We start from the raw sequence: 72,089 nt of genomic DNA, 5'->3' as shown, positions 1-72,089 counted from the left end.
GAGGCCAATCTCGGAAGGCAGATCCATAACACACTGTAACATGTACAGTAAAAAGCAGCATTTTAATGGACTTTCTGCATCACAATGGCCACATGCAATGTGATTACAGCCCTTCCCTCCTCATCTAGCCTCCCAATTGAAACACATAATCGCAGATGGGCATTCTAATGGACATCCCGAGATTTCTATTGGGATCTTTCCATGCATCTTATTGACTTGGATTCCAAAGTTATTCCTGAACTCCCTCGGGCATCTCAGGATACCTTACCAGTTGAGACATTTTGAGTTCTGCCAATCATTTAATTTTATTTTATCAAAGCCAATTACTCCTCATATTGTTCACTGTCTTAATTATATATGTACAAAGAAATAGAAAAGGCAGTTGATTTTAGCTTACTTGCTATAAGATTAGTAATATGACTTGTGTTATAAAGTTTGTTATATTGTGTAAAATAATACAGCTACTCTTTCTGTCTGGACTTTAAAATTAATGAGCAATCAACATCATACCGTGAAGTTAATTCCTAACACTAGCTAACTTCAAATCCTAGTCTAAATGCTTTTCTATAATGTTTTTAGTAGGCATTGGTTACATATATCAAACCTATGTTGCAAATTTCCCCTATTATACTCAAGAATCTGTAATTAGAACCTATGTTTAATATTCTGAGTAACTGTAAAATAATAACTATATCTGACAAATGAACTTTTCTGTTGTCATGATAGCTGCTTAGTGAGTTAACTGGGCTGCACCATGCAGCTGCTGTTTATTCATTTCCTGGGACAATTATCCTTTCATTTATGAAGATCAGGATCGGTCATTTGTCTGTATGTCAGCATGCTCTTATCAAGAAATGTCAGGAATGCTGTAGAATGGCGTTGGAGTAGGTCCATTGGTTATGTGCTTTCTTTTAATTTAAGGCTGGAACAGAATGTTAGTCTAGTTTATCATCCCCCCCCCCAACCCCCGACACCTTGTATTTTAGTTCTAAGGTAGGCTGCCTATTTTTGATTGTCAGGCATTTTGTATAAGCCAATATGGACCATTCTATTCCAGGTGGGGGCAGGCCATGCCCAGAACAGCAAATCAACTAAGATTCAAGTATTGAAATAAAAATCATCATTTGCTACCATTGGTTTCTGTACAATGCAATATGTTTACGTTACTGAGCCTTAATTTCACACTTAAAGCCTGATGTACTGGATTTGATCAATTCTTAAATATTAGATATAAGCAACAATTAATCTTAAAAACATTTCATAGCAAACTTAAAAATGATTAGAAATTTCATATAGCTGCCCGTCATGTGTAAAAATGAGCAGCATTTATTGGAGTGTAAAATAATCAGACGTCTCTTAATATGTAAGGCCGAATATTAATCCAATGATTTCTGTGAACATTCAGATGAGAAGGGAACAGATATTATCTGTGAGTGTTAGATAAGGAATCATGAATTAGTTTGTGTTTGTGTTATCCTGGAATAAGAGAACTATTATTCTTCTTTTAATATTGACACTAAGAAATAATGGATTAAATTAAAATGTGAATTTGACGATGTTTGTTACAAAACCTAAACTGAATTACTATGTGATTTTTGGAATGGCAATGAATTGATAATTAATTTTAGAACTTTGGCAAAATAAATGATTCAATATTTCCAAATGGATTTGCTCTGATGTTGACTAGATATTTCTTCATCTGTCAGCTGAGAATGCAAATTCTGGCATGAAAACATGGAAAGACATTAGACATTCAGTGAACGTTGATCAGAAATGGTTTGTCATTCAAAATTCTCAGATCTTCAAGATTTCTATACTTGGTTTCTCGACTTTTCTTCTGGAGAAATATAATATATAATAAGAACAAATTCTGCATTGTATTTAATCCACGGAATTTTTCATATCATCAATACTTAGACATTTGAGTCAGAATTATAATGAAAATAAGTCAATAAGGAATATTTATTTTCACAGAAGCATACAGTCAACAGCATTTATCAATGTATTTGTTTCAATATTGTCTCTGAATAAATGGTTAAATATGTTTAATGCGGAGCTGTTGACAATGTAATGAACCACAATATCATTTTTATCATAATTTTTGGATTGGAAATCTATCAGAAAAAAAATTATCCTATATTCAGGACTTGCTTCATCTCGATACATGTTACATGTAATATCCTCAGGCATAAGTAATAATGTGTTATCAATAATCTGGGAACGATGTGGTGTGTAAATTATAATAAGGCATCTCTTACATATGTTTGGATCTGGTGAGATTGTGATGTTTGCTATGATTATTCATCCTGAGAACAATAAGGCACGTACATAGTGTTTTTCACCGAACAGTAATTAGGTGGTCTTGAAGACGATTACAAGTACTTTGATTTCAATAATGTTGAGCTGATTTCCATGATCTGGGAAATGTTTCACAACATTTTACCAAAATTCTGGATTCTAAGCATTCAATGGGTTTCGTGCAAACACCCTTCATTTGTCGTCATTCTCAAGTGAGGTGTCTAATGCTCAGGCACTGGCTGGAAGTCAAGGTGCCAGGAAGTCTGCTTCAACCACTCCAAAACACAGCTCTTGGGCTGGTTGTAACAGGGTCGCCCGAACATTTGTGAGCTCTTTGACCGGGCTTTCCACTGTTTTCTGGAGCTGGTTACTTTGTCTACTGTTTCCTTTAGTTTGACCTTTTTAGCTCTGCTTTCCCCAACTGTAGGAATATTTAGAATGTTCAATTATGGGCCACAGGTCACTTGACCTTAGCGGACAGATAAAATATGGTTCACTTATTGTTGTAATAACAAATTGAGAATGAATCTTTGCGTTTTAACAAATAAAATGTTTCAATTTTATCAGTGGTTTACAATGACATTGATTAGATGGTCATTGAGAGAGATCAACTGACAATTATAAGCTCATTGCAGAATTATTGAATTGAAAAAGGATACAGACGTACAGAGATTTTTTGGAAGGCATTGCTTTTTCATTCTAATATCTTTGTTGTTCAAGAAGTCTATGTAGCTGTTCATTGGTTCTCTTGTCCAGAAGCTAATTTATAATTCATATCGCTTTTATTGTGCCCGGAGTATTAAGATTTGTATCAGATTAAGAAGAAAACGAGGAGCTATTAAAACGAGAACTTGAGTGAATAGAAAGCACAGTAAATTTAAATTACAGAGGAAACAGAGAGTATTTGCTCCAAATAAGCAAATATTTTTAATGTCGGAAGTGTGGTGGTGGAAAAGCACAGCAGACCAGGCGGCATCCATGGAGCCGGAGATTCCCAATGAACGCTTATTCCTGAAACATGGTTTCTCCTGCTCCTCAGATGCTGCCTGACATTCTGTGCTTTTCCAGCACCACATTCTTGATTCTGATCATCAGCATCTGCGTTCCTCACTTTCTCCAAATATTTGTAATGGACATGAGCTGAAAATGTTAGCCTCGGCAGTTGAACAAAACCAAATTTACACTTTCTTGTGCAATATTTGGACTGAAAATTGTTTGCGATCATGCAACACGTTAGGACATATGAACACCTCTTCCATTAGAATCCTTTGCCATTCATAATAAAGAATAACCACTGCTTTGAACAACTAGTATCATGTGTAATTACTGAACTGAAATACCAGAGGACAACTACTGCATTTATTGGAGGGAATGATAACCAGATCCTTATTGTGGCAGTGGGGATTGATCTCAGGAACAATCAGTTAGTTATTCTGATTATTCCAATGAATAGTAATTAGATGGTCATGAAGACCTTTGTGTGGCCTCATGTTTTGTGTGAGCAATGATTTAAAAAATATTGAGATATTTTACAAGATTTAGGAACACTGATAATCAAATGTTAAAGGTATTAACTAAAGTCAACTTTTAAAAAGTTAGCATTGCTTAGAGAAACGCAATGAAACTATTGTAGAATCCCTGTTAGCACAGTGTGGTCACAGGTCATTTCATTGAAAAAAATGACCCTCCAAAGAGTAACCCATCCAAACACTTTCCCAACCATATTCCTCGACATTTACTGCTGACTAACATACACATCCCTGAACACAATGTGCAATTTAGCATGGCCAGCTCATCTAACCTGCACTTCTTTGGATTGTGGGAGGAAACCACAGCAAAGTCACATAGACTTGGGGAGAATGGGCAAAGTACACAAAGTACACGAGGATGGGATCAAACCGAGATCCCTGGCACTGTGAGGCAGCATTGTTAATGACTGAGCCACTGTGCAACTATATGCAATAAGTAATCAGTGAGAGGTATGCAAAGACAAATTTCAAATAAACACCCTCCGCTATTGTCAAAGCACGTAAAATTTACGTTCAATACGAATAGATGAATGGAAATAAAAAAACTCCAACAATTCACAAATGAAAAATAATTAGAAATTTAATTTGATCAAAGGTCATTCCAATATTTAGATGAATTGCAATTTTTACTAACAAATGTAGGTAATTAGCTGACTAATGAATAATTGGAAGTGGCATATGTTTACTTTACAGATGAAGAAAGCGACTTGTTTTCCACAATTGTAACACAGCAGAATAAAAATGTGAATGTCCGAAATGTTTGAATCAAGCTCTTTCCAACAAAAAACTAATCACTTACGATCACTTAGCTTTTTACCTTTAAGACCGCAACATTCTCAAATATTTTTCAGGAATTTAGAACCAGCAGAACTAGTTAATTTCTTTTCTTGGGAACCCGAAGAAGAGAATAAACAGCAGACACTGTGAAGAAGTCATTCAATGCGAACATTCAACTGAAGACAACATTCCTTCTTTCTAAAAATGTTCAACTTTCAACAATTCGAAATTTATTGTCATTGTTTAATGAAACAATAAAGAGATGCTGATGCTTTTTCATTGGATTTTGTTGCATGAAAAATGCTTAAGTCTTAAGTGTTAGCATTGAAGTGAAATATATTTACATTAATACAACTATGTTTCAACAGGTAAAATAAATATTGATTGTTACAATGAATGAGAGATTGTACACTGCAATACATATGAAGAATTAACATGATTCAATATTTCAAAAGCACTTTACTGTGATGTCAATTCAATATTTATTAAGATCAGTGAACTGAGGAATAAAACATAGTAGCTAGCTTTACGTATTGAAGAAAAAATGAGACATTCAGTGATTATTGAACAAAATTCTTTTCTGAACTCAAAAATATATGCAATATACAAATTGCGAATTTCTTTCCGCTGGATTCTTTGTTGCGATGGTACGTTGATTAATATTATAATCAAAGTGTCAGAATTAGGAAGAGAATTAATAGATCATGAAAATGAGCATGAAAATAAACGAACAATGAAGTTACTGCTGGGTGGTATATGAAGCGATTGTAATAATTGTATCTTTATTGTACAATGATGAATAATGTTGGAATTGAAACAACAAAAATTCAACACTTCTTTTCTTACAATGCAATGAAAGCAATAATCATTTTGTAGCATGCGTGATTGGAAAAAGCAGTCTTTTAATATGACATACTGTGAAGACTAACCTTTTTGCAAAACTGTAAGAAGTTCATAAATTCAAAATGTAGAGTTTGTTGAATTTGCAACAAAAATGGTTATAATTTGAATTATCTTTTGCACACACACAACAGAAGAGGAGCTTAAAGGTTGTTAGAATATTTTTTAAAATGTTTCCAGTGTTATTGTATTACAGTCAATATCCATGATAAATTAGAATTATTGGTTTAAACAACATAAATTGTCATTAACGACTGAACTGAAATATAAGATATCAAATACACTTACTGCATGGACTAGTAAACAGATGCTTACTGTTGTCAATAGTCTCAGGAACAATAAGATACTCAGGTTATTCCACTGAACAGTAATCAGCTGATGATGAATATCTTTGTGTCGCTTTATGTGCACTGTTTTGTGTGAACATTGACTTCCAGAAAGTTGAGATATTTACATGAATTAGGAATAGATTGGTAATTGGGTGTTAAGGATCTTATTTAAGATTAGACTTTTTAAATAGTTAAGATAATTGCTGAGCAAAACACACTTCAGACATCATGCAATAAATGAGATAAGTGATTGTGAGAAACGAAGTTCAATCACTTCAATAACTTCAGTCCATAACAAGACCTGAATCAGTAGTATCGTTTATTACGCTATTGCAAGAGGGATGTGGTGTCCACTGTCCACAAGGCACACACACACACTGAATTTAACGAGGACACAATATTTATGTAATTCGTTTCTCTTCCCTCCTCCCATTGCTCCTTCACTGTTTACAACTATTTCTAATCTAAACTGGCTGTTTATCTCTGAACTCATCCAGCCTCGTCCCTGACAAAATGTTTATCTCTGGCCTCACAAGGCCGTTTGACCACCTCCCTCTGTGGTCTTATTGTTATTTATCCTTCTTCACTGCCATCTGTTTCCGTGCTAACCAAAGTATAATTTCTTTTTATTCTTTATTTACACCGAGCCTTATGACCTTTTGATGGTGTTTTTTTTGTTCCTGCTGAAGCGGGAAACAGAAGCTTGTAACTGTTTGTACAGACACATCTAGCTTAACCTACACCCCTCCCCTCACAGCACCTTAACTATTTGGCTATAACATCTACCATTTTTTGCAGACACATTTCATTCTTGTATGCACATTTTAGCTAATACAAAAGCAATTATATATTTCCTTCAAATAGTTTTCATTCTTGTCAACTCAGCTCTTGGCTGAAACAATTATACACTGGTGCGAGTTCATTTACCTTGAATAAACAATTATGATTGCAGAAGTAACACCCACAGGGATAAATATGCAAAGTCAAATTTCAAATGAATGCACGTGGATATTTTCACAGCATTTCAATCTCACATTCAATATAAATAGGTGAGTGGAAAACGGAAAACAAATTTCACACAATTCATAAACAGATCAATAATTAAAAATTTGTAAATAAAAGGATTTGGCATATGTGTATTTGACTGAACAAGAAATTTATTTTTTCTCCTCATTTTTATAGCACTGGAGCATCAAGTTATATGTACTGTTTGAACTCCGCTCTTCAGAACAAAAGAAAATAAATTAATATCATTACTTTATATGTTTCATCTGTATGACTGCAACATTCTCAAATATTTTCCAACGAATATTGATTGAGTGGAATTAGATACATTCTGTTATTAGTGACCTGAAAAAAATAAATAGCAAATACTGTGATTATTGAAATGAACAACAGATGGAAGCATATCTAATATTAAATTGAAAGGCAATTTAATTGATTCTTAGATATTTTCTAATCAACATTCAGAGCTGCTCTGGCACAACTCTATGCAAAGTGGGAATTGAAACTGTACCTCCTGGTCTGGTAACAGAGACACTATCAGAGCTGCACAACATTCCTTCATAATGTTCCCAACCAGGCTGGGCAGGTCTATAATCACATGCTCACTGTGGTTACTCAAGTGAAAAATAATCAGATGTTTATTGTGATAATTGGATTGGAATTAAATGGATGGATCCTGTGTGTAATGTATTTAAAATTAAATAGTAATTTGCAATAATGATGGGAGTTAACAGATGTCTTAATTAAATATGAATTTATGATAATTTGTGGAATGACAACTTGACAGATTTGTGTGATTACTGTAAATTGATAAATAAAAATGAATACAATCATTCTACATGTTCATAATAGTTTCTCATTTTATAAAATGCAACGTAATTTTTTTTGTTCTGAACGTAAATTGGAACAAAATGATGACTTGGTCAGTCCATTGGAATATTCAGCTGAAGACAACTTTCATTGTTTCTGAAAATGTCTGATTTCTAAGAAGCCACCATTTCCTGTGAGTGTTTAATGAAACAAGAAAGATGTCAATCCTTTTTTTGTGTACTTCAAAAAAATTCATCGGAATTTAAATAATTGTGCACAAGAAAAATATTCAACTATTATTGTGATTAGAAGCACAATAAATGTTAACATTGAAGTGAATTACAATCAAATCATTTCAGAAGTGTTTCCAAGTTTAAAATGAAAAGCAATATTCACAATGATTGAGAGATTCTACATTGCTAAGTCCTTGCAATAGTTATTATATGGAACCATAATTCCACATTTACATCCTTTACCAAATTGAACAATAATTCGATATTAGCAACAAATTGATTTTAAAACTACTATTAATGAATTTAAGAATAATGAGGTATCTCATCTTACTATTCCACTGAGTAATGTGCAGAAATGAAGAGAAATATTGCAGTGTAAAGTAACTGGTGTTGTCTGAATATCAATGACTGTGATCTTTCAAATGAGCAAAAGTCAGATATTTACAAAGGATGTCACAAGGGCAGTTATTGGTCTTTTCTGGGTGTATTGGCCCGACCAAACAGGTTTTTATATTGTAGCATTTACAATTAGAAATATGGAAAATATTAATAACACATTAACTTAGACTTCATAACAAGCACAAAGTGCTGTGTAATTATTGTAATTGTTAATTGTTTCTAGAATATTGATCGATAAATTAACTTAATATTTTGAAAGCACTTTGCTCTGACATCGATTGCGTCATAATTAAGATTGATAAACAGAAAATTAATATATAAAAAGTCGCTTTAATAATTATAAAAAATACTCAGCAACAATTGACACAGTTCAACATTCGGTTTTTTTGTTGAGTCATGTTTATTTTTTAAAATTTTTATCGTGATAAATGTTTAGACATCTATGTCAGAATAAGGAAGAAAATAATTAGACCGGGAAAGTGAGTAGTATTGTGAACAAAAGGTCAAATAAATGACATTTGGTACAGAAAATTATTTTGCACAAAATGACTGATAATTACGCGATTCTTGTTCATTGACAACTAATGCTGGAAGTAAAAGAAACAGATTCTAACATTTCCAAAGCAGGTTTTTTTTCTTATAATGAAATTAGAATACAAATCATTTTGTATTGATTTGAAAAAAGTGTCATTTAATGTGATATTTGAGATGAAGAATCGTTCTTTTTCCCCCAGTGTAGTATTTTCAATAATTTAAAATTTAGTGTTATTTGAGCTAAAGAACAAATGGGTGTACCTACATTGTTTTCTTGCGTACAAAAGAAGTAAAGTCAACAACATTTTCAAGTTTCGTCGAGTTAATTAGCAAAATGCATTGAAGCTATCATGCATGAAGTGAGATAAGTGAGAGAGAGAGACAAATTAAATGTTCAAATGAACACGTCGATATTTTGAAAGCATATCAATCTTATGAATTATGAATTGGTGGATGGAAAATAAAAACAAATTCCTGACAATTCAAGAATGAATAGTAATAAGAAATTTAATTTGTTCAAAGCACATAACAATATTTAGATGAATTGCATTATTTCGTTACAATTGTAGGTGATCAACTGACCAATGAATAATATGAAGTTGCATTTGGTTATTTTGCTGAAGAGGAATTTTGACTGTTTATTTTTTCATCTTTATAAAAGCGGAGAATAAGGATTTATGTGCTTGAAAAGTCTGAACGAGGTTCTTTCAAACAGAGAAAAAAATATCAGTGAGTATCATTTCTTAGACTCTTCCAACTTTAAGATTGCAACATTCTCAATTACTTTTTCAAGGCATGTTGAACTAGCAGATATGATACGTTTTATGAATGACCTGAAGAAAATAAGTAGTAGATATGGTGATGATTGAAATGCACAGCAGATCGAAGTATATTTAAAGTTGTTTTGAAAAGCAGTTCAATCTATGCCAGGTATTTTCTCATGAATATTTGGAGCTGCTCTGACACATCTCTGCTGAAGGTGGGAATTGAAATCATTCCTCCTGATCTTGTTGTAGAGACACTGTCAGAGCTCCACACGGACCCTTCATAATGTCCCCACCCCAGAAGGGTAGGACCATAGTCACATGCTTACTGTGGCAACACAAATGAAAACGAATCAGATGTTTATTGTAATAATTTGTATGGGAATTAATTACATATTTCCTGTGTGTAATGAACGACAAAATGAATTAGTAATTTACAGTAAAGTTGGAACAAAGCAATAATGACTTTAATTAAATATGAATCTCATGAAGATCCATGACAGGAAAAAAAAGCCTAATCATTTGATCATTGTACACTGATGAACAAAAATCAATAAAATAGTTCCATATGTTCAAAGCAAGTTTTCACAGAATAAATTAAAATGCGTTTGCAACATAAATGAATAGGAAAATAAATGAATTAGTCACACAATACGACTATTCATCTGAAGACAACTTCCCTTCTTTCCCAAAATGTTAAAATTCCCTAAGTTCAAAATGTACTGTGACTATTTCATGGAACAATAGAGATGTTAGTTCCTTTTGTTGTACTTCAAAACGTCACAAGAATTTGAAATGATTTTGTTCCATGAAAAATGATTAACTTGTAACATGTTTATAAATACAGTAAATGTTAACATGTAAGCGAAACATAATTAAATCAATTCAACTTTTGCTAGGGTTAAAATAAAAATTGATATTTACAACACACACTGCAAATCTTTACATTATTTGATGCATGAGCCATAATTTCACAGATATACCCTGAACTATATTGAACAATGATTAGATAAGATCTGCAATTGGATTGTCAAAATTCTATCAGTTAATTTAAGAATACTGAGAAATCTTAGTTGATTATTTCACTGAACAATGTGGAGAAACGACCAGGAATTATTCTAATGAAAAGTAATTACAGTTTTCTGAACGCTTCAGGCTGAGATTACCGTGATCATTCAAATGAGCAATCATCAAATATTTACAATGAGGTATTGAATGGAAAATCATTGGTTCCATTACGGGATCGTTCAGCTGAACAGTAAATTGATTTTTATATTGTAGGGTTCGTACTCAGAAACAATTGATGCAATTAAAATGCGATTCTCACTATATTTGTTAGAAAGATTAACTCCAATAATTTTGCAATTATCGTCAAGGCAGTGACTAGAAAAATAACATTATAATCTGAAAAAAATAAATTGATTTAATATTCTAAAAGCACTTTGCTATGATGATGATTGGATATTCATTAAGATTGGTAAACTGAGGAATACAATATAACAGCTAGCTTTGTGGATTCACAAAAATGAGCATGTCAGCTATTATTCAGCAGAATTGTTTTTGTGTCAAACATGCAGGATTACAAGAATGACATATTACCATCCACTGTTTTGCTTCTTGAGACGTACTTTTAATTTATATACTTTTGATCATGACCAATGTTTCGACATTCCTGTCAGAAGTAGGAAGTTAATAAGTAGATAGTGAAAGTGCGTATGACAGTGAATGTAAGATACAGGGAACTTCCATAATTTTGTGATGATTGTACATTGATAAATAACTTTGGAGTAAAAAAAGTAAATCAACATGTTCAAAGCAGTTTTTTTGATCATAACAAATTGAAAATTTTAAAAAAAATCCTTCTACAGTGCAAATGATTTGAAAACGCATCAGTCACCCGTCACAAAAAACATCGGCACAAGACAATAAGACCCTTATGAAGGGTATTCTACTCAACAGGAATTCGAGGACCTTGAACATCTTCATGTCGTTCTTGCAAAGAACACTCTTATTATTCCTAAAGTTTTATTATCGTAAATATTTCGACATTTGTATCAGGACTAGGAAGATAATGAGAAGCGATTCACATGAGTATTTTCATGAGTGAAAGTCAAAATAAATTTACAGTGCCATCTTTCATTATTTTCTCTGAATAAGCAGATAAAGATTTTTAAGGTGCAAGCTCAAAATGTTTTCACCTACTGGTTGTAGTAAGCCAAAATACATCATTTTATTTTGCGATACTTCAACTGGATTGGAAATCTGCTATGTATGCTGACGTTAGCGTCCTCGCTCATTTGTAATAATGCATTGTTATTGGTTTTAGCGAAATATTTCGTGTGCAATTACTGAAGTGATATGTAAGAAATCAAATGCATTTATTGGATGGAACTGCTCATCAAATGTTTATTGTGGTTCTTTTTCTCAGAAACAATAAGATACTTACTCAGGTTTTTCTCTGGAGCAGTAATTAGATGACCAGGAAGACATTTGTGTAGCTGTGTGTGCCGTGTTCAGTGAGCATATGTTTTCAATTACAACTATATTTTAAGAATATTGGAAGTGCTTAATAGTCGTGTGTTAAAGATCTTAATTAAAGTCATATTTTCTTTTAAAAATTATGAGAATTCCTTTGTGCAACAATAATTTGGAGATCTCGGTATTAGACTATGGTGGACAAAGTTAAAAATCACATGACACCAGGTTATAGACCAACAGGTTTATTTATAAGCACTAGCTTTCAAGGCTATGGCTCTGTATCAGGTGATCTGGTCTCTTAGGAGAGACACGACTAGAGATACACAAGTGCCTTTCATTATCTTCCCAACAAGGAAGGTTGGGATTATAATCAATTGGGATTACTCAAATGAAAACTAACCAGTGTTCATTCCGATAATTGGGCTGGGAATTAATTAGACTGTTTCTGTGTAATGGACTGAGAATGAAATAGTAATTCACTATAATAATGGTACTAAGCACATATGCTCTTACTTACAAATTATTATCAGAATAATGGGAAGAAAGATAAATCGACATATCATGAGCTTATTGTAAATTCATAAAAAATACAACTGCTGAATTCGTTTAAAGCAGTTTTTCTTAAAAAGAAAAAAGACAATGAGAATGTTTAGCAGTCGGATGGAATCGGAAGAAAAGGTCATTCACTGTGACTATTCAGCTGCAGACATCTTCTCTTCCTTCCAAAAATGTATAACTTGCAACAATTCCAATTGTATTCTGAATGATAAAGGAAAGAGCAAACGCCTGTAAATTCTATTTTTTTTTTGTTTACAAAAAAGTCACAAATTTAAATAATCTTACTGTGATCAGAATTACAATAAATCTTTGTGTTGAAGAAAAATATAATCAAATCAAATCAAAATATACATCGATATTCACAATAATTGGCAGAGTGAACACTGCAATATCTTTCCATCAGTTGATGTACTGAGCCATATTTCCACTTTTCTATCCCTGACTGGATTGATCAATGGTTAGATGTTAGCAATAACTCAATTATTAATATGCTGTCAGTGAACTGAAAATAAATGAGAAACTTCACATTGCCGCTTGAACGAGCAATGTGTCGAAATAAACAGTAATTATTGGTGAAATGTCATTAGATATCACTTAATCGATGAGGCTGTGATTACTTTGATTGTTGAAATGAGTAGTATTCCAATATTTCCAATGAGCATTGGATGGAAAATTGATGCTTTTTGGTGTAGAGCTGAATTTTTTTTAATTGTAGTATTGGCAGTAATAATCAATGGATTAAATTATGATGTGCATAACACCTTACTGAATATTTTCAAGTTTTCTAACACGTTTCTAGTCCAATCTTCAATTTAAAAACGGTAATTTTGGCTCAGCACATCAGTAACTGCAAACATTTTCAACACATCTCCAAAGATATTAATCTTATCATTCAAAAAAATATCAAAAAATTTCCTCTGTAAATGTCATTGACTCTATCTTTAGATTATAGTCAAGTTTGTTCTCTACTTATTTTCTTCCTATTTCTGACACCAGTGGCTAAATATTGATTAGATTAAATGTCATATGAGTGAGGTATTAGTTTTCTCAGAAAGATCTGTGCAGCACAGGAATGGGTCATTTGGCCCATAATGTTGTGCTGAATATAATGCAAAAGAAACTCATCCCTTCTGCCTATCCTTGGTCCATATCCGTCTAAATTATCTCAATGAACATTAAATAGCCTTAATGTATCTGCCTCCACCACCAACCCTTGAAGTTCATTCCAGACACCTACCACTCCCTGTGTAAAAAGTAAATGCCCCTCACATGCTCCTCGAACTACCCCCCACAACCTTAAATGCATGCCTCACAGTTTTGACGTTTCAACTCTGGGAAGAAACTTCCTGACTGACAACCCTACCTATGTATCTCATGATTGCATAGACTTGCATGGGAAAAGGGTGGGACAGTAATAGGACATAGGATGATCCAGCAGTGCCACTGTATAAGACAAACATTATGAAAAACATATCATGGGCTGGCCCTTATTGAGCAGGATAAAATGCAATATCGGATGATCAACCACAGGTGTGTTCTGGAGCAAGAAGGTTTTGTCGAAGGGGTGTAGTCTGTACACAGTGTGAGCCAGGGAAAACAATCAGGATAAAATGGAGACAGCTGCAGGGACCCAGGGGCCCACGGGAACAATTACAGATGGATTTTACATACACCCCCATCCCAATCCCAGGGAAGGAAATCCTGCTGGGTCTGAATAAACAGGTTTACTCAGTAGGTGGAAGCATTCCCCTGCAGATTCTGACGAAGGTACACATGTTCCAGGAAACAAAGTTAAGCAGCTCTGTGGCCTGTTTGGTACTGAGCAGAAATCCCATCTCACATACCACCCCCAGAGCTCTGGGACAGAAGAAGGAATGAAGCAGACACTGAAAACTAGTCTGACTAAGGCCTTGACAGAGACAGGCCAGGATGGGTTAGTGTACTCCCCACAATCCTAATAAAACTGACGTCAACCCCAGCAAAGGGAACCGAGCAATCTCCCTTTGAATTTGGACTATGCAGCTATAAGAGGGTATGGTAGTGGGAGGGCAGGAGATGTACAATGGCAAGGATAGGGGTAAACAATCTAAAAACGAACTGACAAAGCAACTGCATGAGCTGAGAGGGGAGTTGCAGAGGGACAGAGAATCAGAGACTGGGAAAGGGAGCTCATAACCATCCGAGCTGACATCCCGAACCCAGGAGATCGGGTCAGGGGGAAATATTAGTGGAACGTATGAAAGAAACACATCCAAATGCTGGACTTGGCTGGGGGAGTCACAGAGTTCCTGAGAGGGAACTCTTCCATCATCCATTAGTAAGGAGCTCTGAATAAACATTGGTCGTGCTGCTCAGCACAGAACTCAAGGCTCCTCTTTGATATTTCTCCCAGTAACAGTTGTGCAGGGGTATGTTGCTGGCTGGTGGTCTGTGACCAGTGCCTCTGTTCCACAAGGGTCAGAGCTGGGACATCTGTTGTTTGTAATACATATAAATGATTAGCCTGAAAATGAAAACGATTTAATTAGCAAGTTTGTAGACAGCACAAAGTGTAGAAGTTGTGAATCGTGAAGAATGTTGTCAAAGGAAACATCAAGGACGAGATCAGTTGGAAGGTTATGCGGAGAAATTGCAAATAGATTTTAATTCAGTCAAGTGTGACATGATGCGTTTTGGGCGGCTCATTGTAAAAGGAATGTATACACTAAAAGGAAGTGCCCTGAGCAGCATTGATATCCAGGATCTTCAGGTGCAAGTTCACAGCTCCCTGAAAGTGGTGAAGGAGGTGGATGGCAGGCTTGCCTTCTTCTGTCAGGGGAGTGAATATGAAACTGTCATTAGGCCACATTTGCAGTATTGTGTGCTGTGTTGAGCACCGCATTACAAGGAGGATGTGGAGGCTTTGGAGAGGGTGGAAATGGGTTTACCAGGATGTTGCCTGGATTGGGAGAGGTTGGAAAATCTTGGATTGTTGTCTTTGGAAAGTCAGTGGCTGTGGAGTGATCCGAGAGGCACAGACAGAGTGAATAATCTGAATCTTTTTCCAAGTGGATATTACCAATTCCACAGGCCATAAATTTAAGGGGAGAGGGGGCAAGTTTAAAGGAAATGAAAACCGAAAGAACAGCAGATGTTGTAAACCAGAAAGAAAAACAGAAGTTTCTGAAAAAGCTCAGCAGTTCTCGCAGCATCTGTGAAGACAAATTAGTTCACATTTCTGAGGAAGGGGGACCGAACCTGAAACATTAACTGATTTATCTTCACAGATGCTGCATGACCTGCTGAGCATTTTCAACAATATCTGTGCAAGTTAAAAGAGAGTTGTGTCAGACAAGTTTCTTATGCAGAAGGTGGTCAGTGACTAGAATGTACTTGCCTGAGAGATGGTAAAAGCAGAAACAATCGCAATGTTTAAGAGGCATTTGGACAGACAGATAAACAGGCATGGGTTGGCAGGGATATGGATCATATACAGGCAGATGGAATCATGATCCACACAGACGTGGTGGGCCAATTATTCCATTGCTGTCCTGTTCTGTTTTCCGGGGGTGGGGAGAGGGAATGTGTGGAGCGGGAGATAATATTTTGAGTATAATATGTCTCTTCTTTAGAACACACAGTAAGTTGATGCATTTTGAGAGAAGCAATATAGAAAGGGAATATATATTTGAATGGCACAGACAGAGAGAGCAGGACAGCAGGAATGCGGGACAACGTGTACAAATCCTTAAAGGAGAGAGAACATAAAGTGTTTTGAGTAAACGTATGGGATGTTGGGCTTCATTAATAGAGGGAATGATAACATACTCATGGAAAAGATGCTGACCATTGAACAAAGTTCTAGTTCGGTCACAGTCAATCATTGCATCCAATTGTGGTCAACAGATTCCAGGTCAGGATGAGGAAGTTAAAATACCACAGAGGGGCCTGTGCCATACTTTGCTTCTCTTTCAGGATGCATTGGCGACTCAAGATTAGATTACTTACAGTGTGGAAACAGGCCCTTCGGCCCAACAAGTCCACACCGCCCCGCCGAAGCGTAAGCCACCCATACCCCTACATCTACCCCTTACCTAACACTACGGGCAATTTAGCATGGCCAATTCACCTGACCTGCACATCTTTGGACTGTGGGAGGAAACCGGAGCACCCGGAGGAAACCCACGCAGACACGGGGAGAACGTGCAAACTCCACACAGTCAGTCGCCTGAGGCGGGAAATGAACCCGGGTCTCTGGCGCTGTGATGCAGCAGTGCTAACCACTGTGCCACCGTGCCGGCCACGGGTTAAACATTCTCCTGCCAAAGGTCTTCCTGCCGTTTTGTAAGAGTACTAGGCCTGTACTCTTCCAATACAGACTGAACACCTCAGTAGGGGTGAGGCAGACTGTATCTTCGAAATAGAACCTCTTGGAGCCACACATGTGGATTCCACCATAACCCCAGATAGAGCAGTTTGCCCTTTCCAGACAAGACTGAGAACCCTGGGCACAACCCTGTTAAACTGCCTCCTGCTCCCATTGTCTTACTTCCCCTCCATATTAGCATAGGTAAGTGAATCCCCCATTTACGGAAAGAAGAACCCTTCTGCCTTAATCTCTTCCTGTCAACACATAATCATGAACAATCCGAAAATCAGTTTCTGTAATCCAACACACATTATCACAGGACATTGGCATTCATCAAGCTTTGTAAATTCATAATTACCAGCTTTAAACTATGTAATGACAATCGCCCATGTGACTGATATGCCTTTGTCTATTTCTTATTAAATATACTTTCTCTATGGGTAAGGCAGAGATTCGTGAAGATGAGTCTGTACAAGTAGACATTTGGCTTCTTTAGAGATGCTTTGAAATTTTTGCTAGCTGTCCGATAATAAAACTACTGCTGTTGTACAGAACACTTGTGTCGTCTAGAGTTTTGGAACAAAACAGCCATGAACAAGGAAGGATATGAGTAATCTTCAGAGTGTGGAGTACAGACTTACTGGAGTGGTTCACTGATGAAGAAAATGCAGTCACTGGATTGATTTGAAGAGATTGCTATTTTCTTTGAAATAAACAAGTTAAATATATTTTTGATAAAGCTGTATAAGATTGTAACAGACCTAGATATAGCAGACAAAAATATCTGTATTTGATAGGTGATGGCACAAGAATTAAGACCAGATGTAAGGTTTTGAGACAGTGGGAGATGAGCAAGTGATTCTGCTGACTGTATTGGCTGGAAATATGCAGAATATACTGCCTATTATGGTGGTGCAAGCAGAGAAGATGAATGATTGATAAAAAAAATATTTATATCAGATCTGAGGGAAATAAAATCGCAGAGTTTAGGGGACAGATGGGGAATGAGAATGTTGGATTCTGCTACAGAGAGCCAGCCTGGATTTGATGGGCTTCTTTCTGTGCTATAATGCATTTTATTTGGACTTGCTTAACTTGCTGTGGTCACCAATTAAATTGTCATTGAGGTAAATCTGCTCAGTGTTCCTACTCAGACCAATACAGGCTGTTCTTCGACAGCAGGAGATAATGCTTACTGCTTTATACTGGGTTCTGGGGGTGGTGGGGGGTGGGGGTGGGGGCGGGGTTGCTAACGGTGTGTGTAACAGTCTGTCAGCATTTATCTGAAATGGCAAAACACCAGTGCAGCCAGACTAGGGACAGACTCTGGAAATGTGGGGGATGCCAGAAGGGAATTCTTTACCCATCCCACCTGGACACTGGCCAAACCAGTCAGACTGGGGAGAAGCTGTTCACCTGCTGTGTGTGTGTGTGTGGGGTTGAAGGGATTCACTCAGCCATCCATTCTGCTGAGACACCAGGGAATTTACTCATAACCACAAGTTGAAGGATTTTTTTTTTCTCTTGTTCACACCAAGTCACCAAGTCATGAACAATGGTTTTGGCAGTTCATAAAGTTTTGCATATAGAGAACTTAGCTCTGGAAATGTTCACAACATCGTTGAACGTGTACAGATTCACACTGGGTAGAGACTTTTATTTTCCTTTATTCATTCACATGATGAGGGTGTCGCTGGCCCGGCCGCATTTACTGCCCATCCCTAATTGCCCAGGGGGCAGATAAGAGTCAACCACATTGCTGTGGGTCTGAGGTCACAATGTAGGCCAGACCAGGTAAGGATGGTAGGTTCCTTCCTGAAAGGGCATTACTGAACCAGATGGGTTTTTCTGACAATCGATTAATGGTCATCATTAGATTCTTAATTCCAGAGCTTTTTTTATTGAATTGAAATTCCCCCAAGTGCTGCAGCAGGCTTTGAACCCTGGTCTTCAGAACGTTATCTGGGGCTTTGGATTAAATGTCTAGTGACAATACCACTAGAACAATCCTTCCCCACATCGCTGTCCATCTGCACAGAGTGAACAGCGGTTTTCTGGTTCATCAGAACAGGGTAATCACACATACGTTTGCTGAATAATTGCAGGAGTTGGATGTTGATGGGCTATTGACACCCATCTCTGAACCATGTATTCTGCGGTTTGTTTCTATTGTCTTGCTAGCCTTTGGGGATAAAAACAGTTTCAATTAGCTTTCTATTAAATGCACAGCAATCAAGTCGATCCCATAAATCTCAGGCAGATTAGTTTCTGTAGGAGGACTCTCCATCTCCCCGACCTCCTCCATCTTCACCTCCAACAGTACAATAATCTCAGAGTCTCTTTGTGACTATGAATGAGACAATCTGATCAGCTGCTTCTTTCCCTACTCCTATGTCAAGTTGGCTCTTAATCTCCCCTTGCTACAGTTGTGATCCTGCATCATTGTACAGTGATGCCAGCATTTCATTTCTTGGCCTATCAGTGTTCATGATACTGCATGTAGCTTCTTGCATTAACGGCTTACAGTGCAAGAGTTTAGCCCTTTCCTTCCACCTACAGCAGTAGAATTGTACTCCAACAAAACTTACAGAATCACGGCCCAGCATATTCCCCAACTTGCCTCTTACCATCAAACCAGAGGATCAATCCTCATTCAACTGAGAGAATTCAGGAGGGCATGCCAGTAACAGCAGCATGAATACCTAAAAATGAGGTGTTAACATGATGAAGTTCCCAAAGAGGACTACTTGTGTGCCTAACAGCATAAGCAGCAAGTGATAGACAGGCGAAGCAATCCTGGAAACAACAGAACAGATCTAAGATCTGCAGTCCTGCCACATCCAGTTGTGATTGAAGTCAGAGCACAGCTGGAGTTCCGAGGACAGTTCACTTCAAGATATTAACCAACAAGAATGTCAGACTGGATTGATTATCATAAAACTCAAGTCCGTTTGATATTCGTATATTTACAATCAGTGTTCAATTCACCAAATGTAGCTGAAGGTAAAGATAACCTTCAAGTGATTATAACAGTGGAGACATCTTAACTCCACTTAAAGCCTGTTGTGTTTAGATAGTAATAATTTTAAAGAGATTTTAAAAAGTAAGATGACTTGAGTATAATGGAAGAAATTGATTGGTAGGTAGTTGATAATTTTGTTTTAATCTGAAGTTAATTTAGGATTAGTTAACAAATAAACACATGGTAGGGAATCCCAGTCCCATAGAGTGCACATCCAGTTCCATGTGGGAAAACCAGGACACTTCTTGTGTGAGCGACAACCACAAGAAAACGGAGGTGACAGGGGAAATGTTAGGAACACTCATTTGAGCACAGATAATTTACTGGCACACACTTCTAATCCCCACATTCCAGGGTTGATGTGATCACACCTGAGAGGGTACACAGGAGATTGATCAGAATGTTTCTACAATTGGAAAATTTCTGCTCTGAGGAAAGGTTGGATAGGCTGGGGGATGATTTCCGAGGAGGATGAGCTGAAATTTAATTGAAGTGATAAAATGCTGAGGAATCCAGATCGAGTGGATAGGAAGGAGCTATTCATTAACTGAGAGGTCAGAAACTGGAGGATTTAGATTGAAACTAATTCCCAGAAAGAAGGGGAGGGAAGAATGCATTTCACTCAGACATGGTGGGGAGCAGGAACGCATTGATGGGGTGGCAGAGGCAGTAACCAGCATCACATTAGAATAAAAGGACATGGATGTAACTGAGGCGCTGGAACATGCAGGGCTGTGGACTAAAGTCTGCAGAATGGGATCATTGTGTTTTATTTAACATTTCTCCAGCATATTAAAGTCAAGTCCAATTTGAGAATTTATGAACATCATCCGACCTGAATTCCAAATGGCAGAATAGCTTTATCAGAAAGTTACAACACAGAATGAGGCCACGTGGGTCATTCTGCATGTGTTGGCTGTGATAGAACGACCCAGGCTTTACAGTGTTTTGTACTCACCAACGAGAGCAACAATTTCAGACTGTGAACTCTGCCCTCTATGTTGTTATAATCTGTTTTTATAATCTATATCTTTCACAGCTGCATACCTTGTTTCCTGGTTTCATTCCCAGCCCGAACTCCATTCCCTGTGGCCTTGAGGGACAACCATTTCTGCTGTTTAATCTCTCCTGCCTTCCCCCATGTGACAGACTGTCTTTTTGTCCTTGTCTCACCCCCAACTTGCTCACAACCTGTTACATTTCTGATGGTTCCCAGACCTCTGTGACTTCACTGCACCCCCTGGGTCAGTGGCACGAGTTTTGAATTCTCTTCCTCATGAAATAATCGGAAATCTTTCTGGCTGCAGTTTCCCACAGATTTTATTTTGAAAAAAAAAATTTTGCGCCTTCATCCACAATTCTGAGCACTTAGACATAATTTGAGACCCTCCCACAGATGTGCAGGTGTGATGGATTGGCCGTGCTAACATGGCCTGTAGTGTGTAGGTTAGGTGGGTTGGGTTAGCCTTGCTAAATGTGGGGTTATAGGGGTAGGGTGGGACAGCAAGTCATTGCAGACTCGATAGACTGAATAGCCTGTTTGTGTTCCTAAGGGATGCTGTGATTCTAACTAATTGTGATTGTTGTCACATTTTCCTCATGCCAGGTTCATTCAGCTCAGGTACACATGCTGCATTTTGTGTTTCTGTGGGTGCTCACTCAATCCTTTCCTTCAGTTTTACATCAATTTCACACTGTATGTGAGGTTGGGAATGAATGTGTAAATATAAATACTCCAACCGAAACCCCTCACAGGTCAGGAAATGTTTCTGCTACTAGCATCACTCACAACAGGAAAATAAAGGTTCAGTCACAAATGTGACAGAAACGCAGAGGTTATAATCACCAGGAAAGGCTAAATAGCTTAAAACTCTTTTCCTAAGAAAAGAGGAGGCTGAGAGACAACCTGGTATAAGTAGGAAGCTTAGTGTCTGTGTTTTCAGAGATTTGAGGTTGAAATCATTGGGTTTGAAGCATGTTTCATTTCCCCAGGTCATCAAAGATGCTATCTAAATGTGCATCTTTCTTTCTGCCTATCTGTCTGAGTCAACAATCAGATGGATAGGTCATTGTCTGAGTGTTTTCCCGAATCCCTGATTGAATCTGCCTCCCCCCACAATCTCAGGTGCCTCACCACTCATTGGGACACGGAGAACCTCTGCTGTTACCATGAGAGCTTTCTTTGCTGTCACCTCTCTTAGTGTTTCTGCCTAATCCTCATTCCCTTTATTAAATCCCAGCTGCCTATAGTCCACCCACATGGATATGTTGAAGAGCATGACAGGAGAATGGATTGAAACTGACAGTTCAAAAGCCAGAATGAAAGAGGAAGGAGGAAATAAACGGGGTTTGTGGATCCCAGGGATACAGACTCCAGATTAATCCTTGTGGGCATTCCCGCAGTAACACGAGACAGCATTCCATGATGAGAGTTAAATGCAGGTGGCCGGAGAGGGAGCCACTGAACATGAACAGGTTTAGTTCAAATACAGGAGGTTGGTTCAGTCAGTAACAGTGTGTTAGACATGGATGTGAAGTGAACAGTGAGGGGAAATGCTGCCACAAGCTGCAGATGGACAACTTTCATTGGAACAGGGGGAGGCCATTCAGCCCCTCAATCCTGCTCTGCCATTCAGGATGATCATGGCTGATTTGTGGTTTAACTTGCAATTTTCAAAACCCTACGAACTCATCAATAAACTGCTCTGCAACAGGTAAGATGAATATTGAAAAACTGATCATCTGCAAATGCTGGGATATCAGGAACAAAAGCAGATATAGCTGGAAAAATTCAGCAGATCTGGCAGCATCTGTGGAGAGTGCACCTTTGGGACCAGTGACCAGTCAGGTGACCAACTGCAGCTGACCATTCTGCCTTTTCTGTAACACTGTCTGGAACAGGTTCCGGTGCAAGAGGAATGAGACTGTCAATAACAACTGAGAAAACAGGAGGATGTGCTCAATCAGAATAAAACACATTTTGGTCTTTCACTTTTAATTCAAATGCAAACATTATTCATTAATATTTCTGAAATAGGATAATAGACCAGAAATCTTCATGTCACTGGGTCCAGGAAATTGTGCTAATTCTGACCTGGTTTAGCCTACATGTGAATCCAGACCCTGAATAATGTGGTTGACTCTGAACCATCTCTTGGGCAGTTAGAATGGATGACAAGTGCTGCCCCAGCAAGTGATGGCATGATCCCATGAACAAACAAAACAAATCCAATCGCTGTGGTTACTTGTGAGCTCGCCGATGTTTCATTAAGCTGGATATCTGAGTCCGTGGCTTCCCACACTCAGAGCAGGTGAATGGCCTCTCCCCAGTGAGAATTCGCTGGAGTACAGCGAGGCTGGATGGTGTACTGAACCCAGTACCACAGTGAGAGCACCTGAATGGTCTCTCACTGGTCTCCTCGGACTGGGAGAGATGATATTCACCATCCCAGGGGATACTGGGTAAAAATACCTCCAAGAGGGATCTAGTGAGAGTAGAATGGGAGAAAATGTTCACATGCATGGAAGAATCAATAATGAGGAGGCACCGATGTAAAGGGATTGACAAAAGAAACACATGTGACATGAGACAAAACGGGTTCATGCAGAGAAAGTTTATGGAATGCACTGCCAAAGACCGAGGTGGAGCCAGGTACAATGACGAGAATAGAATTGAACAGTTATTGGAAGGGGATGAATGGGAATGTTTATGGGGTAAAGGTAAAGAATGGCATTTGGTGAGGTGATCCTTTGGAGATCTGATGAGTCAATCAGCCTCCTTTTGTCCTTCTGTGAACATTTCATTCTGAGCCCTAGAAGGAATTATCAGAGAAGGGATTGTGAAGAGGTCAGATTGAATGAGAGTCTCGGTGAACAAAAGTGAGACATCTATGCAGAGAGGTTTTGGGATGGAATAAATCAAATGTTATAAATTTGCACGACCACAAACATTACAGCAGTTACAAGTGGGAGTGATCAAGAGAGTGGAATTAGAGCAGCAAAAAAATCTGAAACATTTATGCAGCTAAAGGGGATGCTGGGTAAAGATACCACAGTTAGTGCTGATTTCATTCCAGACACACCAGCCAGGACACACATCCTTGCTGTGTCTACCATATTGATCTCTTTAAGATTTCTGTTCTTTTGAAGTGTTTCATGTTTAGATAGTCCAGAGAAGACAGCTTCATTCTCCTCAATCTCTTCTGCCAGGCAATGCTGCTGTTAGAATTCAAGTCACTATGGTGTGTTACTGGCTGCTTCAAGGACTGGAACTGGCAATTGAGACTGAAAGGTTACTGTATATAATATCTTCGATTGTATTGCCAGATTGCCAGACACATGAGGGGCTTTAAGAAATGGAACTTAAATGATGGGCATTGAGTGTCAGAGCTCCGACTGTTGTGGGGGCATCCCGTTCAGATACAATCTATTAGTAATTGTTATAATTGACTTGTACTGGCTCCAGAGAAGTGGTCAGAGCATTATAACGGTCATCGGAGATGGTAACAAATTTCCCATGGGTTACAAATCGGAAATGACAAAGTAAGTACGAGTTCTGCTGGTAAAGTGTATAAAATTATTCAAAATGGCCCCAACTTACTTTCAGAAACAAGTGAGAGAAAGGCACCAGAAGTAGGTCATTGCATTAGTCCAAATTTAGAAATTCAGGGAAATTGAAGGGAGAGCTGGTGTTGGGAGTTGTAGTAATGATAGGGGAAACCTTGTTTTACAGACAGAGAGTGTTCCCAGATGGGAAACTGAACTTTAACATCCCATCAACTGCAGGGTCGTCCAATTCCGCAGGTCCTGATCCTTATCGGTAATATGGAAGGTGAAAGCAGCATTCCCAGCACAGAAAAATCATTCCTATGTTATGCATGTGGTCGAATTTTTAACTGGTCATGTGATCTGAGAAGACACCAATATGTTTGGACCAGGTTGAGGCTGTGTAAATGTAAGGACTGTGGGAAGGGATTCACTTACACCTCCCAGCGCGACACTGACTGACAGTCACACAGGGGAGAGGCCGTTCACCTGCCCCATGTATGGGAAGGGAACTACTCGATCTTACAACCTGCTGAGGCACCAGAGATGGCACAGTGGATTTAGACCCTTCACCTGCTCCATGTGTGAGAAAGGATTCATTCAAATCTCTCACCTGCGGAGACATCAGTGCATTCCCATCGGGGAGAGGCCATTCACCTGCTCACTTTGTGGGAAAGGATTCACTCAGCGACCTGCTGAAACACCAGTGAGCTCACTCTGGGGAAAGGCCATTCACTTGCTGCCAGTGTCGGGGGGGGGAGTGGGGGGGAAGATTCACACGAATGCACCACCTGCGAAGTCCCAGTGAGCCCACACAGGGGGAGAGGCCATTCAGATACTCAGTATGGGAGAAGGGATTCAGTTATTCATCCAACCCCCGAGACCCCAGCGCGTTCACACTGGGTCGGAGCTGTTCACCCCTCTGTGAGACAAGGGTTTTGCTGCATCTTCAACACGATGGAGAGCCCAGTGAGTGCTCACAGGGAAGTGGTCATCCCCCTGCTCCGTGTGGACTGCAGGACTCTGATTCTGATGTTACTGTCCATCAGAGTCAGGAGTGGACCTTGTACATGATCACACTGTTGGAGTATTGATGTTGTTGTTGTTAATCACATTAACTGAGCTGGATTTGACTGAACTTACATTGCCACTTTCTGAACCTCAGGATGTCTCTCTGGGCAGTAAGTCTCCACAAATAGCAATGTGACAATGAGCAGTGATCATCTGCTTCGATTTAAATTGTGACTGTGGCACGGCTGCTTCACAGCATCAGGCACAATGTTGGAGTCCAGCCTTGGTCCACGGCCTGTGTGGAGTTCCCACATTCTCCCCATGATAGTGTGGGTCCCCTCCAGGTGCTCTGGTTTCCTCCCACAGCCCAAAGATGCGACGGTTAGGTGGATCAGTCTGCTAACTTGTCCACAGTGTCCAGGAATACGCAGACTAGGTGGATCAGCCATGGGAAATGCAGTGTAACAGTGATGGAGTGCTCTGGGAGTGATGTGCTTCGGATGGTCGGTGGGGTCTGATGGGCCAATGCTCTCCTCCCATACTGTCGGGATTCTATTCTATGATTGAGGATAAAGGTTACACAGAAGGATGTCCTTGGAGAAGGAGCAGGTGGTGTGAATCAATGCTTTCTCTGCCTTCAGATATAGGTGGGCACCGCAGGAGATATAGTGCTTTATCTCCACCGCTGCCCCCTCCTCCCCCCAACTCTACTTTGATTTAGTCCCTTCCCACTCTGTCACTTGTAATGGTTTGCTTGGCCCGTAATGGGCTTTGTTTATAAATATTTAACTGGTAACACAAATGGTTTACTGCTGGTGATGATATGTCTAGATTAGAGTGGTGCTGGAATGGCACAGCAGTTCAGGCAGGATCTGAGGAGCTGGAAAATCAACGTTTTGGCAAAAGCCCTTTTCCAGCACCACTCTAATCTAGGCTCTGGTTTCCAGCATCTGCAGTCCTCACTTTTGCACTGCTGGTGATTATATGTTAACCAAAAGCAAAATGGCGTCATGATGATTTTGATGGTGGGAAGGTTGCTGTGATCACATTTCTGGGTTGGAAAAAATGAGAAAAAGAACGCTTCACAGCTCATAGAACGAGAACTGAAAAGCTGTTAAATCAAACCAAAGGTTCAGACAGGGAGGGAATATTTCCCTGGAGTTGGAGTAGCTGGAAAGTGATGATGTCTGGGAATAGACAGGATTTTGTTTTACAGGAGGTTGAAAGCTTTAAAACTGTTACATTCAGACAGTTCAATTTATTTTCTTAAATTTTATTTGCTGTGCAAAAAACTTTTACAACATTTTAAAGCCAAAATTTACAAACCTTGTGTTAAAGATAAATGTTAAATAAAATCCATCAAACCATCCCTCACTGAAAACCGTTGTGGAGGTGCAATCTCCTGGAGAATCCCTGCCCCCTTCTTCCTACCCGGGCTCCATGACTATATACAGACCTGGGAGATAGCAGCAGGAGACCATTCAGCCTTTCAATCCTGCTCCACCATTCAATGGGAAACAGCTGACCATCCAGCTCAGTCTCCTATTCCTGCTGCGTCCCAATCCCCTTTCATGGCTTTACCTCGAAGAACTATATCTAAGTCCTCCTTTGGTTTCACTGCCTTTTGTTCCAGTGGCGTTGCTGTGTAGGTGCAGGCAGAGGTAATGTGATGGTGCTGCCTCCTGGAGGATGTACTCAGCGTCCCTCATTATCCTGCAGTAACATCAACTGGGTTTCAGCAACTAGAGATAGAACCTATTTCCAGGATATGGGCATCACTGGCTCAGCCAGCATTTATTCCCCATCTCTCGTTACCCTTCAGAAGATGGTAGTGAGCTCCTGTCTTGTACCATTCACAGTCCATTTGGCGCAGATAGACCGACAATGATGGGAGGGAGTGTGTTGCAGGATTTTGGCCCAGTGATTCTCCATCTTTGCTTCTTCAAATGCTGGTTAACTTAATCACGACCTGCACGTGATTTTGAGATTTCAGTCTGCAAATCTTCACCATCTAGCACCCTGTCTAAAAGAATATGTACAGATTAGAAATTCAGAACAGACAATTCTAGTTTCTCTGGAATATCTTTTTCCCCTTCCTTCCCCCAAAGCTGTAACCCTCCAGCCCACTTACTCTCTCCCACCATTTTGACTCTACTACCCCCTAATGTACACCCTCTACATTCTCATGGTGTTACTGATAAACAGATCCATGCCACCACGTCCCGTCCCTGGTTAGACTCTGCACCCTTTCTGGGTTCACTTCCTTTCCCTTCAGTTGCTGCAAGTCAATAATCTAACAGCAGAATGAAACAAAAGGAAACAGAAAGGGAGGTGGCAGATACTGGACAGAAGAGGAACCTTCAGTCTGTGAGAATGGGTCAGATCCTTCTTCATTCCCCATTAGGTGATTCCCAGCATTACAATGAATTGGGGATGGAGAGTGGTCCTACATGGGTGTAGTGACACTTTAACCCCCCAACAGATCAATATTATAAGCAGATACATTCCTCCTCCAGCCAATCACAGTGTGAAATATTTTCCGCAAAGTATACTTACCCAAAGCACATCTCCAAAACGCACCCACATTCTGGACATATACAGTGCCAGGTTTCCCCGCACACGTGTGGTCCCTGCCTCAGGGATTGTTGGAGTTGTAGTCCCCATGAAGCCACTGGAGCCCTGTCTCAGGAAAGTGAAAGAAAAGCGTGGACTGGAGGGTGTTGTGTATAGTATCCCCATTCAGATACACAGAACATATGGACTGTCACTCGGTTTTACTGAGACATCTGCTTCCACAATCTGATTTTCTGATGTAAGGAATATAGATTCAGCCAACTGAGGTGTGGATAGGTTCATAGGAGGAGCAGATTTTAAGCAGAGGTGGCTCAATGGTTAGCATTGCTGACTCACAGCGTCAGGGACCTGGATTTGATTCCAGCCTTAAGCGACTGTGTGGAGTTTACATGTTCTCCCCGTATCTTTGCGGGTTTCCTCTGGGTGCTCCAGTTTCATCCCACAGTCCAAAGATGTACAGGTTAAGTAGATTGGCGATGCTAAATTGCCCACAGTATCCATGCGTGTGCAGGTTAAGCCATTAACCATGGGAAGTACAGGGAACGGGTGAGTCTGAATGGGATGCTCATTATAGGAATGGTGTGGACTCCATGGATGATTACCCTGTTTCTGCACGGTAGGGATTCTATTCTATACTCATGAAGAAGAATGTACCTATCTCAATGTGCTGTGAATCTGTGGAATTCCCTATTCAAAATGCGGTGGATGCCAGGACAATGAGCAAATTTACTGAAGAGATAGAGATGTTGATTTTGCAATGAGTTGAAGGGTGAGAGAGAGCAGGTGGGAAAATCCAGCTGAGACCGAGGTGAGCTCAATCATCACCGTATTAAACGGTGGAGCTGGTTCGAAGGGCTGCATTGCCTCTCCTGTGCCCAGTGCCTATCTTCTGACGGTAATAACTGGAAAGCTGAATCCAAAACTCACCACCTTCACCAAAGGAGATTTTTTGACAAAGCAGGATAGTCAGGTGGATTAGCGTTCCAAACTTAGATAGTGAGGAAGCGTGTGGGAGATAATGATTTTGTAATTATAAACTGAGGGGAGTTAAAAATCACACAACAACAGGTTCTTGTCCAACAGGTTTAATTGGATCATGATGAAGGAGCAACGCTCCGAAAGCTAGTGTGTTACCAATTAAACCTTTTGGATTCTTACCTGGTGTTGTGAGATTTTTAAATTTATACACCCCAGTCCAACATTGGCATCTCCAAATCATGTAAACTAAGGGGAGACAGTGATTTATGGTTTTAGACTGTGTAGTACATTCACACCGTCCACTTTACTTTGTTTTGAATACCTATCCTGTACTTTATTACAAAGCCAAGGTCTCTGACGATGAAAACCAAAACACCCAGGAAACATCACCTCACCTCGTAATCTGATAAAAGACTTGTCATTAATCTGGTTGAATTTAGAACACAGATGGAAAGCGGGAAGATTAAATCCAATCCCAAAATCCTGTGCTTAAACAAAGGAGACTACAATAGGATGAGGCAGGAGTTGGCTAATGTAGACTGGGAGCAAAGAGTTTAGGTTGGGACAGTTGACAGCCAGTGGAGGAATATCAAAAATGTTTTCAAACTGCTCAGCAAAAGTATATATCAGTGAAAAGGAAGGACTGTAGGAAAAGGAGTAATCTGCCATGGACGACTCAGGAAATAAGGGAGTCTATCAAACTGAAATAGAAAGCATACAAATTGGCAAAGACCAAGGAGAAACTAGGAGATTAGAATAACTTTAAAGATCAACAGAAACCTAGATGGGATTGGGGGAGAAAAGCAATAAGTAGCTATCCCCAGGGCCAGAATAGCAGTTTACCCTGCTAGAGGGGAACCTATTGTGTGAGGAACATATGGCCTCTGTAATTGTTGAAGCACTTAACTGTTACCATAGAGATAATCCTGATCAAGTTCAAAATCACAGCACACTCCAAAAGCTTGTACTTCCAAATAAACCTGTTGGACTATAACTTGGTGTTGTGTGGTTTTTAACTTTGCCCACCCCGCTCCAACACCGGCTCTTCCACATCAGAATCCTGGCAGACAGCCCCACTGCAACTGAAGTGCCTGTCAGATACTTCACTGAGCCACAGGCCCGTGGGGGAGGGGTATGTGGTTTAACCACAAAGTGCTGAGCTGAACTCGACTTTTTAACTGCCAATGCCATGGAGATAATACTGAGAGACAGCGTCCATTCAAAACCACAAACCACAAAGGTATATGAATGGGAGCCGTACATCGGACAGGCGGGGAGTTACCTGATGCTTCCTGGAGGTGTTCTGCATGGACACTATCCAGGTAACTGCCATGTTTCATCAATAAAGACTCAAAGACGACCTCTCAGAGTTCTGTACCTGGTTATTCCTATCCAGCAGGGTTCAGGAATATGAGTACACAGCAGTCAGTCTTCACAGTGGAGAACACGAAGAACATGCCAGTAATTGATAAGACGACGGAGGAAGGCGAGGACCAAGAAACAACCATTATCACGAAAGTGTTAGAGCCGGGTAAGCTAATGGAGCTAAAGGTAGACACGTCTCTTTGCCCTGATGGAATACATCCCAGGGTGCTACCAGAGATAGCGGGAGAAATAGTAAATATACTTGGAATCAGAGTCCTACAGCAAAGGCAGGCACATTGGACCAAACTGGCCCATGCCGGCCAATATGTCCATCCACGCGAACCCCATTTCCCTGCACACTTGGCCCATCTGCTTCTGACCCTTTGCTATCCATGTATTTGTCCAAATGTCTTTTACATGTTGTTAATGTACCCACCCCAACCACTTCCACTGGCAGCTCATTCCATTTCCATACCATCCTCTGTGTAAAACAGTTGCCCCTTAGGTTCCCTTTCATAATTTCTCCTCTAACCTGAAACTGATGCCCTCCACTCCTTGATTTCCTGGGAAAACGACTGAGTGCATTCACCTTACTCAAACCTGTCACAATATTATACACTTCCAGAAATAGATCTCCCCTCTGTTTCCTCGGCTCTAAACAAAAGAAAATCCTTGCTTGTCCAACCTCTCCCTCTAACTCAGACCCCTGAGCCCATTTCTTCTGCACCTTATCCAGTTTAATAACTGAAACCTACACTGCACTCATCACATTTCCAGTGTCTCCCCACGGCACTGGAACCAACGTGACAACGCCAACGGATTACAAGCCATGATCGATAATTAACTCCTTTACAACAATCCCGTTTTCATAGTATTTTCCATGGTGCAGGTATCCTTGTGTCTTTCTGGTTGCATGGTTAATTAAAAACTTGTCCTCATACAAAACAAATCTGTAACTTAATTGTTCCTGGGAAATGTGACATGTATTTTCAGACTTTTAAAAACAAATGAAATCTCTCTCCACAGTCACCACACTAACATGGACTTGGCTGTGTCTCAGTAATGTTTCCAGTCACATTGAGATTTGAAATATTCGCCCACGGACAGAATACACACCTTTCCTTCCACATGAAAAGGTCAATGATATTCAGATCGCCACGGATCAAGTAACTATCAAAACGGAACATGAAATTCAATTTGAATTTCTCATCCACAAATCCGCCCTTTCAATACCCGACAACAGAGAAAACAATTCACCACTGTTAATACAGGATGGAAATTCATAAGACAATCATAGGATTAAATTGTAGTTTCTTTGTTCCCCCAAAGCTTTCATTCTCAGTCTCACAGTTTCTCTCTTCTGTGAACTGAAATCCAAACCAATCTCCTCACTCCTTTCCTCCACACCCAGTTCTAGTACTCTCTCCTCTCGTTGAATTCAGCTTCCTCGCTCCTGCCTGCAGGCTAAGAGCCAAAACAAAGGTGTGCCACGATGGCACTGCTGCCCCACAGCACTGGGGCCCCAGGTTCGATTCCAGCCTTGGGTGACTGTCTGTGTGGAATTTGCATGTTCTCTCCGTGTCTGCGTGGGTTTCCTCCGGGCGCGCCGGTTTCCTCCCACAATCCAAAGATGCGTAGGTCAGGTGAATTAGCCATGCTAAATTGCCCAGAGTGTTAGGTGCATTAGTCAGAGGGAAATGGGTCTGGGTGGGCTACGCTTCCGAGGGTCGGTGTGGACTGGCTGGGCTGAAGGGCCTGTTTCCACACTGCAGGAAATCTAATCTAATCAAATCAATGAATCTGACTGGGAGCCTCCTGGGTGTTGGTGAATCCTCCCCCCACCTTCCAGGGTTTCCTTCCTGGTCAGACCCACATTGATTTTTTTTCCCAATCTGGAACCTCTTATTTATTTCCCCCACACCGACCCTCTGATGAGAGCCATCCTCCACACACTGGACAAATCATATCTGGTTGAACTAAAATGAACCAAATTAGAACATTAATTGCAGGCCCACCTTTGTTCCTTTCCATAACATTCCTGAATCTTCACCCGAGTTCTGATAGCTTTCTGCAAAATGCTCCCCCACAGATACACTGACCATTTGTCACGATACCAGGGCAGGGACTATTCCCCTGGATCCTGTTCTCAGAGGGAGGAAGGGAGGGAGCAGCCAGTGACAGATCAATCCCACACATCCACAGCCTCCCTCCCTGGCACTGACCCATACTGCACATACGCCAACAATTGGCCAGCACTGCGCCCGTGCACTGGTCTCCCCTCTTACAGAGCATGCTCCAGATCACACAGGTGCCTGGGTGATTGACAGCAGCTGCACCCAATAGAGTGGAGGGGGCGGGGCTGGAGGACTGGGACAATGGGATTGTAAACAACAAATGAATGTGGAGGACACTGGGGGATGGACAGGAGCAGTGCAGCAGCAGGAGGGGATCCTGGACAAACTGAGCAATGGGAGAGTCTGATAGGAGAGAAACTACAGGAAGGTTCTGTTTAGAGGCTCAGGCAGGGACAGCTGGGAGACAGTATGGTCTGGTGGCTTGGGCAGGTTTACTAATCAGCCTCTTCAAAGATGCTGTTACCAAACTCTGAACCCGATTCTCTTGGTCCAGAGGTAAGGACACTACCACCATTTCTTGGTGGTCTAGTGGAAAGAAGGGAAGATTTTCTCAATCTCACTCACATGGAAACTCCATGAGCTCCTCCCACTTACTGTCTACGGTGGGGAAGGAGGAGACAGAGCAGATGCGAGGGGGTTGAGGGATATTGGGACTGCCTTTCCAAAGGAACTCATCTGTGTTGGTTTTATTCAGAAGACTCAATTCACAGTCACCAACACAAAGCTGGTGTATGGGAACTTTATCCAGAATATTAACAGCCATAACTGGGTGACGCAGACCCCAATGTACAGAGTTAAGTCCTGGATATTAATAACGGTTTTGTGTGAGAGAAATCACGTCTCATGAATTTGAGTCAATTTTCTTGAAGTAACAACAGAGAGGATTGATGAGGGCAAAGCGGTGGAAATGATCTACGTGGTTGTCAGTAAGTTGTTCAACAAGCTTCCCCATGGGAGACTGGTCAGCAAGGTTAGATCTCGGAGTACAGAGAGAACTAGCCATTTGGATACAAAAGTTCAAAGGTAGAAGACAGGAGGGTGGTGGTGGAAGTTTGCTTTTCAGATTGGAGACCTTGGGCGGCACGGTGGCACACTGGTTAGCACTGCTGCCTCACAGCGCCAGAAACCTGGGTTCAATTCCCAACTCAGGTGACTGACTGTGTGGAGTTTGCACATTGTCCCCGTGTCTGCGTGGGTTTCCTCCCACAGTCCAAAGATGTGCAGGTTAGGTGAATTGGCCATGCTCAGTTGCCCGTAGTGTTAGGTGCAGGGGTATATGTAAGGGAATGGGTCAGGGTGGGTTGCGCTTCGGCGGGTCGGTGTGGACTTGTTTGGCCGAAGTGCCTGTTTACACACTAAGTAATCTAAAAAAAACAGTGGGGTGTCACAAAGGATCGGTGCTGGATCCACTAATTTTCATAATTTATATAAATGATTTGGATGTGAATATAGGAAGTAATGTTCGTAAGATGACACCAAAATTGGAGGTGTAGTGGACAGTGAAGAGGATAACCTCAGATTATAATGGGATCTTGATCAGATGGTTGAATGTGCTGAGGACTGGCAGATGGAGTTTAATTTAGATAAATGAGAGGTGCTGCATTTTGGGAAAGCAAATATTAGCAGGATGGATACACTTAATGGTAAGGTCCTTGGGAGTGCTGCTGAACAAAAAGACCTTGGAGTGCAGGTTCATAGCTCCTTGAAAGTGGAGTTGCAGGTAGATAGGATAGTGAAGAAGGTGTTTAGTATGCTTTCCTTTATTGGTCAGAGCACTGAGTACAGAAGTTGGGAAGTCGTATTGCGGCTCTACAGGACATTGGTTAGGTCACGCTCAGAATATTGCGTGCAATTCTGGTCTCCTTCCTATCAAAACAATATTGTGAAACTTGAAAGGGGTCAGCAAAGTATTACAAGCATGCTGCCAGGGTTGGACGATTTGAGCTACAGGGAGAGGATGAATACATTGTTTTCCCTGGAGCGTCAGATGCTGATGGGTGACCTTATAGAGGTTTATAAAATCAGTAGGGGCATGGATAGGGTAAATACACACGGTGTTTTCCCTGCGGTGGGGAGGAGGTACGATGGGGGAGACAGAGAGGGAAGGGTGACCGTTATTTTGTAGATCTACAACACAACGCTGTTCCTGTTTTCTCCCTATCCCCTGCAATCCCACTGAAGGGCTCAGAACAAGTGCACAAACCCTGGAAAGTAGAGTTTCAGGGTGCTCAAGTGCTGAAGGCTGCATTTGGGACGCTGACCTTTATTGGTCTGTGCACTTATCAATAAATGGACCTGGGTTCAATTCCACTGTCCTGGATTCATGTCTGTGGCCACAGACACGCCTGTCTCTGACCCTGACTAGTGGATCTCCTGTCACTATAGCTCTGCCTTTCTCCCTCCTCCCATTCTGTGCAGCGGAGCTATCTGTAGTGTCATGAACCTGGCTGTTGCTGATTTCCCCTGAGAGTCCACCCCACCTGTTCCCCCCTTATAGAATCCCAAGCGGTGCACAATATATGTTTGAAAAGGGGAACGATCAATGGGGTCCTTCCTGACCATTTACTTGATCTGATGGTCACCCATTCCCTTTCTGCCTGTGTCACCCTCACCTGCAGTGTGACTAACTCACTAAACGTACTGTCCATAACATTCTCAGTATTGCTCCACAGTGAGTTCACTCTCAGATCCAGGTCTGAAAAACAGTTTCCCAGTAGCTGCAGATGAACACACTTGCTGCACACATAGCCGTCACAGACACTGGAAGTGTCCCTTATTACCCACATTGTGCAAGAGGAGCACACCACTGATCTAAGGGCTCCTGTCACAATGTCTCTCTCGTATCAGCTCGTTACTCCCATTAGGAGAATCTAAATGAGCTAGCAACCTTCCTTCTCTTCAGACATTTCCATTATAATCAAAAGCCCCGATCTTTACTTAAGCTGACATTTTATACTATAAAATTTGTTTTTAAAAAAAACTCAGCAGGTATTGCTTACAACTTGCCTGTTCCCATTGAGATCACGTGAATTTCTGAACGGCCTGAACTAAAACTGAAGCTGTGGTTCACCTTCTCCCTGTCTCCCCTTGCTCTGTTTACACCCAACTCCAAAACACTCTCATTGAGCCAAGCAGCCCTCACAGTGCAGCCCTGTCATTTTCATTGTCTGCTCATACCTACACTGCCCTCAGCCTCCTGTACTGTTCCAATGCATCTCGATGGGAGCTCAGGACCAGCATCTCATCTTTCAATTCAGCCCTTTGTAATCCCAGAGTCAACAAGGACTTCAGTAGTTTCTCGATGAACAGACAGTTGTCAGAATCTGGAACATTCCACCCAAAATGGTGCTGCAATTTGAGTGCATAAGGAATTTTAATGAGAAGTTTGCAGGGAATTGAAAATGAGGAGTTTACAGATGAACATCATGAAGTGGGTGATTGGGTCTAAATCTGACAGTTCCTAAATCTGATGAGGTATAAGTTGGATAAATCTGTGCTCCCTTTCAGGCCAATGACACCTTGCACAGCTGCAGGGCCCAGAATTAAACACAAACCCAAAGGATGATCCAGCCACAAATTTGACTATTAGATTAGATTACTTACAGTGTTGATACAGGCCTTTCGGCCCAACAAGTCCACACCGCCCCGCCAAAGCGCAACCCACCCATACCCCTACATTTACCCCTTACCTAACACTATGGGCAATTTAGCGTGGCCAATTTACCTGACCTGCACATCTTTGGACTGTGGGAGGAAACCCACGCCGACACGGGGAGAACATGCAAACTCCACACAGTCAGTCGCCCGAGACGGGAATTGAACCCGGGTCTCTGGCGCTGTGAGGCAGCAGTGCTAACCACTGCGCCACAGTGCCGCCCGTGCTTCTTTTTGCTTGAAGGAAACAAATACTTTTCCACAGGCAGAACAGACACACCTTTCCCCTTCCACAGTTAAATGTCAATGGTATTCAGATCCTGATGACCCTGCTGACGATAGAAAATTGCTTTTGAGATCCCTGTCTCAATTATTCTCAATTAATATCCTATAAAATGAATTCACAAAACAAAACTCACAGTCAGTGCAGGCTGAACAGTAAAGGCAACAATTTCTCTTGGTATGTGTTTGATGTGTAAACGCTCCGCTTTCAATCACCCCTCCCCCACCAAGGAAGATGACATGTCCATGTGCCTCGCTGTACCTTGCCCCAAATAAAGATGGCGGCCATAACCCAGGACCTGAGGGCCACAGACATTTTCCCATTTGCTGTAAACGTGGGACCAAGAGTTTCTAATTCAGGCCTAACTAGCTGTTCAGAGTGTAATTATGTGCGGCACAGTGGCACAGTGATTAGCACTGCTGCCTCAGAGCGCCAGAGACCGGGGTTCAATTCCTGCCTGAGGCGACCAACGGTGTGGAGTTTGTACGTACTCCCCGTGTCTGCGTGGGTTTCCTCCGGATGCTCCGGTTTCCTCCCACAGTCCAAAGATGTGCAGGTCAGGTGAATTGGCCATGCTAAATTGCCCATATTGGTTGGTAAGGGGTAGATGTAGGGGTATGGGTGGGTTGCGCTTCGGTGGGGCAGTGTGGACTTGTTGGGCCGAAGGGCCTGTTTCCACACTAAGTAATCTAATCTAATAAACCCTCCCCATTCCCATTTCCTCCTCCTGCGTAAACCAAGGGTCATTCTAGGCCCAGTGACCCTTCCTCAAAACCGAGCAGCTGGGAAAATTAGAATCCCCACTGTGTGGAAACAGGCCATTCGGCCCAACAAGTCCTCTGAAGAGTTTCTCAACCAAACCCATTCCCCGACCCTATCATTCTACATTTCTCCTGACTAATGCAACTAACCTATACATCCCTGAACACCACAAGAAATTTAGCTGGGCCAATTCACCTAACCTGCATACCTTTGGACTGCAGGAAATAGGGGTATAAAGAGTAGATAATAGGTGGGGACAGAGCCCAAAGACAGACAGGAACATTTGGAAAGACAAAGGAGTGGATAACAATCTGGCTGGGAGGGTGCATAGCTGTTAATGGAGGGGACAGGAACCTGTGTCTGGCAACATCTCAGTGGAGGTACTGGAAATGGCAGCTGATGATCTACGTTCTGCTGCAAAACAGACCCCAAGCTTCCAGTTGCCTGTCACTTTAACACATGAGTTCTGTTCCGTGGCCAACATCTGTCTCATGCTTACTGCAGTGTTCCAGTGAAGCTTGATGCAAGCTGGCAGAACACTCTAGAACATACCAAAACGCCCCGTATTTCAAGGACTGCAATTTCCCCTCCCGTGTGGTCAACAATACTCTCCAGTGTATCTCCACCACTTCCCACACCTATGCCATTAAACTACACCTCTCCATCTGCAGCAAGGATAGAACCCCCTAGTCCTCACCTTCCACCCAGATACAACGCATCAGCATCCGCCATTTCCACCACCTACAAATCAGATCCCACCAGATAGATTTCCCTCTCCATTCCTTTCAGCATTCCACAGAGATGATTCCCTGTGAATTCCTAGTCAGATCCATCCACCATCCACTCGCCAATGCAAGAGGTGTAAAACCTATGCCCACACATCCCCCTCACCCAAAATGGATCCTTCCACATCCAGCAGAGAATTTCCAGCACGTCCAAACACCTCACCTATTATGGCCTTTGCTTTCGATGTGGTCTCCTCTCCACTGGGGAGTCAGGACACCAACCTCCGGAATGTTTCAGGGAACATTTCTGGGACACATGCACCAACCAACCCCATCATCCTGCTGCCGAATACGCCAACTTCCCCACCCACTCCGCCGAGGACATGCAAGTCCTGGGCCATCTCCACCACCAAATCCCAGCCACCCGACGCTTGGAGGAAGAAAACCACATCTTCCACATTGGGACCCTTTAACCACAGAATCAAGGTTTCCTCATCTCCCCTCCCTTACCTTATCCCAGATCCAATCCTCCAACTCGACAACACCCCCTTGAGCTGTCCCATCTGTTCAACCTCTTATCCAATTATCCACTCCACCCTCTCTCCATTACCCTCCACGTACATCTAGCCTTCCTAGCTCTCTTCCCACCAACCCCACACATCCCTCTTACTTATCTCTCAGCCGTCTTACTACCCCCCTTCTCCATCCAATCCCGGCATTCCTGATCAAAGACTTATGCCCAAAACGTCGATTCTCTTGCTCCTGAGATGCTGCTTGACCTGCTGTGCTTTTCCAGCGCCACACATTAACGCAAGCTGGAAGAACAACACCTCATCTTCTACTTGGGGACCCTGCACCTCTCTAGCCCCAGTATCAAATTCAATTATTTTAGGTCCTGAACTCTCCAATGTCCTAGTGCCCTAGGCTCTTAACCCACATACCAGTCCTTGTTATCATATAGCCTGCCATTATACACTACCTATGGCTAGCCACTAACAGTGGCCATAAACAGTTATTCACCCTCCCCCAGCCAGATCGTTATCCACTCCTTTGTCCTACTGCTCCCATCTTTCTTTGGACTCTATCACCACCTATCATTTACTCCTTAACCCCAACTTTCTGCATATAAACAGACATTTCTTTTCAGTCACATCGGTTCTGAGGAAGGGTCAGCAGATCCAAAATGTTAATTCTGATTTCTCTTCACAGATGCTGCCAGACCTGCTGAGCTTTACCAGTACTTTTTGGCTGTTGTAAGAGATTTACAGCATCCGCAGTTCTTTTGGTTCTAATTTACTAGGAATTTCTAATTCAGGTCTCGCCGCCTAAAACCGTGTGTTTATAAACACTACCAGTCCATACAAACTCAATTGCTCTCCCAGTCTCTGCTGTCTCTCTCACTCCCTGAGTACACCCCCACCACAGTCACACTGCACCTGCACAGTTCATGGTCACGTGTTGGCCACTGGACCCACCCCTCATTCACTCCCATTGGCTGGAGGATCACACCAACTCTCCTATGAAGCTGCCATCAACCACCCGGGCCCCATTGTGATACGAGTTGTGCACTCATCCCAGGAGTATCGGAGGCTGAAGGGTGACCTTATAGAGGTTTATCAAATCATGAGGGGCATGGATAGGATAAATAGACAAGGTCTATTCCCTGGGGTGGAGGAGTCCAGAACTAGAGGGCGTAGGTTTAATGTGAGAGGGCAAATATATAAAAGGGATCAGAGGGTCAAGTTTGTTCACAGCAGGTGGTGCGTGTATGGAATCTTCTGTCAGGGGAAGTGATGGAGGCTGGTACAATTATACCCATCCAGATGCCAAATGGTCTATGTATTGGAAGGGTGTAGTGGGATGTGTACCAAGTGTTGGCAAATGGGACGAAGTTAGGTTAGAATATCTGGTCAGCATGGACTAGTTTGACCAAAGGGGTTGTTTTCCTGTTGTACATCTCTATGGCTCTGCACTGGCATGACCTTCAACATTCAGTGAAAGGGGGCAGTATCACAGAGTAGAGGGACTGGGGGCTATTCAGCACATTGGGGCTGTACTCTCTCCCTCTGGAGATGGTGCCAGTCTGTCCCAATTCACCTCCCATTTGCCTGTAGTCCTCCAAATCCTTCCTTAAAAGAAGCTAAATTGCAAATTTGTTTTGACAATAAATACTGAATCTGCATCCAGCTGTCGTTCAAACTGATCCAGATGCTCAGAACTTACGGAATAAAATAATGTGCACGTTTTTAACCTGCATTATTTGCCAATTACTTGAAAGTAGTTACTAAAAATTGTGACGTTAATAATTTCTCCCTCTGTCTCTCGAAATTAAATATCCTGGAAAGAAATCTGCTCCTGGGTGAAATCACTGCTTAACCTTCCGAGCTCCAAGGAGAATTATCTGACCTTCTGCTAACTCTCCACATAGAGAAACTTATATTAATTTTAATGTTTCAGTGCTATCAAAATGTACAGCACAGAAACCAACCATTCGGTCCAACTTGTCCATGCCGACTAGATATTCTAAATTAATCTCGTCCCATTTGACAGCACTTGGGCCATAACCTTCTAAACCTTTCCTAATCACTTACCCAAATCAGATGCCTTTTCAATGTTGCAATTGTACCAGCCACCACACTTTCTCTGGCAGCTCATTCCATACACATACCACATTCAGCTTGAAAATAATGCCCCCAGATCGTTTATAAATTGTTTTCCTCACTCCTTAAGCCTGTGCCCCATAAATGTGGACTCACCTAACCTGGGAATAAGACCCTGGCTGTTCAACCTATCCATGTCCCTCACAATTGTATCAACCACTGAGGTCACCTCTCAGCATCCGATGTTCCAGGGAAAACAGCCCCAGCCTATTCAGCCTATCCCTATATAGCTGAAACCCTCAACCCTAGTAAGATCTTTGCACATCTTTTCTGAACCCTTTCAAGTTTCACAATATCATTCTGATAGTGGGGAAACCAGGACTGAAAGCAGAATTCCAGAAGTGGCTGAATCAACGTGCTGAACAGCCACAACTCCTATACTCAATCCACTAACCAGTAAAGGCAAGGATACTAAACACCTTCTTCACAACCCTGCCTATCTCTGATTCCACTTTCAAGGAACTATGAATCTGCACTCCAAGTTCTCTTTGTTCAGCAACACTCCCCAGGACCTTCCCATTAAGTGTATAAGTCCTGCCCTGATTTGATTTTCCACAACGGAGCACCTCACATTTTTCTGAATTAAACTACATCTGCCACTCCAACGCCCATTTGTTTGAAGTCCCATTGTAATCTGAGGTAACCTTCTCCCCTGTCTACTGCACCTCCATTTTTGTATCTATGTAAAGTCACTGACCATGCCTCCTATATTCACAGAGTAAACATTTACATAAATGATGAAAAGCAGGGACCCAGCAACAATCCTTACAGCATATTGCTCATAGAACATAGAACATTAAAGCAAAGTACAGGCCCTTTGGCCCTCGATGTAGCGCCGACCTGTCATACCAATCTGAAGCCCATTTAACCAACACTATTCCATGTACATCCATATGCTTGTCCAATAACGACTTAAATGTACTTAAAGTTGGTGAATCTACTACCGTTGCAGGCACAGCATTCCATACCCTTACTACTCTGAGTAAAGAAATTACCTCTGACATCTGTCCTATATCTCTCACCCCTCAATTTAAAGCTATGCCTCCTCGTGCTCGCTGTCACCATTCTTGGAAAAATGCTCTCCCTGTCCACCCTATCTAACCCTCTGATTATCTTGTATGTCTCTATTAAGTCACGTATCAACCTTCTTCTCTCTAATGAAAACAGCCTCAAGTCCCTCAGCCTTTCCTCGTAAGACCTTCCCTCCATACCAGGCAACACCCTAGTAAATCTTGTCTGCACCCTTTCAAAGCTTCCACATCCTCCTTATAATGTGGGGAACAGAACTGCACATAATACTCCAAGTGCTGCCTCACTAGAATCTTGTACAGCTGTAGCATACATAACCTCATGGTTCCGGAACTCGATCCCTCTATTAAGAAAGGCTAAAACACTGTATGCCTTCTAAACAACCCCGTCAACCTGGGTGGCAACTTTCAGGGATCTGTGTGTACCTGGATACTGAGATCTCTCTGTTCATCTGCACTACCAAGAATCATACCATTAGCCCAGTACTTTCCATTCGAGTTACTCCAACCAAAGTGAATCACCTCACACTTGACCGCATTAAACTCCATTTGCCACCTCTCAGCCCAGCTCTGCAGCTTATCTAAGTCTCTCTGTAACGTACAATATCCTTCGTCACTATCCTCAACTCCACTGACCTCAATGTTGTCTGCAAATTTACTAACCCACCCTTCTACGCCCTCATCCAGGTCATTTCTGAAAATGAGGAACAGCAGTGGACCCAACACCGACCCTTGTGGTACACTACTGGTAACTGGACTCCAGGATGAACATTTCCCATCAATCACCACTGTCTGCTTTCAGCAAGCCAATTACTGATCCAAACTGCTTTATCTCCCACAATCCCATCCTTCTGCATTTTGTACAATAGTCTACTGTGGGGAACCTTATCGAACGCCTTGCTGAAATCCATATACACCACATCAACCGGTTTACTCTCATCTACCTGTTTGGTCACCTTCTCAAAGAACTCAATAAGGTTTGTGAGGCACGACCTACCCTTCACAAAACCGTGCTGACTATTCCTAATCAAATTATTCTTTTCTGGATCCTAACTCTTATAACCTTTTCCAACACCTTACCAACAACTGAAGTAAGGCTCACTGGTCTATAATTACCAGGGCTGTCTCTACTCCCCTTCTTGAACAGGGAACCACATGTGCTATCCTCCACTCTTCTGGAACTATTCCTGTAGACAATGATGATTTAAAGATCAATGCCAAAGGCTCGGCAATCTCCGCCTTGGCTTCCCAGAGGAGCCTAGGATATGTCCACTGGGCCGGATGGGTTTTATCTATTTTTACACTCTGCAAGATTTCTAATACTTCTTCCTTATGAACCTCAATCCAACCCAGTCTTGTAGCCTGTATCTCAGTAATCTCAACAGCATTGGCGTTTTCTGAAGGGAATACTGTTGAAAAATATTCATTTAGTGCTTTCCCTATCTCTTCTGACTCCACACACATCTTCCCACTACTATACCTGATTGGCCCTAATCTTATTCGTCATTCTTTTATTCCTTAAATACCTATAGAAAGCCTTAGGGTTTACCCTGATCCTATCCGCCAACAATTTCTCATGTCTCCTCCTGGCACTTCTGAGCTCTTTCTTTAGGACTTTCCTGGCTACCTTGTAACCCTCAAGCGCCCTAACTGAGCCTTCACATCTCATCCTAATATAAGCCGCCTTCTTCCTTTTGAAGAGAGATTCCATTTCCTTTGTAAACCACAGCTCCCGCACTCTACAGCATCCTCCCTGCCTGACAGGTATATACTTATCTTGGACAAACAGGAGATTTTCCTTGATCTTTGAGGGTCCCTATTCTCTGCCTGGTTACTCGTTTATCTTTAGTGTATTTCTGGAATTTCTGGATTCTCTGGGAACATATTTCCCAAAGCTCTGTCATGTCCCGTTTTTGCTATCCTGTTTTCCCTCCAGTATACTCCTACTGCCCCTATACTCCTCCAGGAATTCACACAAACACAGATGTCTGCACCTGCCATATCCCTCCTTAATTTTCTTGACCAGACCCTCAATTTCTCACGACAGGCAGCATTCCCTACATTACCTGTCAAGGCCTTAACAGGATCATACTGTCTTTTTACTCTCGTTGTCGCAGGCCTATGGACGCAATGGCAGATGAGGACAGAGAAGCAATCATTCTCAGTAAAGAGGTAGTGTTGGGAAAGATAACAGCCTAAAGATAGCTGGGTCGCCTGGCCGTGGTGGAATGCATCCCAGGGGACGTTAACAGAAGGTAAATAGCAAATGCCCTCGTGATAATGCACTAAATTTTTTGGACTCTGGGACAGTTCTGACAGATTGGCAAGCTACAAATGTGATGCGAATATTTTAAAATGGACCTGCTAGCATAAATTCTTTGGTGGGGAAAATGCCCGATCTCTTAAGGAAGAAATAGTGAGCTACGTGGATAGCAATTATCTCATTCAGCAGACACGGCATCGATTCATGAAAGGTAGACTTCACTAAGATGAGTGGTAGAGCAACGTCGTCTGCAGAGGCCACTGTAAGTCTGCGCAGGGATACAGATAGGTTAAGTGAGGGGGTAAGGATCTGCCAGATGGAGGACAAGGTTGGGAAATGTGAAGTCATCCATTTTGGTCGGACTAACAGCTAACTGATGATGAAATGGTGAAAACATGCAACATGCTGCTGTACAGAGGGAGCTAGGTGTCCTTGTGCATGAATCACAGGAAGTTGGTTTGTAGGTACCGCAGGTAAATAAGGCAGTGAAGGGAATATTGTCCTTCATTGCTCGAGGGATAGTTAGGCTGCAGCTGTACAGGGTGCTGGGGAGGCCACACCTGGAGTACTGTGTACAAGTTTGGTCCCCTTACATTAGCAAGGATGTGCTGGCACTGGAGGGAGTACAGTGGAGGTTCACTAGTTTCAGTCAGGATTTCAGAGGGTTGGTGTATGCGGAGGGATTGAGGAAACTGGTAGTATGCTCATTGGAATTTCAAAGTATGGGAGGTTGGATGGGAAAAAAAATAAATTATGAACGGTGTAGATAAGATAGAAGCAGGGAGGTGATTTCCACTAGGGGTGGGTCAAACTAGGGAGCAGAGCATCAAAATAAGGGGGTATCAGATTTAGGACTGAGTTCAGGTTGGACCTCTTCAGCTAAATCTGTGAATCTGTGGAATTTGCTGCTGAGTGCAGCAATTTAGGTTAGCGACTTGACTATCTTAAGGTCAAAAGGTAGATTTGTGAACAGGAAAGGAACTAAGGATTATGGTGAGAGATCAGGAATGTGGAGCTGAGGCCAGCCCTGATCTTATTGAATGGCAGAGCAGGCTTGAGGGGCCAGATGAAAGTTCTTGCCTTGTGCCATCAAAATTGGCCTTTGTCCAATTCAGAACCTTAACTTTTAGATCTGGTATATTATTTTCTGTAACTCTTTTAACACTAGTAGAATTATCAGAGACTCCCAACAGAGTGGACGCAGGTCATTCAGCCCATCACATTGATACTGACCCGGAGAGCCTCCTAACCTTCCACAGTAACATTGTATTTCCCAGGACCAGCCAACCTTCACATCCCTGAACACTGGGCAATTCAGCCCGGATAATCCACCCAACCTGCGTATCCCTGAACACTGTGGGCAATTCAGCCTGGATAATCCACCCAACCTGCACATTTTTGGACTATGGGAGGAAACCAGAGCGCCCGGACGAAATCCATACAGAAAACCCCAATAAGGTGATCATCCCTTTCTTATTTCCCAGTTCCACCTAATAACTTCACTGGGCGTACTCCCAGGAATATCTTCCCTAAGCAAAAACATAATGCTATCCCGAATCAAAAATGCCACTCCCCCTCCTCTCTTGTCCCCCTTTCTATTCTTCCTATAGCATCTATACCCTGGAACATTAAACTGCCAGTCCTATCCATCCCCGAGTGATGCCTCTGTAATTGCTATAATATCCCAGTGCCATGTTCAAAACCATACCCTGAACTCATCTGCCTTCCCTGTCAGGCCTCTTGCATTCAAGTAAATGCAGTGTAGCTGCTCAGTCCGACTTCATTCTATGCCTTGCCCTTGCCTGCCTTGACTATTTGACTTCTGAACTGTACCAGCCTCAGACATACTTGTTTCCTCACTATCGTCTTGGGTTTATACCCACTGCCTCACTGGTTTAATGCCTCCCGAGTATCACCAGCAAGTCTCCCTGCCTAGATATTAGACACCTTCCAATTCAGGTACAATCCATCCTTCTTATGCAGGTCAACTCTACTCCAGGAGATCACAATGATCCAAAAAATGTGAATCCTTTTCCCCTGCACCAGCTCCTTAGCCACTCATTGAGCACCTCCTTCTCCTCTGTAATATGGACATTTTTCAAGTTGTCAGCATTTATTTCCCCACATTCTATATCTCCCATGTACTTCTTCACAGTAAACACTGATCCAAAATACGTGTTTCCTATCTTGCCCAATGCCTGCAGCTCCACACAATGGCTGCCTTGCTGATCTTTGAGGGTCTCTATTTTCTTCCTAGTTAGCCTTTTGTTCCTCATGTATTTACAAAAGCCCTTTGGATTATCCTTAACCCTATGCGCCAAAGCTATATCACGTCCATTTGTTGCCTCCTTATTTCCCTTTTAATTATACTCCTACAGCCTTTATACTCAAAATTTTTTTGGATTGGAATAAATGCAAAATATAACATCCTGACAAAACAAACGAGGGAAGGTTTTACACTCAATAAAAGTAGGGCCTGAGAGACTGAGAGGTTCACGTCTTTGAAGTTTGTGTTACATGTAGACAGGGTGGTGAAGAAGGTGCTTTGCTTAACACACTTACCTTCATTGTTCAGACCTTTGAGTCCAGGAGTTGGGACGTTATGTTGAGGATGTACAGGACGTTGGGGAGGCCTCTTCTGGAATACTCTGTCCAGTTCTGGTTGTGCTGTTATATGAAGGATATTATTAAATTGGAGCAGGTTCAGAAGAGATTTACCAGCATATTGTCATGAATGGAAGGATTGTGTTCAAAGGAGAGGCTGGATAGGCTGGGAATTTTTTTCACTGGCGTGCACGAGTTGAGGGGTGACCTTATTCGAGGCTTAAAAAATCAGAAAGAGTGTAGCCGGGGGAGAGGGGGATTCAAAACTCGGGTGCATTCATTTTGAGAAGAAATTAGAAAGATTTGAGAAAAGACATTAGTTTTTAAAAAAAATGTATACATCTGAAATGAACTTCCAGAGGAAGTGGTAGCTGTGAATACAATTACAATATTTAAACGACCTTCAGATAAGTAGATAAATAGGAAATATTTGGAGAGATGTGGACCAAGTGGAGGCAGGTACAATTAGTTCAGTTTGGAATTATGGTTGGCATGGACTGGATGGACCACAGGGCCTGTTTCCTTGCTGTATAACATTATGACTCTAATCCTCACTAACTCTAAATTCCTCCATCCTCAACTCTCCCGATCACTGTCACATCATCCAGCCTCACAACTCTTCCTTATTTATATAATTCCTCACCAGCCACAGAACGCTCCCTATCTCATGTCCTCCAGTTCCGCAAATCTCTGCGATATGTGCCTTTCTTTAGTTCCAGCCTTGAGGATGCCCTCATTCACTCCGATTGGTTGGAGGACAAAGTGGTACGACCTGGTCCTCCAGTACTGCCCTCTGCCCCACATTGGCCTGCGCTGACATCAATCATCGGGGCCCATTGTGAGGTGAGTGGTGGGATCCTCCCTCTCTCTCCCCTGGGATGAGCTTCAACATTCACAGTCAATGGGACAGTATCACAGAGCACAGGGGCTGGGGCTATTCAACCCATTGGGGCTGTAACCTCTCCCTCTGAAGGTGCTGCAAATCTGTCCCAATTCCCTTCCCATTTGCCCATAGACCCTCAAATCTTCCCTTAAAAAGTAAAATTCCAAATCTGTTTATGAATAACTGCTGAGTCTGTGTCCAGCTGCCATTCAGACTGTTCCAGATACTCAGAACTTACTGAATAAAATAATGTTCACATATTCACATTATTTGCCAATTACCTGAAAATAGTTACTAAAATTATGACATTGTTAACAATTCCCCTCTCTCTGCAGATTAGATATCCTAGAAACAAATTTGCACCTGGTTAAAATCACTGCTTAACTTTCTCAGCTCCAAGGACAATTATCTGTGCTTCTGCTAGCTCTCCACAAAAGAGGAACACAGCTTATTTTCATTTATTATGTCATAGAGATGTACAGCACAGAAACCGACCTTTGGTCCAATTGGTCGATGCCAACTAGAAATCCTCAACAAACGGAGCCCCATTTGCCAGTTATTGGTCCGTATCATTGGAAACTCTTCCTATTCACGTACCCAATCGGATGCCTTTCAAATGTTGTAATTGTATCAGTCTCCATTACTTTATGTGGCAGCTCAGTCCACACATACACTACACACAGCTTGAAAACATTGCCCCTTAGATCTGTTTTTAATCTTTGCCATCTCAACTTAAGCCCATGTGATCTTATTTTGAACCCACCTAACTGGGGGGTGGGGGGGGGGGGGGGGGGGGGGGGGAAGACCCTGGCTGTTCACCTTATCCATGCCCTTCATGATTTTATAAATCTCCATGAAGTCACCTCTCAGTATTTGACTCTCCAGGCAAATTAACCCTGGCCTATTCAGCCTCTCCCTGTAGCCCAAATCCTTCAACCCGAGCAAAGTCTTTGTAAATCTTGTCTGAACTCTTTCAAGATTCACAACATCCTTTCCAGAACAGGGAATTTCGAACTGAAAACATAATTCCTGAAATGGCTTAATCAATGACCTGTCCAACTACAATTTGACGTCCCAGCTTCTGTACTCAATGCATTGACCAATAAATATAAGCATACCAAACACCACCTTCACTAGTCTGCCTACCTGCGACTCTACTTTCAAGGAACAATGAACCTGCACTACATGGTCTCTATGTTCAGCAACATTCCCAAGGACTTTACCATTAAGTGTAAAAGTCCTGCTCTGATTTGCCTTTCCAAAATCCAACAGCTTACATTTGTCTAAATTGAACCCAGTCTGCCATTCCTTGCTCCAATGGCCCATCTGGTCAAGATACTGTTGAATTCTGAACTAACCTTCTTCATTGTCCACTACAACTCCAATTTTGGTGTCTTCTGTAAACCCACTGACCATATCTCATATATGAACATCCAAGTCATTTATTTAAGGAACCAATATCCATTCGTGCAGGACAATGCTGCTCACAGGCCTCCAGTCCGCAAAGCAACCCTCCATCACCACCCTCTGCCTCCTACCTTCAAGCCAGTTTTGTATCCAAATGGCTAGTTCTCCCAACATTTCATGTTATCTAACCTTACTAACCAGTCTGCTTTGTGGAACATCGTTCAGTGCCCATATAGACAACGTCCACAGTCTGCCTTCATCAATCATCTTTGTCACATCTTCAAAAAAACTCAATCAAGTTACAGAGAGAGAATTTCCCACACACAAAGCCACGTTGACTATCACTAATCATTCCTCATCTTTCCAAATACATGTAAATCCTGTCCCTCAGAATCCCTTCCAACAACTTACCTACCAATGACGTTAGGTTGACTGTTCTCTTGTTTCCTGGCCTTTCCTTACCACCTTTTTAAAATAATGGCACCCATCTTCCAGCACCTCACCTGTCACAAACAATGATATAAATACCTCAGGGAGGGGCACTGCCATCACCTTCCTAGCTTTCCACAAATTTCTGGGATACACCTGATCAGGTCCCAGGGATTTATCCACCTTGCCACTGTTTAAGACATCCAGTACTTCCTCCTCTGTAATATAGACACTTTTCAAGTTATCACTATTTATTTCTCTAAACTCTCTAGACGAGAATAGCATAGTATTTCTCCCACCTCCTGTTGTTCCATAGATGGCCTTGTTGATCGTTACGGGGTCCTATTCTCTGTCTGGTTATTTTATCCTTAAAGTATTTGTAGAATCTCTTTGGATTCTCCTTAAACTATTTCCTAGAGATATTCCAAGTCCCCTTTTTGCTCTCCTGATTACCCTCGCGTATATTCCTGTAAAAACGTGATCCTGTACTACCAATTCCGCCGCCTCTGCCATTTCTGCTCCCAGGAGAAGCAATTCCACTCCAGGACATCCCAGAAAGGTTTCCTCTTTCAAGGACCGCATTTCCCTCCCACTTGATCAACAATGCACTCCAACGCATATCCTCCACTTCTTGTACCTCCGCCTTCCCCCCACCCCTCCAACCACAATAAGAATATAATCCCCCACTCCTCACCTGCCACCCACTAATCTCCAGTAACCTCTGCTATGTCCGCTACCTACAGTCTGACCCCACCACCAGGGATATATCTCCCTCCCTAGCCCTTTCTATCTTCCGCAGTAACCATGGGATCTTTGGTGCTGATGTGCTGCCCCACGGATACCTCAGTCACTCACCCTGCCAAATGGCCGAGTGAGATTATCAGTAGATGGATAATCCAGACACCCTGATAACGTTCTGGGGCCCAGGGTTTGGATCCCGTCACGGCAGTCAGTGGAATGTGAATTCAATAATAATTTGGAATTAAGAATCTATTAAAGAACATGAATCCATTGTTGATTATTGGAAAAAAAACCTCATCAGATTCACTAATACCCGTCAGGGAAGGAATCTGCCATCCTTACCTGGTCTGGCCTACATGAGACTCCAGACCCACAGCAATGTGGTTGACTCTTTACTGTCCTTTGGGCCCAGCCAGTGATACCCTCATCCTGTGAATGAATAACAAAAAGGTCAAGTCTTGTACCCAACCATACTATTCTTACAGATAAGTGATCTCTTAGTAAATTTGCTTTTCAAATCCCTGCTGACTATTGGGGAAGGGGGTCAACATTACCATCCCAATAAGGAGATCATCCCTTTCTTATTTCTCAGTTCCACCTGTATAACCTGCCTGGATGTACTCCCAGGAATACCCTCTTGAAACCCAGTTGTAATGTTATCCCTTATCAAAAATACCACTCCCCCTGCTCTGTTGCCCCCTTTCTATCTTTGCTATAGCATCTATACACTGGAACATTAAGCTGCTGGTCCTATCCATCATTAAGTCATGCCTCTGTAATTGCTATAATATCCCAGTGAGATGTTCAAAACCATACCCTGAGCTCCTCTGCCCGACCTATCGGGCCTCCTTCATTGAAATAAATGCAGAGTAACTGCTCATTCTGTGCCTTGCCCTTGTCTGCCTTGACTGTTTGACGTCTGAACTGTACCAGCGTCAGACTGAGCTCTTCCCTCACTCTCTCTCTCTGGGTTTACCCCCATTTCTTCACTGGTTTAATGCCTCCTGAATAGAGCTAGCAACTGTTCCCTTCCAGTGCCAGTACAATCCATCCTTCTGATGGAGGGCAATTCTACCCCACAAGAGATTCCAATGATCCAATAATGTGAACTCTTCTATTCCTGTCATTGACAGCAATAAACAACAGCCTCCCCTCAAAATGTATATTCTCCCCTTTAAGAATATTCTGCTCCCTCTCTAAGACATCCTTATACAAAAATTACACATTCGAATAATAAACCTTACACTCATCAGGTCATCATAAAAGGATTACATGACACATTGAAGGTTTGGGGAGACCTTTTGAGAGGATGCGATGATTGAAAGGAGAATTTTTAAGCAGCAAATGGGATTGATCTGGAACAAAATACTCACACACACAATGTGAATATCCAGATCCTGATGTACTGAGTAATTCAATCAGAGTTTAGCAGAATATTTACTGAGATTACTAATACAAGTTTATAAAATCTGTCACTATCAGTGCAAGTTAGAAACCCACATCATCTCCTCCTCGTGGCCCAGGATTACTGTACATATTACCGTTGAGGACATCAGCAGTCAACTCAGAGGCAAATCTGTGGGTTTCTAGGAGATTCCAACTTGAGATCTCATGTGACTGAACACAGCAGTTCTTTGACACATTGGAGAAAATGATCCAAGCATCAGTGAGATATGGGGAACAAGAATTACTTTCTTTTCTTTCATTTCATTGATGAGGCAGAGCGGCAGCACAAGACATGGGTGTGAAAGGCTAATGCCTAACGATGGGCAAGTTGTCTTCAACCTGACCAATGGGTAGGAAGATCCTCTCAATCACTCCAAAGCATATCCCGAAAAAGATAGCAACTCTGCCTGCTTCCCACTGCCCAGTGCTCCCAGTAAATGTTTGGAAGAAGGGGAAGTGGGGGAATATCTCCTAGAAAAGGCATAACTGTAAAGGTCTAAGAGGATTATGAAACGAGAGCGATGCACAGGAGAAGGGGGCAACAAGTTGCTAGATGGGGTGTAACTTGGGAAAATGGGAAGTTGCTCATTTTGGAGGAGATAATAAAAGAACAAAGTACTATTTAAATGGTGGAAACTTTAGAAAGCTGCACAACGAAGGGACCAGGGGTAATTGTTCAGGAAACACAGAAAGCTATCGCACAGTTACAACAGGGAATCAGGAAGGGGAATGGAATGTTTCATTTCAAAGTTTTTCATTGTTAGAGATTGGAGTATATACCCGAGAGTAATGTGTGGAAGTGCTGGTGAGACCACCATATCTGCAGTAATGAGAGCAGTTTTGGTCCCTTTAGATCAGGAAATGTGTCACTTTATTGGAGGCATTTCAGGGAAGATTCAATGAGATGATCCCTGGATTGAAGGGATTATCTTTTAAATAAAGGCTGAAAAGGTTGGGACTCTACTCACTGGATTTTGGAGAAAGAGAGGTGATCTCATTGAGACAGATGTGATTCTTAAGGGGTTTGACAGGATAAATACTGAGAGGATGTGTCCGAGGGTAAAAACTGAGAGTGGAGCCTGAAACAAGATTCTGAGTTACGGAATCAAGAGTTCTGTTTTGGATTCAAGTTTAAGGCGACACAGACGTGGGTAAGGGGTTTCAGTAGCAATGGAGCTGGGGTGAGGTGGAGAAGAGCAACGTTTAAGAGATTGGATTTCCTGGTACTGTGATTGTGTGGATGTCTGATCAGAAGGTCACCTTGGTGTCAGACATAACAGCAATATTGTGAAGAGTGTCGTTCTGCCTCAGAGAGTTCCCAGTGGGAGGGAGGGGCTCATCAGAAAGGTAAAGGTAAGGCAATGGGTTTAACCATGACAATTTTTCAATGGCTGAAATTGCAGCTAATCGAGTAGTGGGAGTGTGATAAGCAGTTTGATAACTGAGTTACAGTGGAGTAATGGAGAGGGACGATGGGGAGGGCGAGCTGGGCATCGTCAGTGTACATGTCAAACCTAACACAGTGTTTTTGGATGATATCACCTCCTGGCACTATGTACGTGAGATACAGGAGAGACCAAGGATAGATCGTTGAGGGACACCAAATGCAAGGAATTCAGAAAGGAAAGGGAGAGTGGAGATGGAGCAGGATATTCCAACAACCGTGAGGTCAAATATTAGTTTTTCACAGAATGGGAGAGAAGGACATAACCAGAAAAGACCAACAGACAGAACAAGGAACAATATCTATGAATTGGCGAGGGGGAGTGATGAGGCGGCAGCGGAGGAAAGAGAGTTGGAAAGTGAGTTTAGTGAGATTAGGGTAAAGCGTCAAGGTGAGCTCTGATAAGGCTTGACAAGAGACTGGAGAAAGATGTAGGTTTAGGACAAAACCAGGAACACCACGTGAGGCAGTTTGGCTCAGTGGGCTAGTGGGAGGGAGAGAAAGAGCAGATCGGATTATCTCAGTCTTAGTGACAGAGAAACTCCATGTGCTCCTCACTCGTTGTTGGAGGGGAGGATGGAGGAGACAGGATGATGGGCAGTGTTTTACAAAGAAACAAAACCAGGGTTAGTGATATTTAAAATGAGTGAACAAAACTGATGTATTCAGCTTTTATCCAGAATATTAAAACAAATGACTGAAGTCCTGTTTCGAATCCCATCTTGGCAGATGGTGGAATCTGAATTCAAGAAAAAAAAAACGTATTAGGAATCTCATCTCCATGAAACCATTGTCAATGGCGAAAACATCCTGCCAACCTGACAGCGGCCCAGCCAGCTACTCACTGTATTAATCACTGCAAAGTCACAATACAGGAATGAAACTGGATGGACCAGTTGGCAACTAACTTGGCACCAGAAATTACAACCACAGATTCAGCCCTCTCGATGGTGCAACGTCCTCCTCACTAACGTATGGTTTTTGGTGCCAAAAGGTGGAGAGCTGTCTCACAGACTAGTCAAGGAACAGCCTGACAAAGTAATACCCACGGAATCATCCCTTACAAACAATGACCAGACACGACCATCACCATCCCTAGATATCGAGTGTGTGGTGTTGGAAAAGCACAACAGTCAGGCAACATCCGAGGAGCAGGAGAATCGATGTTTCTAGCCTAAGCCCTTCATCAGCCTGACCTGATGTGCTTTTCCAGCACCAGACTCTTGACTCTGATCTCCAGCATCTGCAGTCTTCACTTTCTCCTGAAATCTCTGGATATGTCCCGTCCCACCGGCAGGACAGACCAGGCAGAGGTGGTGGCACAGTGGTGTACAGACAGGGAGGATTTGCCCTGGGAGTACTCAGCATTGACTCCGGAGGCCAGGAAGTCTCATGGCTCCTGCTGATTACCACGTCCCGCCCTCTCTTGGCTGATGAATCACTCCTCCTTCATGTTGAATAACATTTGGAGGAAGCACTGAGGCAATAAAATGGTGTCAAATGTACTCTGGGTACAGGATTTCAATGTCCACAATCGAGACTAGCTCTGCAATAGAATTACTGACTGAGCTGGCCAGGTCCTAAAGGGTATAAGCTGCTCAACTGAGTCTGCAGCGGGTGGTGAGGGAACCAACAAGAGGGAAAAACATACTTGATCTCATTGTTATGAATTGACCAGCTGCAGATACATCTGGTCATGACAGTATCTGTATGAGCGACCATCACACATTCCTTTTGGAGACAAAGTCTTGCCTTAAAGTTGAGAAAAACCTCCATTGTGTTGAGTGGCACGACCACTGTTCGAAATGGGACAGACTTCGAAGTGATGTAGGATCTCAAACTGGGTATATATGAGGCGCTGTGGGACATCAACAGCAGCAGAACTGTACTCCAGCACAATCTGTAATCTCATGGGTTTTAAATCCTGCTCTCACCCATCACAATGGACAGTAAAGGAGTGCATGCCATGAGCAGCAGCAGGCAGACTTAAAAACGAAGTGCCAACCTGGTGAAGCTATCAAACAGAACTACCTGCATATCAAACAGCATCAGCAGGAAGCAACAGAGCTAAGTGATCCTACATCCAATGGAACAGATCGGAGCTCTGCAGTTCTGCCACACCCAGTTGTGAACGATGATGGACAATTAAACAACTCACTGGAGGAAGTATCACAGATATCCCCACCCTTACTGATGGAGGGGCCTCACACACCCATGCACCAGATAAGATGACAGCATTTGCAGCAATCTGCAGCCAGAAGTGCAAAATGAGATGATCCATCTGAGGCTTGTCCAGTGGTTTCCAACATCACAGATGTGAATTTTAAAGCAGTTCAGTTCAGTAATGGTTAAGTAGTGCAAAGGCTACAGGCCCTGCCAATATTCTGGCAATAATACCGATGGCTTGTGCTCCAGAACTTGCCACCAACCAAGCCAAGTACGGCTCCAGCACTGGCATCTACCGACAATGTGGAACCCTGCCCAGGGATGTTCAACACAAAAACACAGGGCAACCCAACCCAGGCAATTTCCATCTATCAGTCCACACTCGATCAGCAGTAAAGTGATGGAAGATGTCATCGACAGAGCTACCAAGCAGCAGCTGCTCAGCAACAGTCAGCTCAGCGAGACTCATTTTAGGCTCCACCAGGACCATTCAGCTCCCGATTGTGTTACCGCCCTGATTCACAATCTGGCAACCAGCTGATCCCAGCGGTGAGGTGAGTGTGATAACTCAGTCCCACTCCAAGACCACTATTTCTAGCTGATTCCACCCTTGTCTCAGCTCATGTCATCTCATCCACCTTGTGTTATCTCCAGATTTCATTTTCCAAACACACTCAGGGCCAGCTTCCCACATTCAACCTCCCTGTAATCTCAACAAAGTCTAAATCTCTGCTTGTTGATTCATGAAAAGGCTCCTAATTATAATCAACATAGAGATGTACAGCATGGAAACAGACCCTTCGGTCCAACCCGTTCATGCCGACCAGATAACCCAACCCAATCTAGTGTCACCTGCCAGCACCTGGCCAATATCCGTCAATTTAAAATTCTCACACTTGATTTAATTCCTTGCTGTGATAATCCCTAGCTCCCTGCACCACACACACCGAGACCTCGACAACCCATTTTCTTCGAGACTCCCAACCATTTGTTAATTCATTACTTTACCTGTGTGGCTGTTTCTACAGTTGCTGAAGCAGCATGGTCTGAACTTCGCAGCCAAAACCTCACAGGTATGCTTTCCACCTTTAAGACATCACTCAAAACCTGCTTTTTGGCAATGCTTTTGGTCACCTGACCTAATATCTCCATCTCTGGCGTTATGTCTAAAGTTCCCAATAGTATTTTTGTGAAATTATAAGCATGAAATAAAAATACAAACTGTTCTTGATTTGGACATTATTTTCAAATCATCACTGTTGCTGAATGAATAATCTATAATGTCACTTACCCAACCACATTGTAGGAGCACCTTCACCACACAAACTGCAGCTGTACAAGAAAGTCAAACATCACCCTCACAGCGCCAGAGACCTGGGTTCAATTCCCGCCTCAGGCGACTGACTGTGTGGAGTTTGCACATTCTCCCCGTGTCTGCGTGGGTTTCCTCCGGGTGCTCCGGTTTCTTCCCACAGTCCAAAGATGTGCAGGTCAGGTGAATTGGCCATGCTAAATTGCCCGTAGTGTTAGGTAAGGGGTAGATGTAGATGCGCTTCGGCGGGGCGGTGTGGACTTGTTGGGCCGAAGGGCCTGTTTCCACACTGTAAGTAATCTAATCTAATCATTTCAAGCAACAGGGCTTTGGCATTAATCACTGGTATCTGTGGAAGGAGAAACACAGTTGATGTTTCAGGGAGTGCAAAATGGATTACAAGGAATGAAAATGGTGCTGAATTTGATAGTCAGAAATGGAAGGAAAATACACTTGCTTGTTGGAAAAAAGAATTCTTGACTGTCAAAAATATTCAAGAAAAAAGTAATCTGATAATAGAGCAGTACATGGTCAGGAGCTGGGCCGCAGTGAAAAACTCACTTACAAAGGGTCTATAAGAGTAAAAATACACCCATAGTTCGAGACTGAGGAAGCTAGATATTGACAAAGTGGTCATGAGGGAGCCCAGAGGTGAATCAGAGCAGTATTGGCTGCTATGATCTCAGTGACTCTATACTCGAGAAAGGCTGCACATGCGCCTGACTGCATCTTGCCCCCTACAAAGAAGCGGCTCCGCACATGTTCAGTGAATCGTTGTCCCGAATAAAGATGGCGGCGCTCACTCAGGTCTGCAGCTGCGCTGAGGTCATTCCTAATTTACTGCAAACACGGGACTGGGACGTTCAAATTTGTGTTTTCCGACGGGCACAATTTGTTTGTAAAACCTCTCCGCTCATAGCAACGCAGTTTTTCTCCCGTTTCCCTGTTTATTTCTTTCCTTACCGTATCCTTTCTCTCCATAACTTCCTGACCATTCAATACAGCAACTCTGCGCCGCACGAGGGGGATCACATGGTTTAGTTTAGCTCCGCCCTTCATTTATTTTGATTGGCTGAAGGACCAACTTCCCGCTAAGTCCTCCAGATCCGCCCACCGTCCTTTCATTGATCCGGTGCTGACATCAATCACCCGCGGGTCACTTTGTTAGCTAGAGCATGCGCAGTGCGTCCTGCTTTAGCTGATATGTTGGGTAATGTGATGGGAGAGTTTACCGAGGGTAAGAATTCCCTTTGTGTGAGTTCTGCAGTAGATTTCCTTTATTCATGAAGGGAATTGCCTTCCTACTCATGACTGCATAGCTGTGATTGATGAATCATTGCCATCTGAATCAGTACATAAACAACCCATTTTCACTCCTTTTCACAACATCTGAGATCTTTAGCACATTGTATCACGCTCTTCTTTGGAAACAACAAAAAACATGAAACGGAGCCTCAAGGAATCGGAGCAGGAGTAGGGCATTCATCGCCTTCAGCTTGTTCCCCCATTCTATCAGATCACGGCTTAGCCAATCCAGACCTTAACACCTCTTTTATGCTTGATCCGCATAGCCCTCAACTGCTCAACATTTCAAAAATCTATCTGCCCTCTTTTAAAATAATTTGAGACAGAATCACAGATTCTCTACTATGTGGAAACAGGCCTTTCAACCCAACAAGCCAGAACAACCCTCCGAAGAGTAACCCAACTATTCCCCTCCCACATTTAACTTTCACAATTGTTTGGGCGAGAAAATTCTAGCCATTCACTGAGAGAAAAAAATTCTTTACTTTTTCTAAAATGAATGTTCCCTTATGTAATGTCAACTGGTTTGAGACTTCACTGGTGCTAGAAGATCTAGTCAACATCTACCCTGTCAAGCTCCTCAGAATCTTGTTTCCATAAGATCACCCCTGCTTATCTATTCTTGATAGGTCAACCCTTTTGTCCTCAAAGCAACTAAGTGAATCTTTTTTGAATGGTCTCCGATGTTAGTTTATCCTTTACTAAATATGAGAGCTAACACTGTATACAGTACTCCAAGTGAGGACTCAGCAACAGCCAGTGTGGTTAACCAACCCTCAGTCCATGCTAATACATTTCGCCGATACCATGAGCTCCTAAATTGTGCAATTAACTTTTATGTAGCACCGTATCATTTGCATTTTTAAAATCCAAATACAGAACATCATTGGATTGCCCTTTGTCACCCTGCTTGTTATCTCCTCAATGAACTGTCGCAAATTTGTCAAATATAGTTTCTCTTTCACAAAACCCAGTCTACCATGTTTAATGATAAGCTGTTCCAAATATCCTGCAATTTCTTACTTGAATATTCGACTCTGTAGATTCTTTCAGTAGATTTACTAAGTATGATTCCCCTCTCTTAAATCCATGTGGACTCTGTCCAATCCTGTCACTGTTCAGTAAGAAACTTGACTGTACTCCAATATACGAAGTAAATGTATCTGTATTTATTTTTAAAAATTGATTACTTATAAATGCTGGACCCATGCAATATCAATGAATTAGTGACTCTGAATTTGGGTTATAATGTTTTTTCTGTTAATTCCTTTTCGTACTGTGTTATGCAGACAGCACCAAGTGATCACTCTTAATTGTGAGGAACTTTGAAAATAATATATTTTAAAAATGACATCCCAAAATGCTGCCTCATTATTGTGCAAGCAGGATGTTGCATTCAATAGTTTGCAGATAAAATTGAACAGATATTTGCTGCAATTTGGCCAGACTGCAGGTTACACCAAAGTGGCAACTCTGCTCTCAAATTCTTACTTGACACTGCCCAAGGCGATACTGATGGGACTTCACTTTGCCATTCTGGGTCACCAGCTTTATTTCCAGGTTTAATCCTATAATCATCCTACAGCTTGTAATTTTAGACAACTTCTCTTTTCGGTACATATGTAAATATCATACTGAAATGTTGCACTGAATGGTACCAAATCTGAAATTAGTCTCTAATCTGACCCTTCTACATATGTATTGACATAAATCTATGCCAGTTATTTTTCTGAAGCCTGTAATTCCTGATGAAGGGCTTATGCCTGAAACATCAACTTTCCTGCTTCTCGCATGCTGCCTGACTTGCTGTGCTTTTCCAGCATGACACTTTTCTAGTCTGATATCCAGCTTATTTGGTCATCACTTTCTCTTTTGAGAAATTTAAACCAAGAATAATTTTTGTTGATCAAAGTGCAATAGGAACCAATTCATGAAATTCAGATATCTCACATTTACCTTAAGTATGGGAAGGCTAAGACATGACTAAATTATTGTCAGTAATTGAAACCATGCTGACAAACTTGTGCAGTATCAGTGCCTCACCTTTACAGTGTTTCCAGATATCACGCAGCTGCAGTATTTTGTTTTGCACTGAGCTATATGTTGTTCTCACTTTTTTCTTTGTGAAAGATTACAAAATCAAATTGGATGAATGAACTTATAATTTCTTTAACCAATGTTGGGAGAAAAAACAATGTCAGTATTTCAAATGCTGATAAAGTAAAATAAACTGAATCAGTAGAAAGGGTTTAGGATGGATATGGAACAAATGCTGGCAAATAGGACCAGATTAATTTTGGATATCTAGTCAGCATGGGCAAGTTGGACTGAAGGGTCTGATTTTGTGTTGCACAACTGTGACTTCATTCTCTCAATTATTCAAGAATTTGAATACTTCGAGGAGGAAAAGGAGAATTTATTCAGAGAATGCACGTGAAGTGATGATTGAGGTGTATCAAACTCACATTGTTTCATGACCTTTTCCTCTGGGTTCTTCAATGAACAAACTTGTTTTGTTATCTGAATAACTATGTATCATGTGATTTGTTTCGCAAAAATATTTCATTAGAATCTAGCGAACTATTAAGAAAGTGTTCATTTTTAAAATGTAGGTAGCTTGATTATTAAGCAAGAAAAGGTTAGCGTTTTACTCCCACTGAATCATTGCTCTATAAAAGGTAACAAGCTTTTTATCTTTTCTGGACACTGAATATATGGAAGTCAATTCTGAAGGAAAAAAAAAATCCTCGTCGGTAATGTTCCCACATATGTGGAGTAATTGCTTCTGGTCAGTCTTCAGGTTATAGAGGCTCGGAAAGAAATGAGTTGGGCAAAGTTAGCAACATCATTTGGATGGACTCTGCTCATTGGGGAAACTTGCAGGATCTGTAGAAGGAACACGTGTTTCAGAGTGTATGAAATAAACCTGAACATTGTTATTTTTTTCACAGAGCTTGTGACCCGACTGGAGCAGCAATTAAGCTCGAATTGTTTTTTAAATTTCCGAGCTTGCCAGATTATTGTCGGTAAATGCAGGTGACTTTATCAAAGCACATTTCACACTCCCCAGCCAGAAATTTGATCCCAATTCTGTCAGTCCATCCATTCCTATGGATAACAGGTATTTTAAATGTGAGCACTCCATTTAACTATTTGAATTGAATACTTCAGTGGTTACATCCTCTTGGATTCTGAATTTCAACTTACTCAATTGTGATTTTTTGTCCCCCCTGAATTTGCCAAGCACTGGGCAGTTCTGGAATATTCCAAACATTTACAGTAGATGCATTCACACTCTTGAAGGCAACCTGGCAGATTTGAATACCATTCAGGTACTCAACAACAATACATAAGTAAATTTATGAATTGCTTACTGTACACCAACAACGCAAGCCAAGTATTAGTGAAACCACAGATTGTCTCCCATGGATTCCCAAATCTAAACAGTGCATTCCAAATATGCTCACTCTCACCATCTGGGAGCAGTCTCCCAAAGTGCTCCCAGAATTTAGAAAGCAAATACACTGCCCTCCAAAGCTAAATCTGCTGTCACAGGCTTCACTCTTATTGTATACAATGACATTTATTGTGCAGTTCTTTAACGTGACAAATGATTTTACAAACAATTTATAAAATACTTTAAATCCTGAAGAAATGTGCTGTCAGCCCTTTGTGGAAGTGAATGGAAAGTGTGATGTTTGCTTGACCTTTGGCTCTGTGTATCAGACTGAACTGAACCTTTAACAAGATGTGGGATGTTTCCCACACACTGTGTTTAAAGAAACAAAGATTATGCACTGAGATTTAAATGTTCAATCAGGTTTAATAAAAATCATTCCAAAAATTGAGTTTGACTTCAGCTCCTTTAAAGAGACATGCTCTTCGCCTTCAATTTTGTGACATGTGATCATTCTTTGTGAAAGGTGGCTGTGTGCAACACCGCAGGATGTTGTACTGAAGTGCCTCATTGGGTGGATGAGCTTTATTACTGGTGTAACTTGGCTAATTTTGAGATGGAATATTATTTTGAGTTAAATGTTGTTTTTAAACCGAGACGTGCTTGTGTAACTCAAGTGTGGAAACTATGCTCACGTTTGCAATGAACCTTTCACTTTTGGAGATTAGTATTTTTCTGATCGGTTTTGTAAATAAAGTTCACGATAGAAAGCACAGTGCTGGAGAACTGCAGGTCCAGCAGCATCTCTGAGGGGAATAAAACATTGGAAGCTCCATGTCTCATGACCATTTGTCCGTTCAGACGAAGAGTCACTGAAATTGAAATGTAACATTATTTTTCTCTTCACCGATGCCCTCAGAACTGCTGAGTTTCTCCAGCAATTTGTTTCTGGGGTTCAGATCTCCAGCACCTGCAGTTTATTGTTTTGTTATCGATCCTATGATTTGACTTGGGGAGCGAGAGGTAGCAACTGTGATCAACAAGAATAAAACTCTCCAACCATGGAAAACAAACACATAGTCCTTTATACTTTGCAAAACACGACTGTAAATAAGAAATGCAATTAAGCTAAGTGCAAGGCGGCATACCACTGGCCTTGTCTCAAACTTGCTACTCATCTTTGAGGACTAATCTGTCAGAATTGTATTTGCTCGCTTCCTTTGAGATCACAGTCCACAAATGTCCCAGTTCCAATTCCTGGGCCGGTTCCAGTTACCACATTGCAGTGGGGTGGGGAGCTTTGTGTCAGCCTGAACTTTTGTTAATAACAACATTGCAGGTTGAAGTTGACGGTTTTGACGAATATTTTGTCATCAAACCTGGAGGAAATCCTTCCGAATGTATTGATTAACTGGACTGAGCCTCTTTACATGCAGCCCTGTTAGTAGTGCGGTCATATTCTCAGTTAATAATCACACAAAACCAGGTTATAGTCCAACAGGTTTAATTGGAAGCACACTAGCTTTCAGAGCACTGCTCCTTCATCAGGTGATTGTGGAGGACACAATTCTAAGGCACAGAATTTATAGCAAAAATTTAGTGTGATGTAACTGAAATTATCCATTGAAAAATACCTTGATTGTCTGTTGAGTCTTTCATCTGTCGAATACCATGATAGTTTCATTTCTTTCATGTGTAAATCACAAAACCTTTTTTTAAAAGTTGCATCCCTGACAGTGGCCCATCAAATCACTCATTGTATTAATCACTGCACAGTCTCAACAAAGGAATGAAACTGGATGAACCACATTACATCTACCAATGCACTGGAAAATACTACAACACAATCAGCCCTCTTGACCCTGCAACTTCTGTCTCACTGTGGGCCAACAGCAGCAGCAGAACTGTACTCCAGCTCAATCTGAAATCTCATGGCCTGGTATATCTCCCACTCAACCATTAACATCAAGCCAGGGGAATCAATCCTAGTTCAATGGAGAGTTCCGCAGGGCATGCCAGGAGCAATACCAGGCATACCTAAAAATGTGGTGCCAACCTGGTGAAGCTACCCAACCTGCATGCCAAACAGCACTAGCAACACCAAATAGAACTATGTGATCCAACAACCAATGGATCAGATCTGAGCTCTGCAGTTCTGCCACACCTAGTCAGGAATGGTGATGGGCAATTAAACAACTCACTGCAGGAAGCATCACAGATATCCCCACCTTTATTGATGGAGGGGTCTCACACATCCATGCAACAGACAAGACAATAGTATTTGCAGCAATTTTCAGCCAGCAGTGTCAAGTGGATGAGCCTTCTACATTGGTCCCTGACATCACAGACGTGAATCAACTTGGTTGAAAACTTTTTTCAAATCAGATCAAGAAATGGAGAAGTAGTGTAAAGGCTGTCAGCCCTACCAACATTGTGGCAATAATACTGATGGCTGTGCTACAGAAATTGCTGCCCACCAAGACAATTACTGCACCAGCACATACTGACATTGTGGAACATTTCCCAGGGATGTTCAACACAAAACCGCAGGACAGAGCCAACCCAGCCAATTTCCCTCCATCAGTCGATACTCGCTCAGCAGTGAAGTGATGGAAGGTGTCATCAACAGTGCTGTCAAGCAGCTGCTCAGCAATAACCTTCTGTGACACCCAGTTTGGGTTCTGCCAGGGCCACTCAGTTCCTGATCTTGTTACAGACTTGATTCACAAACTGACAAACAGCTGAATGCCAGAGGTGAGGTGAGGATGACAGCCCAGTCCCACTCCAAGATCACTATTTCGACGTCAGTGATATGACCTGACCTCACCACAGTCTCAGCTCATTTACTGAAACGCTCATTCATTCATTTTATTTACTCTAGATTTCATTATCTAAACCCAGTCCTGGTCAGCATCCCACAATCACCCTCCCTATAATCTCCAAAATATTGAAAACTCTACCACCCAAGTGCTCGCTTGTACCAGAACTTGCTGATCCATCAAAAGGATCCCATTTATAAGCGATAACAATTTCATTTCACACCCTTCACTGAATTCCTGGTTGTAATCATTCCTGTCTTCATGCACCACACACCCTTTCATATATCAATAACTCATTTTAGTATAGACTCCCAATGATGTGTTTATTTTTGAGTTCAGCTGTGTGCCTGTTTCTATAGATTCCAAGGCAACATGGTCTGGAATTCCCACCCTCTAAGATCTGCTTTCTTCCTTTAAGGCATTCCTGAAAAATTGCTTATTTGGCAATGGTTTTGGTCACTGGACATAATATTCTCCAACTGTGGCCTTATGTCAAAAGTTCTCAATATTTTTGTGAAATTAAAAACATGTTGATTTGTACAGATATCGCTGAGTGAAGAACCTGTAATGTATCTTACCCAACCACGTTGGGGAGCGCTTTCACCATTCAAATTGCAGCTGTGCAAGGAAGTCAAACATCACCCTCTCCACAGGCAACAGGGCTTTGCCAATGATCACTGGTATCTGTGCAAGGAGAAATACACATGATGTTTCAGGGAGTGCAATATGAATTATAGGGAATGAAAATGGTGCAGAATTTGACTGTCAGAAATGGAAGAAAAATCCACTCACTATTGGAAAAAAGAATTCTTGACTGTCAAAGATATTGTGGAAAAAAATAAGGATTTGGTAATGGAGCAGCATTCGATCAGGAGTTGGGCAGCAGTGGACAATCCATTTACAAAAAGGTCTGTGAACGTAGTAGTAAAATACTAAACATGGCAAAAGTACACTCATGTGAGACTGAGGAAGCTAGATAACGAACAAGTGGACATCAAGGAGCCCAGAGGTAAATCAGAGCAGTGTTCACTTTTATGATCCCAGTCAGAGATGTCTAGCACAGAAACAGACTCTTCAGTCCATCCATCTTTGCAAACCAGATATTCTGACCTAAACTATTCCCATTTGCCAGCACTTGACCGACATCCCTCTGAACCCTTCCTATTCAAATGCCTTTTAAATGTTACAATTTTGGTTGCCATTTAGGCTCCTTTTGAATTTTCCCCTCTCACCCGAAATCTAAATCCTCTAGTTCTGGGCTCCACCAACCCTTGTCTACTTACGCTATCCATGCCCCTCATGATTTTATAAACCTCTTCAACACCACACCTCAGCTTATGACACGCCAGGGAAAATGGCCCCAGGCTATTATGCCTCTCCCTGCAACTCAAATCCTCCAGCCCTGGCAACATCCTTAAAAAATCAATTCTCAAACCTTCCATGTTTCAGTGCCTCTTTCTGATAAGATGGAGACCAGAATTGCACACAATATTCCAAAAGTGGCCTAACCAATGTCCTGTACAGCTCCTTTACTCAATGCTCTGACCAACGAAGGGAAGAATCCCAAACAATTTCTTCACTATCCTATCTACCTGTGACTCTACATTCAAGGAACTGTGAACCTGCATTCCAAAGTCTCTTTGTTCAGCAAAACTCTCCAAGACCTGACAATTCAGTGTGTGAGTCTTGCTCTGACTTGCTTTTCTAAATTGCAGCACCTCACATTTATCTAAGTTAAAACCTATCTGCCACTCCGCAGCCCATTGGCCCATCTGATCAATATCCCATTGTATTCTGAGACAATATTTATCACTATCCACAATACCTCCAATTTTGGTGTCATCTGCAAACTTACGAACCGTACCGGCTCTATTCACATCCAAATCATTTAAATGGATGAAGAAATAAATCCTGAAAAAAAAATCAATTTCTCTGTGTTTGAATGTAGTCTGTGTAAATCCTGCCCTTTGACTCTCTACCAGGGAGGGCTGCACATACACACCTCTGAACTTTGCCCCTGACAAAGCTGGCGGCCGCGCACGTGTCCAGTGAATCTTTGCCCCGAATAAAGATGGCAGCGATAACACGATGAGGTTATTTTCCAGTTTCCTGCAAAAACAGGACTGTAAGTTTCAAATTTGTATTTTCCGATGTGCATCAAATGTTTGTAAAACCTCTCAGCCCATACCAACACCATTTCCGTCCAACTTCCGGCTTTTTATTTCTTTCCTTACCAACAGCTCTCCAACCACACATCTCGTATATCCACGCCCACTGTGAGGATGATCACGTGGTATAGTCTACTCCCGTCCCTCATTTACTCTGATTGGTCGGAGGACCAAATGCCCCGCCAGGTCCTCCAGCTGTGCCCCTGCCTTTCTATTGGTCTTCCGCTGACAGCAACCGTCAGGGGCCCACTGTTGCCTGGAGCATGCGCACAGCTTCGTGGCTTTTGTTGCTGTTTATCAGTTACAAGAGTGAGACACAAAGTTAAAAATCACACCACCACCTGATGAAGAAGCTGCAAAGCGAGTGCTTCCAAGTAAACCTGTTGGACGATAACCTGGTGTTCTGTGAATTTTAATTTTGTCCATCCGAATCCAACACCAGCACCTGAAAGTCAAGAGTGCGGGAGGAATGCAAAATATAACAACAAAAGAACTGGGAACAGGAGAAGGCCGTCCTGCCCTTTGAGCTTGCTCTGCCATTCATTAAGATCATGGCTGATCATTTCGTGGACACAGAACCATTTACCAACGTTCTCACCATATCCCTTAATTAATTAGTTATTTCTTTTTTAAAAAAGTTACCTTTGCTTTAAAAACGTTTACTGAACTAGCATCAACTACTTCCCTGGGCAATGAATTCCAAAGAGGTCAAGAAGTTCCTTCTCAATTCACTCCTAAATTTGCTGCCTCTAATCTTGAGGTGATGCCCTCTTGTCCTGGCTTCATCTACCAGTGGAAACATTCTCTCTACTTCTGTTTTATCCATTCCATTCATTATTTTATATGTTTCCCATTCTTCTGATTTCCAATGAATATAATCCCAATCTACTCAGTCTCTATTGAGCCAACCCCTCAACTCCGGAATCAACCTCGTTAACCTCCTCTGCACCCCCTCTAGTGCCGGTACATCCTTGAGCACGTAAGGAGAGAGAAACTGCATGCAGTACTCCAGGTGTGACCTCACCAGCACCCAATACAGCTGGAACATAACTTCTGCTTTTAAACACGGTCCCTTCAGCAATGAAGGCCAAAATTCCATTTGCTTTCGGAATTGTTTGTTGTACCTGGTAACCAACCTTCATGCACAAGGATACTCAGGTGCCCCTGCATAGCAAATGATGCAAATTTTTAAAAGTCAAGTAATAATCCCTTTTTTTAATGTTACTCCAACCAAACAGTAGGACTTTACATTTAAGAACATCCTATTCCAAATGCCAGACCATTGCCCACTCACTCAATGTATCTATGTTCCTCTGCAAAGTTTCACAGTCCTCCGCACACTTTGTTCTGCTACTCATCTTAGTGTCATATGCAAACTTTGACACCCTACATGTGGTCGCCAACTCCAAATCATCTGTATCAATTCTAAATAATCGCAGTCCCAACACTGATCCCTGAGGCACACTATTAGTCACTGATTGCCAGCCAGAATAGTACTGATTTATCCCCACACTTTGCTTCCTGTTAGTCAACCAATCTTCTATCCATGCTAATACTCTACTCCTAACGCCATGCACCTTTATATTATACCACAGCCTCTTGCACAGCACCTTGTTGAAGGCCTTTTGGAAATCAGGGTACACTGCATCCACTGGGTCGCCGTTATCCACCTTGCTCGAAATGGCTTCATAGAATTCCAAAAGATTTGTGAAGCAAGACCTGTCCTACATGAACCCATGCTCTGTCTGTCCAATGGGACAATTTCTATTAAGCTTCCCTGCTATTTCTTCCTTGATAATAGACCCAAGCATCTTTCCCACTACAGAGAATAAGCTAACTTGTGTATAATTCCCCACCTTCTGCCCACCTCCTTTTTAAAAACGTGGCATCACTTTTGCTGCTTTCCAATCTGCTGGGACTGCCACAGAGTCCAGTGAATTTTGGAAAATTACTGCCAATGTATTTGCCATTTCTCCTGGCATCTCCTTTAGTACAATGGGATGCATTCCATCAGGGTCAGAAGACTTTTATGTCATTAGCTCAATTAACTCCAACAGTCCAACACTAGCTGTTCCGTAATAATAATGGTTTCCAAATCCTCACCTATCTTTGTCTCTTTGCTAATTATTGGCAAGATATTAGTTTCCTCCACTGTGATATCCCATAATTAAATGTTCCTTCTCATTTTCCAAAGGACCAACATTTACTTTAGCCACTCTTTTCTCATTCAATATAAAATTTTGCTATCTGTCTTTATGGTCTGTGCTAGTTTATTTTTCTCATGTTCTATCTTACATGTCTTTATAGACCTTCTGTGTCTTTCTGTTGACCTTTAAATTTTTCCCAGTTCTAGTTTCAGGCTGTTTTTGGCCACTTTGCATGCCTTCTCTTTCAATTTGATCATTTTCCTTAGATAGCCATCGCAGAGTATGCCTTTTCTTACAGTCCTTCCTTTTCACTGGAATATGCCATTGTTGAGCACTTTGTAAAGTGCCTTTGAAAAATCTTCCACTGCTCATCAACTGTCCCACCATAAAATCTTTGTTTCCAGTCTACTTTATCCAGGTCCTCCCCTATTCTATTGTAGTTCCCTGTGTTGAAGCACAGGACCCAGGTATTAGATTTTATCTTCACACTCTCCATATGTATTCTAAATTCAACCATACAGTGATCACTTCTTTCAAGAAGATCCCTAACCCTGAAGTCATTAATTATTCCTGTCTCATTGCACAGGGCCAGATGCTGGATAGATTGCTCCCTTGTCAGTTCCATTTCATACTGTTCAAGAAAACTATCATGGATACACTTAATAAACTCAAGGCTACCCTGACTGAGCTGGTTCGATCAATCTACATGTAGATTAAAATCACCCATGATAATAGCCATACCATTTTTATAGGCATAGTTATTTCTTTGTTTATTGCCCATCCCAATGTGATGTTATTATTTGGTGGCCTGCACACCACACCTGTCAGTGACGTTCTTGTTAGAATTTTGAATGCATCATTCCTGTTTCTCCTAATTTACAGCAATAACAACAACTACTTGCATTGTATGGAATCTTTTACAATGGCAAATCTCCTAAGGTGCTTCATGGATGATCAAAACGTTGATTAAAGAGAATGATGTTAAAATACATCTTAAAGGAGGTTAGAGAAGGTTAGGGAGGGTATTCCACAGACTTCTGCCCTTGACAGCACCATTCGTGGAGTGATGCAGGTGGGGTGGGTTGGAAAGGGAACGTGCAAAGGGGAAATGGAGGAGCACAGGCAGTGCATAAGGTCTTAAGGACAGAGGAGGTTCCAGACTGAGTCTGTCTGTCAGACAGTATGGCTGCCTCATGGAGTTTGAAGCTCTGCAATGGGTCCATGCATGTCACGTTAGTCGAGGAGAGTATAACGGTGGCTGAGAGAACTTTTGATGAGGACTAGTCTCCTGAGGTAGTGTGGGCTGAGGTTAGAAACAGAAGAGGAGAGGTCACACTGCTTGGAGTTTTTTTTTTAACTAGGCCTCTGCAGAGTTCCAGGGAGGTGGAAAGAGGATTAGCAAAATTATTCTGGATAGGAGTGAAAGAAACAGGGTGGTCATTATGTGGTCTTTAACTTCCCCAAAATTGACTGGAAATGCTATAATTCTAATACGTTGGGTGAATCGGTTTTTATCCAATGTGTACAGGAGGGTTTCCTGACACAGTATGTTGAAGGGCCGACAAGAGGGGAGGTCACATTGGATCTGGTCCTTGGTAATGAACCACACTAGGTGTTTGACTTAGTTGTGGTTGAGCACTTTGGAAAGAGTGACCATAATTCAGTTAAGTTTAGTTTAGCGATGGAAAGGAACAAGTACATGCCACAGTTCAAGAGTTATTGATGGTGCAAGGGCAATTATAATGCTATTAGGCAAGAATTAGATGCACAGAATGGGGTTGCAAAATGCAGGGGATTCAGACAATGGAAATGTGGAGCTGGTTTAAGGAACAGATATTGCGTGTCCTTGATAGGTATGTCCCTGTCAGGCAGGAGGAAGTGATAAGGTAAGGGAACCGTGGTTTACTGTGGAAACTGCGTCTCTTGTTACGAAGAAGAAGGAGGCTTAGGTGTTGATGAGGCAAGATGGTTCAGATGAGGCGATGGAGAATTACAGATCAGCTAAGAAGGATTTAAAGAGAGAGTTAAAAAGAGCAAAGAGAGGACATGACCAGTCTTTAACACATAGAATAAAGGAGAACCCTAAAGCTTTCTATAGGTATGTGAGGAATAAAAAGATGATTAGGGCAGGAATAGGGCCAATCACAGATAGAATGGGAAGATGAATGTTGACCCTGTGTTGATCGGAGAGATGCTAAATGAACATTTCTCATCGGTTTTCACTCAGGAAAAGGAGAATATTGTAGAGGAGGAGAATGAGGTATGAGATATTAGACTAGAAATTATCAAGGTTAGTTGAGAACAGGTATTATCAATGCTGGAAGACGTGAAAATAGACAAGTCCCCTGGGCTGGATGGGATTTATCTGAGGATTCTCTGGGAAGCTAGGGAGAAGGTAGCATAGCCTTTGGCTTGGATATTTGAGCTGTCATTGTCTGCAGATTTGGTACCAGAGTACTGGGAGATTGCAAATGTTGTGTCCTTGTTCAAGGAGGGCAGTAGAGATGATTCAGGTAATTATAGACCAGTGAGCCTTACTTCTGTTGTAGGAAAGGTTCAGGAAAGGATTATAAGAGATAAGATTTATAATCATCTGGCAAACATCAATTTGATTTCAGATAGTCAACTCGGTTTTGTCAAGGGCAGGTCATGTCTCACAAACCTCATTGAGTTTTTTGAGAAGGTCACCAAGCTTGTAGATGAGGGTAGGGCATTTGACGTGGTACACATGGGCAAAAGTAAAGCCTTTGACAAGGTTCCACATGGTACGCTGTTGGAGAAAATGCAGAGGCATAGAAGCAAGCGTCACGATGAGAGCAGATTTGTTCAAGCAAATTCGAAGGCAGATTTGCAGATGGGAAAGCAAACAAGAAAGCTCCGTTCTTGTCCATGTAAAAGGCTGCAGTTGAAGAACAAAGCAGTTTCTCCCCAGTTTCAAACTGTGGACCTTTCGCATATGAGGCGAACGTGATGAGTCCAGTTACTAGTCATGTGCCACCAGGATCTGTTTTGGGACCACTGCAGGTATCGGTGAATGGATTCGGAAATTTGCAGACGACACTAAAGTCAGTGTAGTAGTGGACAGTGTGGAAGAATGTTACAGGTTTCAAGGGGACTTGGATAAACTGCAGAATTGGGCTGAGAGGTGGCAAATAGAGTTCAATGCAACTAAATGTGAGGTGATGCACTTTGAGAAGAATAACAGGAAGGCTGAATACTGGGTCAATGGAAAAAATCTTGGTAGTGTGGTGTGCAGAGTAATCCTTGAGTCCATGTACATAGATCCCTGAAAGTTGCCATCCAGGTTGATAGTGCTGTTAAGAAGGCAAACGGTGTGTTAGGTTTCATTCGTGGAGGGATTGAGTTCCAAAGTTGAAATATCATACTGCAACTATACAAAATGCTGGTGCAGCCACACTTGGAATATTGTGTTCAATTCTGGTGCTCATATTTCCGGAAGGATCGGGAAACATTGGAAAAGGTGCAGAGGAGGTTTACCAGAACATTGCCTGGTCTGGAGAGAAGGTCTTGTGAGGAAAGGCTGAGAGACTTGAAACTCTTCTCATTGGCAAGAATAAGGCTAGAGGGGATTTGATAGAGACATACAAGATGCTCAGAGGATTAGAAAGGTAGACAATGGAAGTATTTTTCCTAGGATGATGACGTCAGCGTGAGGGGAATGTGGGTGGAACCCTGCTCATGACTCCACCTCCATTCCCCCCACTCCAGTTATAGGCTCCGCCCCCACTCCCAGCTCCACACCCACAACAGATCCCAGCTCCCAGCCCTGCCGAGTTTTCGCCATCCCTCCAGACCTTCCCCTCAATGAGGACGAAAGATCAGTTCTCAGCAAA

The 72,089-nt window shown here is 42.0% G+C and overlaps 1 long non-coding RNA gene across 2 annotated transcripts; it reads right to left on the bottom strand.

The window, feature by feature from the left end:
- Positions 1 to 26,948: 26,948 nt before the first annotated feature.
- Positions 26,949 to 56,437, bottom strand: LOC140486869 (uncharacterized). 2 transcript variants are annotated; one of them, XR_011962652.1, is made up of 4 exons: positions 50,374 to 50,438; positions 46,530 to 46,634; positions 28,097 to 28,219; positions 26,949 to 27,559 (listed from the first exon to the last, which is right to left on the bottom strand). It is a non-coding gene; the product is annotated as an uncharacterized lncRNA (long non-coding RNA). The 2 variants fall into 2 exon arrangements; XR_011962653.1 differs by lacking the exons at positions 28,097 to 28,219; positions 50,374 to 50,438 and adding an exon at positions 56,379 to 56,437.
- Positions 56,438 to 72,089: the final 15,652 nt, after the last annotated feature.

The sequence above is a fragment of the Chiloscyllium punctatum genome, chromosome 16, assembly GCF_047496795.1.
Source record: "Chiloscyllium punctatum isolate Juve2018m chromosome 16, sChiPun1.3, whole genome shotgun sequence".
NCBI classification, from domain to species: domain Eukaryota; kingdom Metazoa; phylum Chordata; class Chondrichthyes; order Orectolobiformes; family Hemiscylliidae; genus Chiloscyllium; species Chiloscyllium punctatum.
The sequence above is the reverse complement of the archived record's forward strand: the minus strand, read 5'-3'. Positions and strand labels throughout refer to the sequence as shown.